The sequence below is a fragment of the Salmo salar genome, chromosome 28, assembly GCF_965601325.2.
Source record: "Salmo salar chromosome 28, fSalSal1, whole genome shotgun sequence".
NCBI classification, from domain to species: domain Eukaryota; kingdom Metazoa; phylum Chordata; class Actinopteri; order Salmoniformes; family Salmonidae; genus Salmo; species Salmo salar.
This window is the reverse complement of record NC_138318.1, coordinates 29915225-29969116: the sequence shown is the minus strand read 5'-3', so window position 1 is coordinate 29969116 and position 53892 is coordinate 29915225. Positions and strand designations below refer to the sequence as shown.

The 53892-nt window shown below is 41.4% G+C and overlaps 1 protein-coding gene across 1 annotated transcript; it reads right to left on the bottom strand.

The window, feature by feature from the left end:
• Positions 1-6775: 6775 nt before the first annotated feature.
• LOC106589803 (bone morphogenetic protein 5) lies at positions 6776-52074 on the bottom strand. The gene is made up of 7 exons (XM_014180152.3): positions 50997-52074; positions 45571-45763; positions 21280-21428; positions 13176-13373; positions 12502-12578; positions 11964-12074; positions 6776-11754 (listed from the first exon to the last, which is right to left on the bottom strand). The coding sequence occupies exons 1-7, from the start codon at positions 51490-51492 to the stop codon at positions 11605-11607; spliced, it is 1374 nt and encodes a 457-aa protein (XP_014035627.1). The 5' UTR covers positions 51493-52074; the 3' UTR covers positions 6776-11604.
• Positions 52075-53892: the final 1818 nt, after the last annotated feature.

The window sequence follows — 53892 nt, the reverse complement described above, 5'->3', positions numbered from 1 at the left end:
CTGTTCTCTTTAATATTTATATAAGTAATATTGGTCTCTCTGTTAAAACTTGTAATATTCATCCATATTCAAATCATATTTGCTTGGTCACATACACGTGTTTAGCAGATGTTATTGCGTGTGTAGCGAAATGCTTGTGTTTCTAGTTCCAACAGTGCAGTAAAATTTAACAAGTAATATCTAACAATTTCACAACAATACACACAATACACACAAATCTAAAGTAAGGAATTGAAGAATATATACTGTTATGTATGCCATTGCCCCAACTGTAGACCAGGCATTGTTAGAGCTGCAATCTGACCTTGTTACCTTACAGAAAGCCCTGGTTTATTAATAATGTGCACTTAATGTGGCCAAGACTAAATATATGTTGTTCTCTAATTTTCAAGAAAATGTTTCAGATGGACTACATATTTATTAATTGAATGGTTCTCCCATCGATCGGGTTCCCGTCTCTATAAATATCTGTGCTTTTGGTTTGGCAAGGATTTAAAAAACATACTAATGAGTTAGTTAAAAAGCTAAGATTTAAGTGGGCTTCATTTTTAGAAGTAGATCTTGCCTCTCCCTAAACAGCAGGAAGCAAATCGTATAGTTCACTTTCCTGGCAGTTCTTGATTATGGTGACACAATTTACCAGAATGCAGCAACCACTACTCTTAAACCTTTGGATGCCATCTTCCATAGCACCCTTCACTTTATCACAGGTGAGAGCTTTAATACTCATCACTGCATCCTTTATCAAAAACTCTGAGGTTCCTCGGGTCTCCACCAAATTAGGCAAATCCGCTTTCAGTTTTAATGCGCCTCACCGCTGGAACAATTTCCAGAAGTCATTACAGTTAGATGTTCTGGTGTCGCTCGGACAGTTTAGGGTGTTAATTGAGGACCTAGTAGCTGAGGACTGTGACTGTTTTTCATACATTTTGTGTGTCGTGTTGATTCCTGTTATATTTTAAATTGTATTGGTTTTTGTATTGTTGTGATGAGGGCACCCTTGGGAAAGAGACCATGGTCTCAAGGTGTTTTCTCTGAATAAATAAAGAATAATACAAAAACTGTCTGTAACCACGTTTCCATCCACAGTCATACTGTATAAAAAAAATCGATACGCCTGTGATGGAAACAGGAAGTTTCGGTACAGTTTTATAAATGCCGACAGATCATTTGTTCGTTTGACATGGTGGGACCTATGTATTATGCGAGAAATGGCAGTGGAAACACTTTTATGCGCAAATATTGATATAACCATCATATCGATGTAAACTTGGAGTCACGTGATGACATGGTGTGTAGTCCTCCCACTACGACTCAGGAAACCATACAGCTTATTAGGCTACAGATGAAATAAGTTATGATGAGCTTCACAGTGTGGTGAAAGTGTACGATAATATTGATGCTCCTTTCAAAACAATATTGAGGGTCTTATTCTGGTGACATGATGATCGATGCTTGACTGCCGTTTGACCAATACAAATATTCTCGCTCTTTTCCATAATAATTTCATCATGTAGACTAGCCTACCCACAACGCCTATCAATGCTGTATGTGTGAGCTGTTGGCTAGAGCGCACGTGCCAAGACCAGAGTAGACACATTTGCTATTTAACGCAACAGTTTTAGTGACAAAACTATCGATAGAGTTTAAAATGCTGCACTGATTTTTATCTGCAACAAGTCAGTTTGGTGTAAATACACCACTGTTGGGGAAATGCGTATATTTTCTTTAAAGCGGATTGAAGAATATTTGCATGAAAATCTGTTGACAATTGGATGGAAACCTAGCTACTGAGAATGACTACTGATGTCAGCTAACATTTCTTAGATTGCTAAGTTAGTTTAGCGGCTAGCTTCTTATCATGGTCGAATTACCGGCTGGGGGACCCCCATAGATTTCTTTTTGACTCACATATCATATAAAAACCTGGGGGGTGGGGGTATGGATGTGGGTACACAGACCCACGAACAACTACTCTGTTTATCATATATCCTGAAGCCTGACCCTGTATATAGCTTCTTACTTTCTCGTGTTCTTCTTATTTCTTATTTTTATTTATTTCGTGTTTTTGTTCTACCTTATGTTATTTTTAGTGCTACATTGATATTGATTACTGCATTGTTGGATTTGTAGCTTGCAAGAAAGGCATTTCACTTTACTTGTGCACATGACATTGATACTGAAACTTGAAACTTGGGCCCTCATGAAAAGTTCAGATTTTTTGGTGCCCCCACCCCCATTAAAGTTGCCCTTCCCTGATCCAGGTTAAGAATGACCATGAAACCATAGGAATATGAGGGTTGAGTCATGATAGTACTTGATAAAATAAAAAATACATCTGTTCAAGGTACAACAACTAGTAACACTCAAGCAAAGAAAGACATAAAGAATGAAAGAAAGAAAGAAAGAAAAAAAGAGAGAGAGAAAGAAAAACACCCTACACAAACTTTAGCGGATTGTCATCGGTTGTTTTACTGCTGTTTTCAGAGCAGCCATTTTGTGGTGTGCCTCAGAAGTAAGGGGCTGTTGATGTGATGGGATTCAGAGCACCTCTGACTCACTGTAGGCTGTAATTCAGCAGGAGGCCCTCCCAAGGGGAATGAGGCAGTGCATCAATCTGCCCTCAGTATTGCAACTCCTTTCATGTGGTCAGGGGGTTTACGCTAAGAGGCCTCTATACTTGCTGAGAGTTCCTGAAAGTAGGAGTTTATTCATGCTAGCCCCGTACGTTATAGAGAGGGAGAAATGTAGCTGGATTGGAAAGAATCCATGATATTAAACAGTAGATGGGATTGTAAGTGCTAGAAGTAATCATGCCAGGCAACAGGCCACAGGAATGCAAATCATCCTCCCCGCCAAGAGTTAAGTTAGCAGGTGGCCTCTTCTATTCATTGAACATCAACACTTTTTCGATGGAGCGCACATAACATCTGGGCAGACTGGTCACTGCTTTAAATTAAGTGAAATATAGTCACTCAATGTTCTTCCATTTGAGAAAAAAAAGCTATAGAAAGGGGTGACTGAGGGAAGAAAAAGTATAGCTGAATACATGTCCTGTGTTTGGTGAAGGTCAATACAGTTGTGTAAATAAATATTCATCTTTAACCTAATCCCTTTGGTTATCTACCTTTCCAAGTGTACTGAACATCCCTGGGCAACCAAAGGACTTCAGGAAGCCCTACTTGGATTGATTTGTTAGACCAGGTGTGAATGCAAGAGCTATTCATCCCAGGTCCCTGCTCTCATTTCATAAATGAGCTGCTATGGTGAGATATTGCATTAGTTAGGACAGCGCATGCTCCTGTTGATAGAACCTTCTTCTGATTTGACTTAAGCCTGCTCATTTCACAGGTAGATGCTTTCAGAATAAAATGTGTGTGAGAAGTTGTCACGTCCTGGCCAGTATAAGGTTAATTGTTTTTGTAGTTTGGTCAGGACGTGGCAGAGGGTATTTGTTTTATGTGGTTCGGGGTGGTGTGTTTGTGTAAAGGGTGTTTGATTTAGTATTTCTGGGTTTTTGGTTGATGGTCTATGTGGTTGTATTCTATGGTTAGTCTGGTGTGTGTGTTTCTATGTTTGGTTAATTGGGGTTGGGACTCTCAGTTGAAGGCAGGTGTTGTCTATCTGCCTTTGATTGAGAGTCCCATATATTAGGGTGTGTTTGTGTGTGTGTGTGATTTGTGGGTGATTATTCTGTGTATAGCCTTGTGCCTTACCAGACTGTTTATTTGTCGAGTGTTCGTTTTTTCGTTATTTTGTATGTTCATTTTTGAGAGTAATTAAAAATCAAGATGAGCATTCACGTACCTGCTGCGTATTGGTCCTCATTCACCGACAACAACCTTGACAGAATCACCCACCACTCAAGGACCAAGCAGCAGAAGAAGGAGCAGAGGGAATTCGAGTTGGACTGGCGGGAGAAATGGACCTGGGAGGAAGTTCTGGACGGGGCCGGACCTTGGCACCAGGCTGGGGATTATCGACGCCCGCAGTGGGAAATTGAGGCAGCCAAGGCAGAGAGGCGGTGGTACGAGGCCAAGTACGCGCTGAAGGAGACGCACGAGAGGCACCCCCAAGAAAATTTTTGGGGGGGGCACACGGGTAGTTTGGCTAGGCGTAAGAAGAGCCGGAAGCCAGCTACCCGTGGTTATATGGAGGAGCGTATGGGGTGGAGAGCGCTATGTTTCGCTGAGGAGCGCACTATCTCACCCATACGCACGCACAGTCCGGTGAGCGTTATTCCAGCCCCTCGCAGGTGCTGTGCTAGAGCGGGCATCCAGCCTGGTAGGAGGATGCCTGCGCAGCGCATCTGGTCGCCGGTACGCCTCCGAGGACCAGGCTACCCAACTCCCGCTCTACGCACGGCTACCATCAGGCCCCTGCACAGCCCAGTCTGCCCTGTACGGGCACCCCGCTCGTACAGGGCTACTAGTTCCATCCAGCCAAGACGGGTTGTGCAGGAGGTAAGATCGAGACCGACTGTGCGCCTCCATAGCCCTGGGTTTCCAGCTCCTGTCTCTCGTGCGGACCCGGAAGTGCGTCAACCCAGTCCGACTCGTCCTGTTCCCACTCCCCGCACTAGCCTGGAGGTGCGTGTACATAATCTGGTAAGCCCAGTACCAGCACCACGCACCAGGCTACAAGTGCGTCAACCCAGCCTCGCCAGTCAACAGTCATCGTCAGAGCTGCCCGCCAGTCAACAGTCATCGTCAGAGCTGCCCGCCAGTCAACAGTCATCGTCAGAGCTGCCCGCCAGTCAACAGTCATCGTCAGAGCTGCCCGCCAGTCAACAGTCATCGTCAGAGCTGCCCGCCAGTCAACAGTCATCGTCAGAGCTGCCCGCCAGTCAACAGTCATCGTCAGAGCTGCCCGCCAGTCAACAGTCATCGTCAGAGCTGCCCGCCAGTCAACAGTCATCGTCAGAGCTGCCCGCCAGTCAACAGTCATCGTCAGAGCTGCCCGCCAGTCAACAGTCATCGTCAGAGCTGCCCGCCAGTCAACAGTCATCGTCAGAGCTGCCCGCCAGTCAACAGTCATCGTCAGAGCTGCCCGCCAGTCAACAGTCGCCAGAGAGGTCAGACTGCGCTGAACTGCCGGAGTGGCCAGACTGCGCTGAACTGCCGGAGTGGCCAGACTGCGCTGAACTGCCGGAGTGGCCAGACTGCGCTGAACTGCCGGAGTGGCCAGACTGCGCTGAACTGCCGGAGTGGCCAGACTGCCCTGAACTGCCGGAGTGGCCAGACTGCCCTGAACTGCCGGAGTGGCCAGACTGCCCTGAACTGCCGGAGTGGCCAGACTGCCCTGAACTGCCGGAGTGGCCAGACTGCCCTGAACTGCCGGAGTGGCCAGACTGCCCTGAACTGCCGGAGTGGCCAGACTGCCCTGAACTGCCGGAGTGGCCAGACTGCGCTGAACTGCCGGAGTGGCCAGACTGCGCTGAACTGCCGGAGTGGCCAGACTGCCCTGAACTGCCGGAGTGGCCAGACTGCCCTGAACTGCCGGAGTGGCCAGACTGCCCTGAACTGCCGGAGTGGCCAGACTGCCCTGAACTGCCGGAGTGGCCAGACTGCCCTGAACTGCCGGAGTGGCCAGACTGCCCTGAACTGCCGGAGTGGCCAGACTGCCCTGAACTGCCGGAGTGGCCAGACTGCCCTGAACTGCCGGAGTGGCCAGACTGCCCTGAACTGCCGGAGTGGCCAGACTGCCCTGAACTGCCGGAGTGGCCAGACTGCCCTGAACTGCCGGAGTGGCCAGACTGCCCAGACTGTCCCGAATTGCCAGACTGCCCAGACTGTCCCGAATTGCCAGACTGCCCAGACTGTCCCGAATTGCCAGACTGCCCAGACTGTCCCGAATTGCCAGACTGCCCAGACTGTCCCGAATTGCCAGACTGCCCAGACTGTCCCGAATTGCCAGACTGCCCAGACTGTCCCGAACTGCCAGACTGGCCCGACTGCCCCTCGGCGATGCCAGAGTGGCCCGACAGCCTGGAACGGCCGGAACCAGAGCCACCTCCAGAAATAGGTGGGTTGGGGAGGGGGGGTGTAGCACAGTGCCGTCGTTGACGGCAGCCACCCTCCCTTCCCTCCCTTTAGAAAAGGGGAATTTTTTTTTGTTGGTGTTGCTTGGGGTTATTTTTTAAGGTGCTTCTGGGGTAGCACCTTTAAGGGGGGGGTACTGTCACGTCCTGGCCAGTATAAGGTTAATTGTTTTTGTAGTTTGGTCAGGACGTGGCAGAGGGTATTTGTTTTATGTGGTTCGGGGTGGTGTGTTTGTGTAAAGGGTGTTTGATTTAGTATTTCTGGGTTTTTGGTTGATGGTCTATGTGGTTGTATTCTATGGTTAGTCTGGTGTGTGTGTTTCTATGTTTGGTTAATTGGGGTTGGGACTCTCAGTTGAAGGCAGGTGTTGTCTATCTGCCTTTGATTGAGAGTCCCATATATTAGGGTGTGTTTGTGTGTGTGATTTGTGGGTGATTATTCTGTGTATAGCCTTGTGCCTTACCAGACTGTTTATTTGTCGAGTGTTCGTTATTTTGTTATTTTGTATGTTCATTTTTGAGAGTAATTAAAAATCAAGATGAGCATTCACGTACCTGCTGCGTATTGGTCCTCATTCACCGACAACAACCTTGACAGAAGTAGATTAAGATCACTTTATCTGTACACAAGATCACTTTATTTGTACACACCTTATTCATACACAAGATCACTTTATTTGTACACAAGATCACCTTATTCATACACAAGATCACTTTAATAGTACACAATATCACTTTATTTGTACACAAGATGACTTTATTTGTACACAAGATCACCTTATTCATACACAAGATCACTTTCTTTGTACACAAGATCACTATCTGTACACAATATCACTTTATTTGTACACAAGATCACCTTATTCATACACAAGATCACTTTATCTGTACACAATATCACCTTATTCGTACACAATATCACCTTATTCGTACACAATATCACCTTATTCATACACAATATCACTTTATTTGTATACAATATCAATTTATTTGTACACAATATCACCTTATTTGTACACGCAAGATCCAATGGAAGAAAGACACACATACCCACTCAGGTTGGAAAGGTTGGCGCAGGGGGCTGCCCTACTATGGTGCCCCGTGGAGCAGTTGTTGTTGGATTTTAAGTGCTTTGCTCAAGGGCACAAGAGCATGCAATGGCATCTATGATTTGATACCAGCAACCCTCCGGTTGCCAGCTCACTTCCCGACAGATTTTTCCCATCAGACCCGGGATTCAATCTTGCAACCCTCCGGTTGCTTGCTCGCCTCTCTAACCGCTAGGCTCCCTGTTGCTAGGCTACTCTATAAACTAAAAAATGTACTTTATGTACAGTGGTGTGTATTCATGGATGCCAAGGGAACCCAGGCTTCCCCCAAAAATGAACGGAAAAAAACGATATAAAATAATGTATCTTTCGTCTCTCTGTGTTTCATAATTTGGATTCAATTCGCAAGAGACTGAATGTGTCTCACCGGAGAAAGCATCTGAGCAAGCGAAACAGCGCCCCTCTGTCTCTGTATGTGTAGCCCATCTATCTGATGCTGTCTGGTCGAAAAGAGTATGACATTGTTGCCGCCCACAGAATTGAATGCAAAGGAAGCCAGAGAGCATTTGGCCTCTGTTGATAAAAACATAAAAGAAGTAAAAGCCAATCAACATTGAGCTAACCTGAGTGAGTTCAACTGTGAAATTAGCCATGGATGGAGACACGTATTTTGACTTAATTATCCATACTGGCCAATGATTATAACATCGATTCTGATCCAACCATTAATTCATATTGTGCCCCTGGCCTGAGAGGATGGGAGTTCAATATGCTGCTAGATGTAGTAGGCTAATGTTAACTAACTGGCTCACCATTGCCCATGAAAGGAAGTCAGGCTAGTGAGCAAGCATTTTAGCCAGGTAGCCTAGGACAACAAAAACTAAAAGCATGTTCTATATTGTGGTAACTCTCCGTGGTTCTAAATCATCAGTTATTTAGTAGTCCGAAAATGTCGGAAACATTAACTTGCTTGACTATGATGTAGGTGATGTAACTATTCGTATGCTCTGTGGACTTCACAGGACGAATGTTGCTCTCCGGTTTTGTGATGAAACAAAGGTGTAGTTGAATTTATTCTGCCACTGTGTCTTCTTATTGTCTCGGCCTTAGGCCTATATATCACAGTGGCAAGGCATAACAGGTTGTAGAGCAAACAACGCAATTATCACAACAAATAGGTTGTAATATGGCTTTTTCTCTGGCCTGGCTTCCTCAGTGATTTTACCCATGCACCGCTACTGTTTATGTATAATGCATAAACAAGAAGTTTGACTGAATCCTGCTCTTGGTGTGTTAGTGGTTATAAGGGGCAATTTCCTCAATGGTTAACTATCTGTTCTTCATTCCATTTCAGCCAAGTGGGAGCTGGAATAGCAACTATGGCAAATATCATTGCTTCTCTTTTTATCTCGAAGGATAGGAGGCAATGTCAGTGGTCAGAAAAGTAAGAAGAACTGTCTCGAACTGAATTGTGTCTCCAAAGTGTTTCTGTGTCACAGAGAAAACTGAATCCATTTAGATATTCTCCCTCTTGGCAGTTGCCGTTCTAATAGCGTGGATTTCCTAGCTAGTTGATTTAAAAGGTCACTTCTCTATGGAAACCCCATGCACAACGGCGCTTTACCAACAGCTGCTTGGCGGGGCTCATGATTAAGTGCTAGCAAAGACGAAAACAGCATAACAACCATTGTGATCACACCACCGTAATTCAAACCCTGATGCAACTGATATACTATGCATTAAACAATAATGTAGCAGTAAAACATTTGGTCACTGTATGGTCTAAACCATACATTTATTCTATATTCTCCAAAATAGGAGGGACGCCTCATTGGTGCCTAGTGACTATAGATCACCACACACAGCAACAATATGATGTTGTAATCCTCCCTGTCAGGAGTCAGGAGAGAGCTCTGCTGAAGCTCACAAAACAACTAAACACTAGCCGTCTGTCACTACGCAGCAGATGTACAGGCTCCCTGGGTGGACCCCTATGTTTATATCATACTTGTCAAACATTTATAAATCTCAGACGGTAGTCCGGCAACAGTGCATAAAACATCCATAGAATTCCAAACACTAATACACGAAGACAACTTGGATTTAAAAGACCTGAAAGCCTGCAGCTGGAGGACAAAAGAGAGTGTTTGTCAATGGAATTTCTTTAAGGTGGGATTGGTGTTTTAAGACTTTGGGGGTGGGGAAAATTGTTATTTTCACGTTTAAACTGAAAATCTTTTAAGGGATGTAAATTGTCTGTTTACTTTTTAATATGTTTTGGTTTAGTTAATAATACATGGAAAGTATTTGGAAGCAATATTTTCAAAAAGATCATTTAATAATATTTAAACAACACTAACAATACAGTAACCTGTATTTTTCCCAAACATATATTACTCAAATTACTATGAAGCATAACAATATGACAATAATAATATAACATCAATAATAATACAAAAATAACAGTGATATAACAACAATTGGGCAAACAATGTATTTTCTCACTCCTTGACCAAACCTGCCCCAAGCGTGCATCCGCGTGCGGCATCGTGTGCATTTTGATTTTGTTTATCTCCGCCATATGGGTTCATGACACACAGGTTAAAATACCAAAACCAACTGTGAATCAACTATATTCATTTGGGGACAAGTTCAAACACACATGAAACATTCATGGACATTTAGCTAGCTTGCTGTTGCTAGCTAATTTGTCCTGGGAGATAAACATTGGCTTGCTATTTTATCTGAAATGCAAATGGTCCTATTTTTTTGCTAGATCTTAGTAGAATTTGGTCCCATTTTGAGTCATACAAAATTGTGTGTTCTCTACTCCGACAATTAATCCACAGATAAAATCATTTTTTTGTCAGTTTTCTTTGATTAATCTCTCCTTGTTAATTTTTCAATCACCCATGTGGGTTAGTATGGTCGTGAAAACAAAAGAGTAGATGGGAGAGGCAGGACTTGTAGCGCGTCAAGCGTCTCAAATGGAACCAAGTTCTATTTTAGCGTCTGGCTACGCAAACGCTCGTTGACACATGCAAGCAGTTTGGATGAAATGATTGAATAACGTGTACATGATGTGTACATTTATTTTGCAACACTCGCGCACACAACGTGGCCGGTCTAGTCAGCATGTTAGGGATGTTTTCATCCATTACGTATTGAATATGTAAAATATGAAAATATATACTGGCCATAAAGTACTTTTAAGAGAGCTACTGTACAACTTTTGCCTAATTGTCATATATTCCTACTGTTATTGAACTGTGACATTTCAAGGGTCTGAGAATATAGCAGGCCAGTCCTCATGTTTTTTCAGTGAATGCTCTGGAAATATGTATTCAACAGAATGTAGCTATGGGATACTTTGGCATAGAGGAAGTACCTTTCAGCGGAACTTATTTGATATAAAACATGATATATACATATATTTTATAGCCAGAAGTCTAAGGATACTGTATAAACAACCACAAGTTTTTCCAAACTCATTTTCATGATAGACTGAAGCCTGTGCACAGTGTAAATATGATTAACTTCAAGCCTGAAGGAAAAACTCAGAGTGTTATTCAAGGGGACCTATTTGAAATACTTACTTTGCTCTTTTACGTCATACCTTTAATGTGATTTATGTTGTGCCAGGCTCTTACTCACTCAATGACATCAATACGGATTCTGCTTTAACACATCTGATGGATAAATCAAATAAATTGTTGCAAGTTGCATAGGCTAGTATAGGTTATAATGTGCTTACAAAACCTTAATAATACAATGTTGATGCAATAATTGACACTATTTCTAGGTAAGATACTGTAGCTACGCAAAGTATTTTCCACTGCTATGTCATAAGATTTTACCTCATTTTACTGTAGCAGCATTTTGTAAATCTTTTTTGAGTGGTTAGAACGGTTTAAAACAATGGTTTGAAAATTAAATCTAATGTAACAGTTTGAAAAACAGTGCTATACACTCAGAAAAAGGGTTCCAAAACGGTTCTTTCGCCGTCCCCATAGAAGCACCATTTTGGGTTCAATGTTGAACCGTATGTGGAAAGGCTTCGAGATGGAACCCCAAAAGGTTCTACCTGGAAACAAAAGGGTCTCATCAAATGGTTCTCCTATGGGGACAGCCGAAGAACCATGTTGGTAAAATGTGTATACTTAGTTGAACCGTATCCAATAACAATACGTCCAATAGATCCATATTGGATCGAGAAGTTTCCTTTTGCTAAGATGTACAACAAAATCCTACAACTATAACAACGTATATGTATATGTTTGATATGGCCTATAGGAGAGAGTGCCAAGTGATGTCAAATATACATGCACTCTAATTTCATATTCTAAGTCATATTCATTGTACAATATTGAGTGTTACCACAAAAATAGGGGGAAATAAATAAGTTAATACAACTAATATATACATAATACTGTACATCACACCTCCAACATATCTAAATCGATATTGTACTTATTCAGCAGTACCACATATCTGAAATATAACGCTGCTTGCCCGTTAATGGCAACCACATGACCTGACGACCATGTTTCTGTATTTCTTGAGGATGACATTTGAGCTGTCATCAAAGTAAAGCACAGATATAGCGTTCAGCTTGGTCGGTGCACAGCATGGCTTTGGCACATTGTCAGGGAACATCAGATGAACCTGTGGAAGTGAACAGAAAAAACTGAGTAAAATATAAATTAAAATGACTGAAAGAAAGAAAGAAAGGACTGAGTATAGAAAGGAGATAGCATCAAAGCAGCAGTTTGAGAAGCTCATAAAATCGATATGGTGTGGGATTAATTATCTCCATATTGTTAAAGAAATTCAATATGAATTAAAATAAGTAACTTTTGAGGCTTTGCACTTACCAGGGTTTGCACAATGGCGTGATTTGTCGCATTCATATGCGCATTGAGTGGAAAAGAACATTCCCCATCGCAGTAAAAAGCAGCATAGCCTTCAGGTGCAATAATCCAGTCCTTCAAATAGAATTAAAAAAGACAAAATAAGCCTCAATGTGCTCCTCATTGAATATTGAAGTCACTTCATTGACACTTGATGTGTTTTCTTTAGTCAGTCATCTGTCTGTTTCTCGTGCACTGCATTGAATACCCTAAATAACAGTGTTGAAACTAAAAGAGGTGTTTTTACAAACACACACATATTTGTAACACACATGTTATGATTCTGATAAAAACATTTTTACTAATTGGTCTTTTGACCAATCAGATCAGCCATGAAAAAGTGCTGATGTTATTGGTCAGAAGACCAATTAGTGGAGAAAAAAAAAATTGGTCTGAATTGGGCTGCCTGTCTAAATGCAGCCTATGTGCCTTCTGCTCTGACATGCTTATGACAGTGTACAATAGACATGTTAAGGTTCAAATGTTATTCCATCTTTCCCACCTGCCATCCCAAGTCTCGGAAGCTGACGTAAAGTTCATGCTTCTTGCAGGCTTGTTTCTGTTCACTGGTGTTATGATCTGAAAACAACAAACATTCAATTCATCTAAAAGTTTACCGGTTTTTCATGCATCATTAGGCTTTTATTTTATTTTATTGAGCACCTGTGAGCACTATTATTATTTTGTTCAATAGGAAACTCGAAAATTATTAATAAATTGTTAACAAACTGTTAACAGCAAATGGCAGCACCAACTCATTTATTGTTATTACAGTAAAGCGGCCACTGAAAGGGTGTTGACTGGGTGTCCCTAACGCACTGAACCACATCAGTTCTAAACAGCTGTGGAGCTGAAGCAAGTGCACATAGACTTCTATAAAATGACAGCCAAATTCAACTCATGTATTGAGGGTCATTGGGGACGTTTTGTGTACTTTAGCTACAGTATTTGTATAAGGTGAGCGTTACATGTTAATATCCATGGACCAACCTGACTTGAAGGAAGGGTAAAAGATTCAGCAGTTAGGTTTATTATTTTGAAAATCTATCTGTTTTATATGTATCTATAGTACACGTGTGCTGCCAAAACAAGGCTAATTGGCAACAAGAGGCTGCTTGAGCAGACATAACATCCTGGAGTGTAGACATAACAATTATGATCGTTTAATATGCCCACCTCCACTTTTCGGTGCCTGTGATGATTGCTGTTGACCACCTGATTTGTTGCGATTGTGATTCTTTTTCTTTCCACCAGCGGCCCGGACAGAGCGCAGCAATACCTCACTGGCCTTGAAGAATGAGACTAGGAACGGCTGTTTGGATTGTGGTCCGTTCCTACCAACGATGCCAGCAGACTTCATGTTGATACTCCGTCCTTTTAAAACAACAAGCAATGTGAATAGCAACAAACAGAAGTAAAATTAGATTCCTATCTAATCAAATGCAATGATCGGGGCGCAACAAAAGAGTTTATTTCCAAAAGGTAATATCCACCAATCGTTCACATTTGTGTTTTTACATCAGAAAGCATTGCTTATGGATACTTTCATGTGTGTGTAAAATATTACTGTTCTCAGATGTTTCATTTGTAGATTTTAAATGTACAGCTGAAGTCCGAAGTTTACATACACCTTAGCCAAATACATTTGAACTCAGTTTTTCACAATTCCTGACATTTAATCTTAGTAAAAATTCTCTGTCTTAGGTCAGTTAGGATCACCACTTTATTTTAAGAATGTGAAATGTCAGAATAATAGTAGAGCGAATTATTTATTTCAGCTTTTATTTCTTTCATCACATTCCCAGTGGGTCAGAAGTTTACATACACTCAATTTGTATTTGGTAGCATTGCCTTTAAATTGTTTAACTTGGGTCAAACGTTTTGGGTAGCCTTCCACACGCTTCCCACAATAAGTTGGGTGAATTTTGGCCCATTTCTCTTGACAGAGCTGGTGTAACTGAATCAGATTTGTAGGCCTCCTTGCTGGCGTACGCTTTTTCAGTTCTGCCCACAAATGTTCTATGGGATTGAGGTCAGGGTTTTGTGATGGCCATTCCAATACCTTGACTTTGTTGTCCTTAAGCCATTTCGCCACAACTTTGGAAGTATGCTTGGGGTCATTGTCCATTTGGAAGACCCATTTACGACCAAGCTTTAACTTCCTGACTGATGTCTTGAGATGTTACTTCAATATATCCACATAATTTTCCTACCTCATGATGCCATCTATTTTGTGAAGTGCACCAGTACGTCCTGCAGCAAAGCACCCCCACAACATGACGCTGCCACCCCCTTGCTTCATGGTTAGGATGGTGTTCTTCGGCTTGCAAGCCTCCCCCTTTCGCCTCCAAACATAACAATGGTCATTATGGCCAAACAGTTCAATTTTTGTTTCATCAGACCAGAGGACATTTCTCGAAAAAGTACGATCTTTGTCCCCATGTGCAGTTGCAAACCGTAGTCTGACTTTTTTATGGTGGTTTTGGAGCAGTGGCTTCTTTCTTGCTGAGCGGCCTTTCAGGTTATGTCGATATAGGACTCGTTTTACTGTGGATATAGATACTTTTGTACCTGTTTCTTCCAGCATCTTCACAAGGTTCTTTGCTGTTGTTCTGGGATTGATTTGCACTTTCCACACCTAAGTACGTTCATCTCTAGGAGACAGAACACGTCTCCTTCCTGAGTGGTATGACGGCTGCGTGGTCCCATGGTGTTTATACTTGCGTACTATTGTTTGTACAGATGAACGTGGTACCTTCAGGCATTTGGAAATTGCTCCCAAGGATGAACCAGACTTGTGGAGGTTTACACATTTTTTTTCTGAGGTCTTGGCTGATTTCTTTTGAATTTCCCATGATGTCAAGCAAAGAGGCACTGAGTTTGAAGGTAGGCCTTCAAATAGATCCACAGCACAGGTACACCTCCAATTGACTCAAATTATGTCAATTAGCCTATCAGAAGCTTCTAAAGCCATGACATAATTTTCTGGAATTTTCCAAGCTGTTTAAAGGCACAGTCAACTTAATGTATGTAAACTTCTGATCCACTGGAATTGTGATACAGTGAATTATAAGTGAACTTATCTGTCTGTAAACAATTGTTGGAAAAATTATTTGTGTCATTGTCACGACTCCCACCGAAGGTGGCTCCCCCTCCTGCTCGGGTGGCGCTCGGAGGTCGTCGTCACCGGCCTACTAGCTGCCACTGATTCCCTTTGTTTTCCCCCCTTTCCGTTATTGTTTGCACCTGTTCTGTGTTGGGGTGATTAGTGGGGCTATATTAGCTAGTAGACCCGCCTGCTCTTTGTGCGGGATTGTTTCTCTGTATGCTGTGCTTGGTGACACACTGATTTTGTATTTTTGCATTTAGTGCGTGTGTTTGCGCCAACAGTGTTTTGTCCCCTGTGTTTGGGGCACTTTGTTTTCGTGTGCGCTTTGATCGCAGTTTGGGGTGGCGTGTGTTCTAGCCATTGTGTTCATTAAAGCCACTACCCTGTATCGCTGCTTCCTGCATTTGATTCCTCGCCAGCACGACACCCAAGCCTTACAGTCATGCACAAAGTAGATGTCCTAACCGACTTGCCAAAACTATAGTTTGTTAACAAGAAATTTGTGGAGAGGTTGAGAAACGAGTTTTAATGACTCCAACCTAAGTGCATGTAAACTTCCGACTTCAACTGTATATATTTTTTATAAAACGCTACAAAACGAATACGTTGTTTAGCTGGAATTTTTTTATTTTACATTTAAGTAACTAGGCAAGTCAGTTAAGAACAAATTCTTATTTACAATGACGGCCTACCAAAAGGCAAAAGGCCTCCTGCGGGGATGGGGGCTGGAATTAAAAATAAACATATATTAAATAAAAATATAGGACAAAACACACAACATGACGAGAGACAACACAACACTACATAAAGAGAGACCTAAGACAACAACATAGCATGGCAGCAACACATAACAGCACAGTATGGTAGCAACACAACATGACAACAACATGGTTGCAACACAACATGGCAGCAGCACAACATGGTAGCAGCACAAAATAGGGTACAAACATTATTGGGCACAGACAACAGTATAAAGAGCAAGAAGGTAGAGACAACAATTCATCACGCAAAGCAGCCCCAACTGTCAGTAAGAGTGTCCATGATTGAATATTTGAATGAAGAGATTGAGATAAAACTGTCCAGCTTGAGTGTTTGTTGCAGCTTGTTCCAGTCGCTAGCTGCAGCGAACTGAAAAGACGAGCGACCCAGGGATGTGTGTGCTTTGGGGACCTTTAACAGAATGTGACTGGCAGAACGGGTGTTGTAAGTGGAGGATGAGGGCTGCAGTAGATATCTCAGATGGGGGGAGTGAGGCCTAAGAGGTTTTATAAATAAGCATCAACCAGTGGGTCTTGCGACGGGTATACAGAGTGATGTGTCCTACAAGCAGCATTGGTGGCAAATCTGATGGCCGAATGGTAAAGAACATCCAGCCGCTCGAGAGCACCCTTACCTGCCGATCTATAAATGACTTCTCCGTAATCTAGCATGGGTAGGATGGTCATCTGAATCAGGGTTAGTTTGGCAGCAGAGGTGAAAGAGGAGCAATTACAATAGAGGAAACCAAGTCTAGATTTAACTTTAGCCTGCAGTTTTGATATGTGCTGAGAAAAGGACAGTGTACCATCTAGCCATACTCCCAAGTACTTGTATGAGGTGACTACTTCAAGCTCTAAACCCTCAGAGGTAATAATCACACCTGTGGGGAGAGGGGCTTTCTTTTTACCAAACCACATGACCTTTGTTTCAAGGGCAGATAACGCTTTTTGGACACTAAGAAAGCTTTGTTGTAGAGCATTTAACACAAAATCCGGGGAGGGGCCAGCTGAGTATAAGACTGTATCATCTACATATAATTGGATGAGAGAGCTTCCTACTACCTGAGCTATGTTGTTGATGTAAATTGAGAAGAGCATGGGGCCTAGGATCGAGCCTTGGGGTATACCTTGGTGACAGGCAGGGGTTGAGACAGCAGATATTCAGATTTTATACACTGCACTCTTTGAGAGAGGTAGTTAGCAAACCAGGACAAAGACCCCTCAGAGACACCAATAATCCTTAGCACAATGGTATATTCGTATCATGTATATTTGTGACCGACCAGCTTAAATCAGTCTTATGTAGCAACATTTAAGATTGCGTTTTTTACATTGGATAAAAGTAGAGACTCTACAAAATGGTACATCATACACTACAGTTGAGTAACAATGGGAAAGTAATTTTGCTTTGAAAGTTGATCAACTCTCTTTTGAGACAATAGCCTTTAAATGTTTTGGTACTACTATTGGAGAGCCCTTCATTGTCTACACCCATTCAGCATCGTTCACACCCTCTTCAGCTTTAGCCCCACCCAGCTCTTAAGGGTTGTTCTGAATGTACTAATAGCAGCAGTCAAGCACCCAAGCTAACTTGTTAGCTACTTAAGTGAGAGAGAACAGCTCACTGAACATTACTCACCCTAGCAGAGCTGGTTAGGCTGTTATGTTATCCAGAGCATTGGTGACTGCAACTGTGTTGTCAGACTGTCCGTTAGTAAATTCAGAGCATTTCGCATTCAGAGTGCACACCGGATGCTTTGGCCAATTAAAAGGGTTGATCTGAACATTCTGATGGCTCTTTCTGTCAAAATTTGAAATTTGTAATATCTGAAAATGTTGCTAGCTAGAATATCTTACCCGTATACATTATTCATGGTTGTAAGCGTCTCCTGTCGGATGCCATGGTTGCCCTTAGTTTGAGGGTGTAATCCGGAGACAGGTGTTTTCTCAATCTCCTTAGCTATTATATTCCACTGATTTCAAAACTCAGTCCTCCAGAAAGTGGAGAGCAACACTTATGCAGTTTTTATACACGATACACTTTAAAAAATGCCACGCTAGACAGGATTACTTAGACATATTGACCAGCTCAAATAGACAGAAGCGCGCTAAACTCAGCCAAAAAATAAACGTCCCTTTTTCAGGACCCTGTCTTTCAAAGATAATTTGTAAAAATCCAAATAACTTCACAGATCTTCATTGTAAAGGGTTTAAACATTGTTTCCCATGCTTGTTCAATGAACCATAAGCAATTAATGAACATGCAGCTGTGGAACGGTCTTTAAGACACTAACAGCTTACAGACGGTAGGCTATTAAGGTCACAGTTATGAAAACTTAGAACACTAAAGAGGCCTTTCTACTGACTCTAAAAAAAACAAAAGAAAAGATGCCCAGGGTCCTTGCTCATCTGCGTGAACGTGCCTTAGGCATGCTGCAAGGAGGCATGAGGACTGCAGATGTGGCCAGGGCAATAAATTGCAATGTCCGTACTGTGAGATGCCTAAGACAGCTCTACAGGGAGACAGGACGGACAGCTGATCATCCTCGCAGTGCCAGATCACGTGTAAAAACACCTGCACAGGATCGGTACATCCGAATATCACACCTGCGGGACAGGTATAGGATGGCAACAACAACTGCCTGAGTTACACCAGGAACGCACAATCCCTCCATCAGTGCTCAGACTGTCCGCAGTAGGCTGAGTGAGGCTGGACTGAGGACTTGTAGGCCTGTTGTAAGGCAGCTCCTCACCAGACATCACCGGCAACAACGTCGCCTATGGGCACAAACCCACCGTCGCTGAACCAGACAAGACTGGCTAAAAGTGCTCTTCACTGACGAGCGACGGTTTTGTCTCACCAGGGGTGATGGTCGGATTCACGTTTATCGTCGAAGGAATGAGTGCTACACGGAAGCCTGTACTCTGGAGCGGGATCGATTTGGAGGTGGAGGGTCCGTCATGGTCTGGGACGGTGTGTCACAGCATCATCGGACTGAGCTTGTTGTCATTGCAGGCAATCTCAACGCTGTGCATTACAGTGGTACCCTTCCTGCAAGCTCATCCTGACATGACCCTCCAGCATGACAATGCCACCAGCCATACTGCTCGTTCTGTGTGTGATTTCCTGCAAGACAGGAATGTCAGTGTTCTGCCATGGCCAGCAAAGAGCCCGGATCTCAATCCCATTGAGCACGTCTGGGACCTGTTGGATCGGAGGGTAAGGGCTAGGGCCATTCCCCCCAGAAATGTCTGGGAACTTGCAGTTGCCTTGGTGGAAGAGTGGGGTAACATCTCACAGCAAGACCTGGCAAATCTGTTGCAGTCCATGAGGAGGAGACGCACTGCAGTACTTAATGCAGCTGGTGGCCACACCAGATACTGACTGTTACTTTTGATTTTGACCCCGCCTTTGTTCAGGGACACATTATTCAATTTCTGTTAGTCACATGTCTGTGGAACTTGTTCAGTTCATGTCTCAGTTGTTGAATCTTGTTATGTTCATACAAATATTTACACATGTTAAGTTTGCTGAAAATAAATTATGTTGAAGGTGAGAGGACGTTTCTTTTCTTGCTGAGTTCATATGGCAGAACAATCCCAACTCATCTCTCGGCATGTCCAGCCCACTCATTATCTCAGCCAATCATGGCTAGTGGGAAGTTTGCTGACTTTTTCTGTGGCTCAACCAACTATGCTCGTTATTTAACAATTGTATTTGTATTTACAGATGGCATACACATTTGTTATTAAGGCACATGAAAGCTCACATGTTCGAGAAGGCATTTCTGCCAAGAACGTATTTTGATAAAAATGTTTACGTTGAAACGGCTCTCCTGTGAAGTAGTGACCCGCGACATATGCCTAGTTTCCTGAAATGGGTCACATTTGACTGTGATATGTGGCTGTCTTACCTAGCTATCTTAAGATGAATGCACTAACTGTAAGTTGCTGTGGATAAGAGCATCTGCATACATATCTCATTACTGTACAGAATATATATTCTTAAATTATGTTGATGTCACAAATGTATCATTTGTAAATTTGTGTACAAAAAAAATGTGTTTAAAACCTAGGAGTACAACTTATTTCCCTGAGAGTGAGGCAGCATTTAGCAAAAAAACATCTATCAAGTGATAGATTTTAAACAAATATATGTCTGTCATTGATTAGATATTGAAAAACATATCAATATCTTTCATAATTTATTTAAACAATAAAAGCTAATTTACGAACATTTCTGAAAAGGGATATAAAGCTTTTTGGAATGAAACTCTTTAATTGCACCAACCAAAAGTGGGTAAAAATCCTTGCATCATGTAAGCTTGCATTGTTGATATGAGCATATGCAAGGTCCGTTACACTTGGCTTGACTGCATTAATCTCAAACCACAAAGAGGCTTTATTATTGATTTATGGTCATATGTCATCAGTTAATGTAATATAAATAGCATAATAATAGATGCAAGGATTATGGCTCAATTTACTCTAGTGTGCATATAATACTAAAATATATATATTTTTATTAACATTAACATTGTTCCTGAAAAAAAATCCCAAATGAACATACTTAAATTCTTCACTACTAAAACTGCGATTTTATAAGCTGTCATCCTCTTGTTCCTGTCGGTTGCATTTGACACTTGAAACATCAGATCCTGCTCTGAAGCCCACCTCTATGAGGAATGGGCATCTCAGGATGATCACCACAAACACATGAAGAGGATCTACCCTTACCATTTGTTTATTTTTATTTTAACTAGGCAAGTCAGTTAAGAACTAATTCTTATTTACAATGACTGCCCAGCCAAACACAGATTACACTGGGCCAATTGTGCACCACCCCATGGGACTCCCAATCACAGCCGGATGTGATGCAACCTGGATTTTAACCAGGGACTGCAATTATGCCTCTTGCACTGAGATGCAGTGCCTTAGACCACTGTGCCACTTGGGAGCCCATGAAGCCAAGCAACAGGTGTTGGGTTAAATGCAGATGACACATTTCAGTTAAAGGTATTCAGTTGTACAACTGACTAGGTGTCCCCCTTTCCCCAGGGCTCAGTTCTCCTCCCCTGTTGTTCTCTCTGTAGACCACGAACAAGTCACAGGGCTCTGTTTTCTCTTCACAGGGCTTATCCTACCTTTGCTATGCAGAAAGCGAACAGCTCTGTCTGTCCTTCTCTCTCCTATATCTTCATGGTAAACATCAACATCGCAACCTCAAACCCTGACAATAAAGACCTAAACTCTCCTCTATGGACAGCTGTGTCTACCTACAAGATGGCAAAGAACTTGGGTGTGACTTTGGAAGACCAGTTTTGGGGTAACTACAAAGTTTAACTGCCATTTGCTTTTCTATATGTAATTCCCAGCAACAACAAAGGCTGAAGAAAAGTAATGCTTCCATTACCATCCATAGTTTCAACAGAGAGCTGCAGACCCATGTTCTGCAGTGGGTTCAGCACCCAGTGGTTACTGGTAGCTGTGATATCAAAGACCAGCCAGCCCCCATCAGAGGCCTTGATCTTTTTGGAATCCAACAAGAACGTCTCTGCATCCCTGTTGAGGAAAAAAATACATAGAAAAATCAATAAAAAAAAGAACAGGTGTATGCATGTGATCACTTGACACGCAAAGCAATGCACATCCATTATTATGTTTAATAGTTTGATTTATTGAATAAAAAAGATTTAGCACAGGGGTGATATAATTGATGGGCCTTCCTCTCCTCTTTAAGCTCTGGAACTAATCATGAAATTCCTGTTTATCCACGTTAATGTTGTTAAAACTTGCACGGGGCCACACAAAGAGAGAATATGCTTCCTCTGTGTCGTTTAGACTTGGAAGCAGAAGAACAGTTAAGGAGGCCCTAACATACCATATTGGAAATTATTATAGAAACAAAGTACCATTGAATAATCCCTACTGGATGCAATTTATTCCATCTTTTTCTCTCAGATCTGAGCCAAAAACATAATTTGACAAACATGTATCTTACTAGTTCAATTTATTGATCCATTTGCTCTGTCCTTTGAGCCCCATATTTTGAAGAACATTCTTCTGAAATACAGTCACGCAACTTTCACTGGGGACGGGGGGTCATGTCGTCCCGACATTCTGAAATTGCATTTCAAACTCAAATAAAATCTAATCAAAGTTTATTGGTCACAATCATGTGTTTAGCAGATGTTATTGCAAGTGTAGCGAAATGCTTGTGCTTCTAGTACTGACCGTGCAGCAATATCTAACAAGTAATATCTAACAATTCCACAATAATACCTAATGGAATAATTTACATTCTGAAATTACATTTCTGTCCCCCCCAGTTTTATCATTGAAATACGATAACAAAAGCAGCAACAATGTGCTTTAGGACGACGTGGACGCCTCAGAGCGGTCCGCTAGGCTGTTTGGAGTGTTCAGCAGGCTGGATTTAGGACCATCCGGACACCACAGAGTGGGCGGACAGGCTGTGTAAAAGGCAAAGGTACTGGAAAGCTGGTTGGACCAACACCAGAGAGTTGAACAGAGGCAGCTGCTGTCAGTGTGTTACACTTTTTTTCAAAATTGTAAAAGCAAGCAGAGCAGAAACTGGCTACTCTTTAGTTGACTGATGTAGCTGTTAAGGTAACTGCTGTTTAACTTAACAGAAAAAAACAAAACTAGTGTTTATTCGCAGTGCTGAGCTATTAGCTAGTGCAACTGACATATAACATTTGCTAAAGTTTCATCCTCTCTCGACTGAGGTGAATGAATTAGCTGCACTAGCTAGTAGCTACCATAGCCAGGTCAGCTCTAGCCTCTAGCTGTCTGTCAGATTGCGATATGAGGTCCCTATTATAACAATATAACAGCAGTTGCTTGTATGTACAGTATTTTTGGGTCTACCTTTAAAGAGGGGGAAGATTTTCAGACCGAGAAATATGGGTGATCAATATTTAGGCCTATTTCTAGGCAATGTAGTAAACTAATTAGGAAGTACATTTTCTTGGAAAGATAACTGCCCAGTGCTTCTCTGCCCATGCATAGGCTACTCTATTTAATTGAGACCACAAGCGCACCTGACCTCGCAGGTACTGTATGGCTACTGAACTTGAAGCAGCAAGAATGATGACAGCGACACTTGCTATTTTTTGCAGAGTCCTATATGATATAGCCTACCTTTTAGGAGGACGATTTGCAGGCATTGACAAATAAATGGGTAATCAATGCTTATTGAAAATGAAAAGGCGCAACCCTCGCTCACCATAGTAGCCTAACCTATGTGCGTATTGTGCCTTTTTCTTTTCAGTGATGATTACATTTTTGGATTGCACTTCAACTCACGTTGGTTGAGCACCCTCCACTTCGTTCCATTACCAATATTTATTTACAGACACTGTAGTAAACTACAGTCTTATCATATTTAAGTTAACAGCCACGTGATTCTGTGCCCATGTATGCAGTTTAGTCTATTTCAATGAGACCACACATACTAGATGCACTTGAACTCTCATGCCAAACTAGGAGAGGTAGGCTACTAAAGTTGAAGCACCATATTCTGAGTGTGTGAGTAATGTGAAAAAATATGTGCTTTTAATAAAATACAATACAATAGGCTAACGCATACAAAGCAGAAAGAGGACCGTTTCCAAATAATCTGTGGGACAAGAAAAATATTTTCATCCCAAAGTCATTTGTCTGACCGCCCGCAGCATGAAAAATGCAGACCGCGCCGCAATGATCTCTGTCAGGTCCTGCAGGCATCCCCCGGGAATGCAGTCCTCTAGTACACAGACAGTACACAACACTGCTCATCATGTCTTAGCAGGATCAGATGGTGACTTGGGTCAGGGAAGACCAATCTACAGAGCTCAGGTGAATTTTGAAGTATTTTAACTATATCAGTGAATGATACAAACTTCCATCTTGAATTGATGGGTAGACCTACAGTAGCCACAGGACAGCAGCTTAAAGCTACAGTCTGGGATCTGGGAATGATGGTCATTTCAATTATTGAACCATTGAATATATTCTTAGATAACATCATGTATAAATGTACACCAAGGTAATTATTTGTCATGCCTCATCTTAGGAGGATCAGATGGTAACAGGGGTCTCAGCAGAGTCAGGCAGCCTGGGAAGATCAGTCTGTGACGGAGCTGAGGTGAAGTTTTTCAGATACAACACGTTATTCTCTCTGTGCAGCAAACACTGGACAAGCCACATACGGTTTCCAAACTGTATCAAGGGTTGATAGAGGCTTTGCCTGATGTCACAAAACATTCTGAAACAAAAATGTGAAGAAGACCCAGGGGCAGGATTCACAAAACCCTCTTAAGAAGAAATTTCTTCTTAACAGCCATTTTCTTCCTTAACTATAGACTTAAGAATAAAGTTAAGAAAAATTGCTATTCCTCAATAAAGTTTTTGGAAATGTTCTTAAGGTTTTTCCTAAATGTCTTCCTAAGAAAAAAGTTAAGAAGAAATGGGATTCTTGAAAATAATGCTTTGGGATTTCTTCTTGGAAATCTACATAACTTTAGGACAGCTAAACCCTTGTCTTGAGACGAATGGATACTTTTGTAACCACAAACGTTTTCTTGCGCCACAGACACAGTTGGCTAACGGATATTTAAATACAGCAAGAATAGAAATTAAACACACATTATCTAGCCAGCTAGTAATTAACAATATAATACAATATTCTAGAAGTGTTCAATAGCTAGCGCTATCTCGTCAATTTGCAAAGAAGAACATGGCTAACTTAGCTAACTTTAACGTTGTTAGCTATGTTGGCTATAATGTCTTTACACGTTAGCTAGCTAATGTAGCTAACTCATTTACCAGTTGGGCAGTTCCTCTACCACCATCTCTACGATGGACGACACCTTCTCCTCCAGCTGGTCCACATGAATGGTCTCTCAGCTCCCTTCTCCTTAGCAGCCAACTTGATGTCGGACCACTTATTTTTTATGGCGTCACTGTCCCTTGCCATACCCCCGACGGCAGAGACAGACTCGGCCACTCTCGCCCATCCTTTCATGTTGGTCTCTGCAGTGACCACACAGTTATCAAGTCTCACCAATAGCAACCTTTTCCTTGCTGCTATTTCCTCCACCATCACTTCAATCTCTTTTCTTGGTTATCAATTTTTGATTTTGATATAGTTAGTCTGATGGCTATAATGTGTGAAAAATAACAAAATAACCAAATCCGATCATCCCTGTCACATAAGCTTATTTACTGGTTTCAAGTACGTCACTAATGTCAATGCCACATAAGGAAGATATTTACGAAGTTCTTAAGAAAGATATTTACGAAGATCCTAAGAAAACTACGAATTCCTAAGAACATTTTGAGGAATTGCATTTAAGAACTATCTTATGAACTTCCTATTTTTGTTCCTTAAGAAACTTCTTACGTAAGTAATGTTTTGTGAATCTGGCCCCTGGTAGAAGCTATTGATGATGATGAATGGATACAGATATGTTTGAATGCCCAGTCATGTTCATATCATCTCAGGCAGTTTAAGACCATCCATAGAATGTACTATATGCCAGTGAAACTGAATTACATGCACTCAGAAATGTCCTTCCTCTGCTGGAGGTGTAAAACACAAAAGAGGACATATTTGAATATGTTATGGTCTTGTGAAGGCTGGCTGAATTCTGGCAAAGAGTATGTTCTTTTATCTCAGCATGTCTACAGATTATCCCTTCTACCTGTGTTGTTTGCTTGGAAATGTTGATACTGGAGATTATTATTAGAAGAAACTGTATAATCAAGCATGTATAGCAGCTAAGAAATGCATTGGCATTAATTGGAAGGTTGGTTATCCTCCCACAATGTCAAGTTATGTATCACCAGAATCGATTTATTACAAGATTAAGGGTATACTGGGAAACTTTCATAAGGTCTGGGTGCCTTATATGGAATACAATATGACTAAAGGATTCTGTATTGAAAACATGCCCACAACAGAGGGGATAACTATTTAGGCAATCCCTAGCTGCTAGGCTGCTCGGTCCTGGCCCTGGGGGTTTGCCATCCTGTGGGTTGTCACTCTGGTCTTGGCCTAACACACCCATAACCAAAAAATGAATGTTTCACAAAGATCCTAAAGCTGAGTGGGGTGTGTTGGGTTGGGGCGCTGCAGTGTGGTGGACCCCTAGGGACAGGAAGGGGTGACCCAGCTATATTGTGTGCAAGTAAAAAGAGCTATACCGTACTATTAGGCCTACGAGACTAATTATATATAATTATATAATTATATGATTTGCTGTTTCTGTGAGTTAATGTATATTTGACATGTATATATTTTTTGGTGTGTTTTTTGTTGTTGTTTCCAAACCTTTTCCTTGAGAATTAAAACAATTAAAGGTGGGAACTGGGAGGGAAATTGTGTTGGGAAAGAGTTGAGTTATTGACTAGACTGGTGGGGGTCGGGCGTGCAGGCGGACCAGGCTGGCTGGTCGGTCTGGCTTAAATTTGGTAGAGAGGAAGTCTTAATAAAGACAATGAAAAGTCTATATCTTTTTTAAGGAGTTGTTCATTTGTTAGGCTACTGGTTAAACATTTAAATAATGATCTCTTACCTAGCTTGATGACTGTGTGAATTTTTGCTTACTTTTTGTTTTAACTTCTCTAGGGTAGGGGGCAGCATTTTGACGTCCGGATGAAAGCCGTGCCCAAATTAAACTGCCTGCTACTCAGGCTCAGAAGGTAGGATATGCATATTATTAGTATATTTGGATAGAAAACACTCTGAAGTTTCTAAAGCTGTTTGAATGATGTCTGTGAGTATAACTGAACTCATATGGCAGGCAAAAACCTGAGAAAAATCCAACCAGGAAGTGTGGAAATCTGAGGTTTGTAGTTTTTCAAGTGATTGCCGATACAGTATACAGTGACTTAGGGTTCATTTTGCACTTCCTAGGGCTTCCACTAGATGTAAACAGTCTTTGGAATATTGTTTCATGCTTCTACTGTGAATATGGAGAGAATAAGACCTCCTGGAAGTAGATGAGTGAGAAAATGACATGAGCTCAGAGGCGCACACTCACGTGAGAGTTGTGTTCCTTTTCTTTTCTGAAGACATTGGAATTGTCCGGTTGGAATATTACTGAAGATTTATGTTAAAAACATCCTAAAGATTGATGCTATATATCGTTTGACATATTTCTACGAACGTAAATAGAACTTTTTTTTACTTTTCGTCGTGACATTTTGCGCGCACTTCCTGCACGGAGTAGTGGACTGAACGCGCGAACAAAAAGGAGGTATTTGGACATAAATGATGGACTTTATCAAACAAAACAAACATTTATTGTCGACCTGGGATTCCTGGGAGTGCATTCTGATGAAGATCATCAGAGGTAAGTGAATATTTCTAATATTATTTCTGAGTTTTGTTGACTCCACAAAATGGCGGGTTTGGTTTCGTGTCTGAACGCTGTACTGCACTGTACTGTACTGTATTGCAAAGTGTGCTTTCGCTGTAAAGTGTTTTGAAATCTGACTAAGCGGTTGCATTAAGGAGAAGTCTATCTATAATTCTTTGAATAACAGTTTAATATTTTATCAACGTTTATGATGAGTATTTCTGTAAATTGATGTGCTCATTCACTGGAAGTTTTGGGAGGCAAAATATTTCTGAACATTACACGCCAATGTAAAATGGGTTTTTTGGATATAAATATGAACTTTATCGAGCAAAACATACATGTATTGTGTAACATGAAGTCCTATGAGTGCCATCTGATGAAGATCATCAAAGGTTAGTGATTAATTTGAGCTGTATTTCTGTTTTTTGTGACGCCTCTCCTTGCTTGGAAAATGGCTGTGTGGTTTTTCTTGTATAGGTGCTGTCCTAACATAATCTAATGCTATTCTTTCGCTGTAAGCCTTTTTGAAATCGGACAATGTGGTTGGATTAATGAGAAGTGTATCTTTAAAATGGGATATAATAGTTGTATGTTTGAGAAATTTGAATTATGAGATTTTTGTTGTTTTGAATTTGGCGCCCTGCTATTTCACTGGCTGTTGGCAGCAGGGGTAGTGTCTCTGGGGTAGCGTCCCACATACCCCAGAGAGGTTATTAAATAGAGACAGCATATTGGATTGTGTAAAAATGCAGGAAATTAGCTTTAGATGCCCCAAACAATTCTGTGGGAGGACCCCCAGATCCCCCGCCAGGTTGTCCCTCCCACTTCTAAAACCAAAGTGGCGCCCAGGGTTGGGGAGATTACATGTAAGGTATTATTAAAAAAACGGTAACTATAATCCGTTATGTTACAAAAAAAATATTGCAATCAGATTACAGATACTTTTGAAAAACTAGATGACTACATCGAGGATTCATTTTAAATTCAGAAAGGATGTTTGCGGAAAAAATCTTTGACACTCCTCTGTTTTCTCAATGACATTCAAATCAGTATTGAAAAAAGGAACACGTTTAAGTTTGTTCCACCTGAGCGAGTCTGACCACAAGTCAGAGACCACTATGATGACACACCAAATGTGTTTGATGGATCACGAGGAAAGAGCAGGAATGGGCGTTTGTAGGCTACAGTCCAAGCTATGTCTTCTAATGGTGCAATTGCTGTCGGCATTCAAAGATTATCCAACTTGAATAAACGTTTGGCGGTAAGGATAACAGCACTGGTGTAGTCTACGGTGATACGGATATCACTTATTATTGATATCTACATATCGCATTGATGTGAATCACACTGCTGTTCTCTCATTTAGCTATTTGCGCCTTACAGATTGTGGTTGTTGTGGATGGCTGTTCACAAATCTAAATGTATATTTGAACCCAATAATGGTTGAATCATTGTTTTTGAAACCAGTGGACAGCTAGTGAAAAATGTGCTCTTGCAACAGCTTCATAGTGCGGATCCCAGCCTATGGAATAAAAGTAGGACTTTTATTACTCAATCTAATGCATCCATAGGCCTAATGGACACATGCTCAAACTCACACACTTTTGATAGACTTAAAGGGGGCAATCTGTAGTTGCTACATCCATTTTTGGACGTATAAATTATATATATTAATGTAAAGATATAATTAAATCGTATTATTATATTTAGTAGAAAGCGATGGGTTAGAAGAAGCCTACATAACTAACCCATAAAGTAAATTGTAACATTGATGTATGGCCAGCTATGTAAACAATAACATTGATTTATCATGCAAAAGATGGTGTTCAATTGGTAACATACATCTTTATTTTCTTCGAATGCCGGAGAATGTAATCGAAAAGTAAATGCATATAATAAGATTAAGTTACTGAGTTTGGATAATCCAAAAGTTACGTTACTGATTACAATATTGGACAGGAACTTGCAACTGTAACCGATTACATTTAGAAAGTAACCTACACAACCCTGGTGGCACCCCTGCTGAAATATACAGTTGAAGTTGGAAGTTTACATTTTATTTCTTTCGTCACATTCCCAGTGGGTCAGAAGTTTACATACACTCAATTAGTATTTGGTAGCATTGCCTTCAAATTGTTTAACTTGGGTAAAACGTTTCGGGTATCCTTCCACAAGTTTCCCACAATAAGTTGGGTGAATTTTGGCCCATTCCTCCTGACAGAGCTGGTGTAACTGAGTCAGGTTTGTAGGCCTCCTAGCTCGCACATGCTTTTCAGTTCTGCCCACAAATTTTCTATGGGTTTGAGGTCAGGGCTTTGTGATGGCCACTCCAATACCTTGACTTTGTTGTCCTTAAGCCATTTTGCCACATCTTTGGAAGTATGCTTGGGGTCATTGTCCATTTGGAAGACCCATTTGCGACCAAGCTTTAACTTCCTGACTGATGTCTTGAAATGTTATAACAATATATCCACATACTTTTCCTGCCTCATGATGCCATCTATTTTGTGAAGTGCACCAGTCCCTCCTGCAGCAAAGCACCCCCACAACATAATGCTGCCTCCCCTGTGCTTCACGTTTGGGATGGTATTCTTCGGCTTGCAAGTCTCCCCCTTTTTCCTCCAAACATAACTATGGTCATTAAGGCCAAACAGTTTGGCCTTAATGACCAACTATGTTTGTTTCATCAGACGAGAGGACATTTCTCCAAAAAGTACGATCTTTGTCCCCATGTGCAATTGTAAACCGTAGTCTGGCTTTTTTTATGGTGGTTTTGGAGCAGTGGGTTCTTCCTTGCTCAGCGGCCTTTCAGGTTATGTCGATATAGGTGTCGTTTTACTGTGGATATAGATACTTTTGAACCTGTTTCCTTTTGAACCAAGGTCCTTTACTGTTGTTCTGGGATTGATTGCACTTTTCGCACCAAAGTACGTTCATCTCTAGGAGACAGAATGCGTCTCCCTCCTGAGCGGTATGATGGCTGCGTGGCCCCATGGTGTTTATACTTGCGTACTATTGTTTGTATAGATGAACGTGGCACCTTCAGGCTTTTGGAAATTGCTCCCAAGGATGAACCAGACTTGTGAAGGTCTACAGTTTTTTTCTGAGGTCTTGGCTGATTTCTTCTGATTTTCCCATGATGTCAAGCAAAGAGGCAGTGAGTTTGAAGGTAGGCCTTGAAATACATCCACAGGTACACCTCCAATTGACTCAAATTATGTCAATTAGCCTATCAGAAGCTTCTAAAGCCATGACATCATTTTCTGGAATTTTCCAAGCTGTTTAAAGGCACAGTCAACTTAGTGTATGTAAACTTCTGACCCACTGGAATTGTGATACAGTGAATTATAAGTGAAATAATCTGTCTGTAAACAATTGTTGCGAAAATTACTTGTGTCATGCACAAAGTAGATGTCCTACCCGACATGCCAAAACTATAGTTTGTTAACAAGAAATTTGTGGAGAGGTTGAAAAATGTGTTTTAATGACTCCAACCTAACTGTATGTGAACTCCCGACTTCAACTGTATGTATATATATATATATATATATATATATATATATATATATATATATATATATATATATATATATATTTCGTGAATAATGATCAGTGACAAAGTTACAAATGCACAAATATCATAATCCTAAAACATGCTAACCTCTCACCATTACAACAACAAGGGAGGTTAGCATATTTTCGGGGATATGATATTTGTGCCTCTGTAACTTTCTTCCTCAACATTATTCACGATTCATTCAGGGTTACCCATAAACATGGTGCATCCACATTAATGTAGAAGTGTTTAGAAACATATGCTATTCTTATTTACGATAAAAGTGACTCTGAAGTTCCCCAATACATTATTTACCACTAACTTATATTAGGCACAAAATAATCTGAAACACAACCAAAACAAACAGCAAATGCATCCAATAAGTTTATAGAGTCACAGCTTGGAATTTAGGACCAAAACATACAAAAAGTGCTGTAATTTCTAAATTCAGCCGATGTGGATGAAAATACCCTCAAATTAAAACAGTCTACACTTTAATCTCACAGCCATTGTATCATTTCAAATCCAAAGTGCTGGAGTAAAGAGCTAATACAACAAAATATGTGTCACTGTTCCAATACTTTTGGAGCTCACTGAGGGTACAAAACAATTAAGAACACCTTCCTAATATTGAGTTGCACTGGTTGAAGTGGATTTAACAAGTGACATCAATAAGGGATCATAGCTTTCACCTGGATTCACCTGGTCACCTATGTCACGGAAAAGAGCTTAATCTTAATGTTTTGTACACTCAGTGTGTGTGTGTGTGTGTATGTTTGTGTGTATATATATATATATATATATATATATATATATATATATATATATATATATATATATATATATATATATATATATATATATATACACTGCTCAAAAAAATAAAGGGAACACTAAAATAACACATCCTTGATCTGAATGAATGAAATAATCTTATTAAATAATTGTATCTTTACATAGTTGAATGTGCTGACAACAAAATCACACAAAAATTATCAATGGAAATCCAATTTATCAACCCATGGAGGTCTGGATTTGGAGTCACACTCAAAATTAAAGTGGAAAACCACACTACAGGCTGATCCAACTTTGATGTAATGTCCTTAAAACAAGTCAAAATGAGGCTCAGTAGTGTGTGTGGCCTCCACGTGCCTGTATGACCTCCCTACAACGCCTGGGCATGCTCCTGATGAGGTGGCGGATGGTCTCCTGAGGGATCTCCTCCCAGACCTGGACTAAAGCATCCGCCAACTCCTGGACAGTCTGTGGTGCAAAGTGGCGTTGGTGGATGGAGCGAGACATGATGTCAAATGTGCTCAATTGGATTCAGGTCTGGGGAACTGGCGGGCCAGTCCATAGCATCAACGCCTTCCTCTTGCAGGAACTGCTGACACACTCCAGCCACATGAGGTCTAGCATTGTCTTGCATTAGGAGGAACCCAGGGCCAACCGCACCAGCATATGGTCTCACAAGGGGTCTGAGGATCTCATCTCGGTACCTAATGGCAGTCAGGCTACCTCTGGCGAGCACATGGAGGGCTGTGCGGCCCCCCAAAGAAATGCCACCCCACACCATGACTGACCCACCGCCAAACCGGTCATGCTGGAGGATGTTGCAGGCAGCAGAACGTTCTCCACGGCGTCTCCAGACTGTCACGTCTGTCACATGTGCTCAGTGTGAACCTGCTTTCATCTGTGAAGAGCACAGGGTGCCAGTGGCGAATTTGCCAATCTTGGTGTTCTCTGGCAAATGCCAAACGTCCTGCACAGTGTTGGGCTGTAAGCACAACCCCCACCTGTGGATGTCGGGCCCTCATATCACCCTCAAGGAGTCTGTTTCTGACCATTTGAGCAGACACATGCACATTTGTGGCCTGCTGGAGGTCATTTTGCAGGGCTCTGGCAGTGCTCCTCCTGCTCCTCCTTGCACAAAGGCGGAGGTAGCGGTCCTGCTGCTGGGTTGTTGCCCTCCTACGGCCTCCTCCACGTCTCCTGATGTACTGGCCTGTCTCCTGGTAGCGCCTCCATGCTCTGGACACTACGCTGACAGACACAGCAAACCTTCTTGCCACAGCTTGCATTGATGTGCCATCCTGGATGAGCTGCACTACCTGAGCCACTTGTGTGGGTTGTAGACTCCGTCTCATGCTACCACTAGAGTGAAAGCACCGCCAGCATTCAAAAGTGACCAAAACATCAGCCAGGAAGCATAGGAACTGAGAAGTGGTCTGTGGTTACCACCTGCAGAACCACTCCTTTATTGGGGGTGTCTTGCTAATTGCCTATAATTTCCACCTGTTGTCTATTCCATTTGCACAACAGCATGTGAAATGTATTGTCAATCAGTGTTGCTTCCTAAGTGGACAGTTTGATTTCACAGAAGTGTGATTGACTTGGAGTTACATTGTGTTGTTTAAGTGTTCCCTTTATTTTTTTGAGCAGTATATATATATATGTGGACACCTGCTCGTCAGACATCTAATATGGATTTGCGTCCCCCTTTGCAGCTATAACAGCCTCCACTCTTCTGGGAAGGCTTTTCACTATATATGTTGGAACATTGCTGCAGGAATTTGCTTCCAGTCAGCCACAATAGCATTAGTGAGGTTGGGAATTGATGTTGGGTGATTAGGCCTGGCTCGCAGTCCGCGTTACAATTCTTCCAGAAGGTGTTTGATGGGGTTGAGGTCCGGGCTCTGTGCAGGCCAGTCAAGTTCTTCCACACCAATCTCGACAAACAATTTCTGTATGGACCTCGCTTTGTGTATGGGGGCATTGTCATGCTGAAATAGTAAAGTGTTTTCGAAACTGTTGCCACAAAGTTAGAAGCACAGAATCATCTAGAATGTCATCGTATGCTGTAGCATTAAGATTTCCCTTCGCTGGAACTAAGGGGCCTAGCCCAAACCATGAAAAACAACCCAAGAACATTATTCCTCTTCCACCAAACTGTACAGTTGGCACTATGCATTGGGGCAGGTAGCGTTCTCCTGGCATCCACCAAACCCAGATTCGTCCGTTGGACTGCCAGATGGTGGAGCGTGTTTCATCACTCCAGAAAACACGTTTCCACTGCTCCAGTCCAATGTTGGCAAGCTTTACAAAACTCAAGCCGACACTTTGTCACGCCTGCTCCTGCTCTCACACTCTGGCGCTCGAGGGTGACAGGCTGCCCTTCATTACGTACACCTATCACCATCACCTGGACTCACTGTTGATTGCCTTTCCTATTTCTGTCTGCTCCCCCGTTTATTCCCTGTGTCAGCATTAATGTCGTTATGTGTTAAAACCTGTTGCCGCATGGATCCCGTAACCGGGATCAACAGCCAGCGAAAAAATCAGAGCGCCATATTCAAAACCAAATCTAATAATTTCTGTTTCTCAAACATAGGACTATTTTACACCATTTTATAGATACACTTCTCCTGAATCGAACCACGTTGTCCGATTTCAAAAAGGCTTTACAGCGAAAGCAAAACATTAGATTATGTTAGGAGAGTACATCGACAAAAACAACCACACATCCATTTTCCTAGCAACTAGCATGCATCACAAATACCCAAAACACAGCTAAATGCAGCACTAACCTTTGACGATCTTCATCAGATGACACTCCTAGGACATCATGTTACACAATACATGCATTTTTTGTTCGATAAAGTTCATATTTATATATAAAAACAGCATTTTACATCGGCGTGTGACGTTCAGAAAATATTTTCCCTCAAATACTGCCGGTGAAGCAGCGCCACAATTTACAAAAATACTTGTCATAAACATTGATACAAAATTAAACTGTCATTCAAAGAATTATAGATGAACATCTCCTTTATGCAAACGCTATGAAAGATTTCAAAAAAGCTTCACGAGGAAAGCACTCTTTGCAATAATCTGAGTACTGAGCTCAGAAAAATACACTAGGCTATACAGATAGCCGCCATCTTGGAGTCATCTAAAATCATACATTGCATTAGAAATATTCCCTTACCTTTGATCATCTTCATCAGAAGGCACTTCCAGGGATCCCAGGTCCACAACAAATGTTGTTTTGTTCGATAAAGTCCATAATTTATGTCCAAATAACTCCTTGTTGTTCGTGCGTCCAGTAAGCTACTCCAAGTGTAGAAAGCGCGGGGACGATGTCGCGACGAAAAGTAAAAAAAAGTTGGATTTACATTCGTTCAAACATGTCAAACGTTGTAAAACATCAATCTTTAGGGCCTTCAGAACGTGAAGATTCAATAATATTTCAACCAGACGGTTCCTGTGTCTTGAAAAAGGTTTTGGAACGGGAGGGATCCATCCTCATGACATCTAAGAAGTGATGTCATCCCTGCCTCAACAACTTCCCCTCCTTGTCATTCGGGCTCTGTTCATCGTAGAAGCTTCAAACAACTTTGTAAAGACTGTCGACATCTAGTGGAAGCCGTCACTGTGTATTCAATAGGAAACGACTTGAAGAGAGCCCATGCATCCAGATTTCCATTTCCTGGTAGGATTTCTCTCAGGTTTTTGCTTGCCATATGAGTTCTGTTATACTCACAGACACCATTCAAACGATTTTAGAAACTTCAGTGTTTTCTATCCAAATCTACTAATAATATGCATATCCTAGCCTATAAGTTTGAGTAGGAGGCAGTTTAATATGGGCACATATTTTTTCCGAAATTGTCAATACTGCCCCCTATCCTTAAGGAGCTGTAAGAGGTTTTAATGTCTAGACGCTGTCCTGTCCTGTTCCATGTCCGTTGCTATTAAATGTTCACTCCCTGTACCTGCTTCTCGTCTCTACCAGCGTCGACCCTTACAGAATGCTGACACCACTTAAAGAAGCATCAGGGAGTTTTGTTTTTTGTTTTGGTTGGTGACATCGGGTCCGGATGCCGTCGCTGAGGGAACCGAGGGTGCCTCAGCTAGCTCATTGGGCTTCCTTGCCTTAGCTGGCTCGAGAGGTCTTCTTGCCTCAGTGGCCTCGGCAGGCGCCCACCCCATGTCATGCTTCAGCCGGCCCATCAGGCTCCCACGCCTCAGCCGGTTCGTCGGGCTCCCACGCCCCAGCGGGATCGTCGGGCTTTCACGCCTCAGCTGGATCATCAGGCTCCCACGCCTCAGCCGGCTAGCTGGCTCCCATGCCTCTGCCGGTTCGTCGGGCTTCTACGCCCCAGCCGGCTTGTCCAGCGTCCATGCCTCAGCACTCCCTGTACCTGCTTCTCGTCTCTACCAGCGTCAACCCTTACACACTTGACATTGCGCATGGTGATCTTAGGCTTGTGTGCATTGAATGCCAATTCATAAAGCTCCAATGAACAGGTCTTGTGCTGACTTTGGTTCCAAAGGCAGTTTGGAACTTGGTAGTGACTGTTGCAACCGAGGACAGACGATTGTTACGTGCTTACGTGCTAGAGTTACGTGCTTCAGCATTCGGCGGCCCCATTCTGTGAGTGTGTGGCCTACCACTTTGCGGCTGAGCCCTTGTTGCTCCTAGACATTTCCACTTCAAAATAACAGCACTTACGGTTGACTGGGGCAGCTCTAGCAGGGCAGAAATTTGACAAACTGACTTGTTGGAAAGGTGGCATCTGCCGGCGGTGCCACGTTGAAAGTCACTGAGCTCTTCAGTAAGACCATTCTACTGCCAATGTTTGTCTATGGAGATTGCATGGGTGTGCTAAAATTCATACACCTGTCAGCAACAGGTGTGGCTGAAATAGCCAAATCCATTAATTTGAAGGTGTCTAACTGAGAATTAGACACATTATAGTGTCTAGCTGAGAATCAGTCGCCTCACAAGTCCTCAACTGGTAGCTTCATTAAATACTACCCGAAAAACATCAGTCTCAACGTCAAAAGTGAAGAGGCGACTCCGGGATGCTGGCCTTCTAGGCAGAACTGCAAAGAAAAAGCCATATCTCCGACTGGCCAATAAAAATAAAAGATTAAGATGGGCAAAAGAACACAGCATCCCGGAGTCGCCTCTTCACTGTTGACAGTGAGACTGGTGTATTGCAGGTACTATTTAATGAAGCTGCCAATTGAGGACTTGTGAGGCATCTGCTTCTCAAACTAGACACTCTAATGTACTTGTCCTCTTGCTCAGTTGTGCACCCGGTCCTCCCACTCCTCTTTCTTTTCTGGTTAGAGCCAGTTTGCGCTGTTCTGTGAAGGGAGTAGTACACAGCGTACAGTAGTCACTTACAACATTAACAATGTCTACACTGTATTTCTGATCAATTTGATGTTATTTTAATGGACAAGAAATGTGTTTTTCTTTAAAAAACAAGGACATTCCTAAGTGACCCCAAACTTTTGAACAGTAGTGTACATCATGGGCAGGAAACATACTGTTTTTTATAAAATTAACTATATTAGTAGCAAGCTATCAAAGTTCATCTCCGTTCCTCCTAATCTTCACACTCTCCTTAAACTGATCAGAACATAGGCTATAGGCTAGTCCATGCTCAATAAGTGTGTTTTTTGGACTAGGTCTAATCCTCCCCCAAAAATCGTAAGAAGCCTTTGACTCTCCTTCTGAACTGCCACCATTAGCCTACACAGCACAGCCACTGGCTAGGCAGGCACGTAAACACGTTTTTAATCAGAAAGAGCAGAGCAGGCCGGGGCTCAGGGTTGGAATATCCATTGCAGTGTGTAATGCAGCCTAGTTTAATTACACCGTCACAGCAGCTATTTTTGAAATGTAACTTTGCTCTGTGATTCTCCGAGCGTGCACTTCGTAGACTACAGCCTAGATGGACAATCTGATTGAGACCACAGTAAATAGCCTATAGGCACAATTAATATTGCACGCCCAGCAGAGAATCATAGATGAGGGGTGGCATCGGGCACACATCAATATATAACCTAATAAGCAACTAATTGTAAAAAAATGTTTTTTAATCAATTACAAATTACATGACCCTCTGACTTGATCTAAAAAAGACTAAACCCTCTCCTGACCTAAAAAAGACCCATCCCTCCTCTGACTATATTTAAAAAAGACTAAAAGTTACGTTACTGGTTACAATATTGGACAAGTAACTTGCAACTGTAACCGATTACATTTAGAAAGTAACCTACCTACTGAAATTGAAAAAGCATGACCCTATCCATTTTCCTCCATGTAACCATTCCGTAAATTTCGATTCATGCCTAATGACTCTTTGGCCAGATTAGAGACAATCTGTTTTCACAACCGCACAAAATATGGACAAGCAGGATATTAGTCAACCAGTCACATACTCAAGGCCATAATTTCCAAGTAGTGAAAAAACCCATTAAAGTAACAAATGTGCCTTTGTTCTACCACACATTTAAAGTCCTATGTGTCTGAGCTGTTGAGCAGTTTAACGCCATCTTTATGAGTGCTTCTTGGGGGAGGAGCAGAGAAAGGAGGTGCTGAACTGTGAAACTCTGAATAAGTTTATCCAGCAGAAAAATAACAGTTAGGAGCTGAGAAGCTAAATGTGTGGTGTGTGATGGCTCCAGACCTGGGTGAGCTATAAAGGTGACCGTGATGACTGGGGCTTCAGATGGGAGAGTTTATTGACTAGGACCTCCAGAAAAGCCCAAGAGGGCCATATCTCCCCTTCAATCATCCGCACATATATTTGGCCAGTGAATGTGGGCCTTGCTTTAAGTAGACCCCTGTGTGTTCAGCTATGTCACTGCTTCCCACTTCCAGAACATTTTTAAGAGAAGCAGGTAGGCATAAGGGTTACCATGGGAACCCCCTAGGCATCCCCTATTGAGCCAATATGGCTTCAACTGAACGGGAATGCAACAAGTCGCCTGACAGTTAACACATAGAGCAGGAGGACTGATAACTGATGGATTTCTGAGGCTTCACAAGTGGTGAACTTGCTAATGGAAAAGCTTTATCCAATAACTATATTTGTGAGCCCCTGGTGTGTTGAGCATGAGACAGAACAGGGTTGGAGATACAAGGATGAGGTTCACAAACTGTATCTAGTCAGTCAGCTGAAAGGAGAGCAATATAGAACACTTTTAGACCTGGCAAAGGTCACCTGTAGAATTCATACATAACATTGACATATTTACATAACATGCAAATGGAAATGTATGTTTGTTCTAAAGTTTCAGTAACTTATTGAAACATATATTTCATGTCCAAATACAAATAAAGTCAAAATGTATGTTTGGTCTTAGTTCATGACAAGAAAAACCTGATTGGGCCAGAATGTGTGTGTAACCATGTCCATTAAGCTGCGTTTACACAAGCAGTACAATCAGATCTTTTGCCAATAATTGGTCATTTTAACAATCAGATATTTTGCCCATTATTGGGTAAAAGATCAGAATTGGGCTGCCTCTGTCAACCCAGTCTTATTGCCTCCTTTGTTGTTTGTTTCATCTTCATTGGATTGTTTCATGACACACCACGCTGTGTAGGCTACTGATTGCATTTACCACAGCTAAAACTCTCTTTCCATGGAAGACGTATAATATGGATGTTTCCAGTTAATAAAAGAAAATAACCTTAATCTAGATCCTCCCAGAGACTTCTAGATTGTGTCCCCCATTTGGAATCAAAGTTAAGATAAAACAAAAGTATAGTCAAGCTCCTAATGATAATATATTTGTGACAAGCTTCATGTCATGGCATTTCTTATTACTTTGTGCCACTTAATATGCTCTGCAATATACATCTATTGCCTAAATGTGTGTATCAGGCCATGATTTGATATTTCAAAGGAGACAAATAAAATGTTTGAAGATACTCAAAACAAGCTGATTAATCAAGGAAAATACCCTCTAAACTTTAGAGATGGGCTAGTGTAAACATGTCCTTTATTTTCTGTCTGATTGCCTGACACAAGTGTTTCACAGTATCGTGCAGGTTTAAAAGGGACATTTGAAAGCCTCCCTTGGAGTTGATTGATTGACTGATTTAAGAGCGCAAGATTGGATAGTGCTAGAGGTTCCAAGGGTGGCTTCCGATTTAAGGCCAATTTATGCTTGATCTCCAAATGCGGTCGGAGGTTCCATATGGAGGGTGTGACACAATTGTGGAGCCGCTGGAGGCATGCAGAGGCCATTGAGCTCCGTACCGCATTGCCGTGCGCCTCCCAAATTTTGCAACAATGTGGAGGGCTCTGTATAGCTCCGTATAGCTCCGGCATTGACATGATTGGTTGACGAATGGTAGGGGCGGGAGGTCCTGTATCAACACAAACTCACTTACTTAACAACTTCCTTCACAACAACTCTGCTTCATAAAGCACAATACGTATGAATGCTCTGACTTCTGCGGAAGCCGCATCACAGTAAACACTGTAAAGCCATTGCAGACGTCAGATTGACCATGCATTGCCTTTTAGGGAGAGCCGCTCATAGATGTTATGCTCTACAGATGTGGAATATGTTGCAAGGCAAGCTCAGGCTTGAATGCCTCGTGTCCTTTAGGGAATGTACAGCATTAGTGGGGGATGCTCTAATGGAAGATTGTGTTTGTTTTTTATGATTATGTCTTGTAATTTAGTATTTGTATTGTGTTTTGTATTGATGTGTGTGTTTGTATTGTGCAGGGCTCATTTGGAAAAAGAGACTTGGTCTCAATATGACACCCTGTTAAAATAAAGGTTAAGAAAAAGTAAAAAATGTGATTGATTGGATTTATTGATTAATTAATTAGTTAATTCATTAATGCATTTATTCATTCATCCATTCATTTGAAAATACATGTACATCCATATCACTGAGATATTACATCTCACATATGATAAAGACATTTTTTCCATTCTCAAAATATCCAATATAAAACCCAAATCAGCAACCATCTTGGCTCTCTAACTGGCAAAAAGGCCAAGGCAGAACAAGGCAAACTGGTTTGTAAACTCACATGGCTGCACCTTTTATGTACAGTGATTCAGGATGCCTATAAACAATAATAGGGGACATTTGAGATGGCTGTTTCCTCTCAGTTAAACAGAATAAGATGTGCTTTCACTTCCTTTCTTATAGGCGTTTGATTGAGGAATCCACCACTCTAAGCCATAGAATGATCAATTACATGCAATAGCCAATTCAATTCATAACATAGTTTGATTAAGACAAAATGTACAGTGACCATCTAAAGAGGTATAAAACTGGATGTCAAGTATACTCTACAGTGTATAGTACTGTTTTAGAAAAAAAATATTGTGGAATTTATGAATCATAAATATACAGTTCAGCTTATTCCAAAGGTAGCATTCAATATAATCTGTTTCTGTGGAGGGACTTTTAAATGCCCATGACTGAATGTATATTCCATTTCACAAGAATTTACAAGGTAATAATATACTTCAAATAAAAACATTTTTATAGGATGGATGATTTACGGAGTCAAATTGAAAAGCAGCTGGTCATGATTTGATATTTCAAAGGAGACAAATTGCCTTCTTGAAGCTACTCGGAACAAGCTGATTAATCAAGAAAAAATACCCTCTAAACTTCAGCGATGTGCTAGTGTAAACAGGATGTCCTTTATTTTATGCCTGATTGCCTGACACAAGTGTTTCACAGAACCGTGCAGGTTTTAAAGGGCCATTTAAAAGCCTCCCTTGGAGTACGCTGACACAAGCATGTCCCCAAAGGTGGATGCTCAGCTTTAGATAATGATCTAAAGACATCCACGCCAAAAATTCCAAACTTTCAAATTCATCCAAATCAAATCAAATGTTGTTTTTCACATGCGTCGAATACAACAGGTGTGAACCTTACTGTGAAATGCTTACTTGCAAGCCCTTAACCAACAATGCCATTTTAAGAAAATAGAGTTGAGAAAATATTTACTAAATAAACTAAAGTAAAAAATGTTAAAATAAACACAATGAAATAACAACAATGAGGCTATATACAGGGGGTACCGGTATCGAGTCAATGCGTGGGGGTACAGGTTATTTGAAGTAATTTGTACATATAGGTAGGGGTAAAGTGACTATGCATAGATAATAAGCAGTTGCAGCTGTGTAAAAACAAAGGGGGGGGGGGGGGGGGGGTCAATGCAATAGTCTGGGTGGCCATTTGATTAATTGTTCAGCAGTCTTATGACTTGGGGGTAGAAGCTGGAGCCTTTTGGACCTGGTTCCTGATGCAACCAGTTAGGATGCTCTCGATGGTGCAGCTGTAGAACGTTTTGAAGATCTGGGGACCCATGCCAAATCATTTCAGTCTCCTGAGGGGGAAAAGGCATTGTCGTGCCCTCTTCACAACTTTCTTGGTGTGTTTGGACCATGATAGTTTGTTGGTGATGTGGACACCAAGGAACTTGAGACTCTCGACCCACTCCACTACACCCCCGTCGATGTGAATGGGGGTGTGTTCGGCCCTCCTTTTCCTGCAGTCCATGATTATCTCCTTTGTCTTGCTCCCGTTGAGGGACAGTTTGTTGTCATGGCACCATACTGCCAGGTCTCTGACCTCCTCCCTATAGGCTGTCTTATCGTTGTCGGTGATCAGGTCTACCTACCACTGTTGTGTCGTCAGCAAACTTAATGATGGTGTTGGAGTCGTGCTTGGCCGTGCAGTCGTGAGTGAACAGCTAGTACAGGAGGGGACTAAGCATGCACCCCTGAGGGGTCCCCATGTTGAGGGTCAGCATGGCAGATGTGTTCTTGCCTACCCTTACCACCTGGGGACGACTCATCAGGAAGTCCAGGATCCAATTGTAGAGGGAGGTGTTTAGTACCAGGGTTCTTAGCTTAGTGATGAGCTTTGTGGGCATGATGGTGTTGAACGCTGAGCTGCAGTCAATGAACAGCATTCTCACATACTGTAGGTGTTCCTTTTGTCCAGGTGGAAAAGGGCAGTGTTGTGTGCGATTGAGATTCTGTCATCTGTGGATCTGTTGGGTCGGTATGCGATTTGGAGTGGGTCTAGGGTTTCCGGGACGATGGTGTTGATGTGAGCCATGACTAGCCTTTCAAAGCACTTCATAGCTACCGACCTGAGTGCTACAGGGCGGTAGTCATTTAGGCAGGTTACCTTCGCTTCCTTGGGCACAGGGACAATGGTGGTCTGCTTGAAACATGTAGGTATTACAGATTCGGTCAGGGAGAAGTTGAAAATGTCAGTGAAGACACTTGCGAGTTGGTCACCGTATGCTCTGAGTACACGTCCTGGTAATCCGTCTGGCCCCGCGGTCTTGTGAATGTTGACCTGTTTAAAGGTCTTCGTCACATCGGCTATGGAGAGTATGATCACTCAGTGTCTGGAATAGCTGGTGCTCTCATACATGCTTCAGTGTTGCTTGCCTCGAAGAGACCATAAAAGGCATTTAGACCGTCACTGGGCAGCTCGAGGCTGTGTTTCCCTTTGTAGTCCGTAATAGTTTGCAAGCCCTGCCACATCCGATGAGCTTCAGAGCCGGTGTACTAGGATTCCATCTTAGTCCTGTATTGACACTTTGCCTGTTTGATGGTTCATCTGAGGGCATAGCGGGATTTCTTATAAGATTAGTCTCCCACTCCTTCAAAGCGGCAGCTCTAGCCTTTAGCTCGGTGCTGATGTTGCCGGTTATCCATGGCTTCTGGTTGGGATATGAACATTATGTCACTGTGGGGATGATGTCGTCAATACACTTATTGATGAAGCTGATTACTGAGGTGGTATACTCCTCAATGCCATTGGATGAATTCCAGAACATATTCCAGTCTGTGCAGCGAAACAGTCCTGTTGCATAGCATCTGCGTCATCTGACCAATTCCGTATTGATCGAGTCACTGGTACTTGTATAATTATGGTCAAATTTGCCAAATGGAGGTTGAGGGAGAGCTTTGTACGTGTCTCTGTGTGTGCAGTAAAGGTGGTCTAGAGTTTGTTTCCCTCTGGTTGCATATGACATGCTGGTAGAAATGAGGTACAACAGATTTGAGTTTGTCTATATTAAAGTCCCCGAACACTGGGAGCGCCACTTTTGGATGAGCATTTTCTTGTTTTCTTATGGCCTTATACAGCTTGTTGAGTGCAGTCTTTGTGCCAGCGTTGGTTTGTGGTGGTAAATAGACGGCTATGCAAAATATAGATGAAAACTCTCTTGGTAGATAGTGTTGTCTACAGCTCATCATGAGGTACTCTACCTCAGGCGAGCAATACCTCGAGACTATCTTAATATTAGACATTGCACACTAGCTGTTATTGACAAGTAGACACACACCCCCACCCCTCATTTTACCGGACGTAGCTGTTCTGTCCTGCCGATGCATGGAAAACCCAGCCAACTGTATTTTATCTGTGTCGTCGTTCAGCCACGACTCGGTGAAACCTAAGATATTACAGTTTTTAATGTCCGTTGGTAGGATAGTCTCGAACGGAGCTCATCCAGTTTATTCTCCAGTGATTGCACGTTGGCTAATAGAACAGATGGTAGAGGGGGCTTACCCACTCGCTGACGAATTCTCACAAGGCACCCTAATCTGCGCCCCCTGTATTTCCGTTTTTTCTTCATAAGAATGACGGGGATTTGGGATTTGTCCGGGAGCAACATTATATCCTTCGCGTCGGATTCATTAAAGAAAGAATCTTCGTCCAGTTCAAGGTGAGTAATCGCTCTTCTCAACTCCAGAAGCTCTTTTCGGTCATAAGAGACGGTAGCATCAACATTATGTACAAAAAAGTTACAAACAATGTGTAAAAACACACAAAATAGCACAATTGGTTAGGACCCCGTAAAACGGCAGCCATCCCCTTTGGCACCAGTATCAGATTCAAAGCTAATTCAAAGCTAATTTAAGCTGTGTTCAATTTCATAAAATGTTAGGTTCACTCTAAGACCATGGTGATTGGAAGATTGGGTGATTGGTACATTGGGTGATTGGTCGATTGGAAGATTGGAAGATTGGTTGATTGATTGACTGGTTGATTGGTAGATTAGTAGATTGGAAGATTGTTTGATTGGTTGTTTGGTGGATTGGAAGATTGGTGGGTTGATTGATTGGTTGATTGGTAGATTGGAAGACTGAAATATTGATTGATCTGTTTGGAAGTTTTGTTGATTGAGAGATTGGATGATTGGTTGATTGATAGATTGGAAGATTGCTTCATTGGTAGATTAGACGATTGGTTGGTTGATTTATTGGTTGATTGAATTATTGATTGGATTTATCAATGAATTCATTTGAAAATACATTTACAGCCATGTCACTGAGATATTACATCTGACATATGATAAAGACAGTTCTTCCATTCTCAAAATATCCAATATAAAACCCAAATCAGCAACCATCATGGCTCTCCAACTGGCAAAAAAGGCCAAGGCAGAACAAGGCAAACTGGCTTGTAAACTCACATGGCTGCATCTTTTATGTACAGTGATTCAGGATGCCTATAAACAATAATAGGGGACATTTGAGATGGCTGTTTCCTCTCAGTTAAACAGAATAAGATGTGCTTTCACTTCCTTTCTTATAGGCGTTTGATTGAGGAATCCACCACTCTAAGCCATAGAATGATCAATTACATGCAATAGCCAATTCAATTCATAACATAGTTTGATTAAGACAAAATGTACAGTGACCATCTAAAGAGGTATAAAACTGGATGTCAAGGATACTCTACAGTGTATAGTACTGTTTTAGAAAAATAATATTTTAGAATCATAAATATACAGGTCACCCTATTCCATAGGTAGCAGTCAATATAATCTGTTTCTGTTTCTGGGTTTTTAAATGTCCATAACTGAATTTATATACCATTTCACAGGAATTGAAAAGGTAATGATATACCTCATATTTAATTGGGATGATTTGGGGTGTTAAAATGAAGAGCAGCTGGAGCTTACTTGTTTTGATATTCCTTGATGACCTGGTGGATGGTGACCTTCAGGGTAATGTTCTCATAGCGGGGAGGACTGCCATCTTTGTAGATCCGAAACTCAGCAGCAGTCACAGCCTCCCCCTCCGGGATCTGAGTCAAGTCAAAACGGAACTCCTTGTAGTGTCTTCGCTGATGGGAAAAATCTTGGTCTTTCTCCACTGAAAAAGAAGACAGTATGGTCCATGAGGACTAAATAGAGGACTCGCATAACTACATAACATGCTGAGAGGCAATGTATAAACCTTATGCAGATCAATGATTATTATTACCGATATCTTCCTCCCTGATACACAATAGATCCAAAATGTGTTGCAAAGCGACAGAATGTGGTGTGACAGCAGTAACCTACCTAACTGAAAAAAAGGAATTTATCAAAACTATTCACATTCCAAAAGCCAATCCAAACATTTTGACTCCCAACAAAAGCACTCTCCAGTCCATTCAATCAGTCAACTGAGTACAAGTAGAAGTTTCCAGACAGGCCCTCCACTGTGTGCCGCACAACATTCTCTGCCGATGATGAATGGGCTGTCAGTTATGAAAAACAGGGTGATTTCAATAATTGAAAGTTACTTTCGTCTGCCCCTCTGCGTGAGAAAAAGAGATCAGACAGACTTTTTTTTTTACATGATTGAGTGACTGCTTTGACCTCATTTACCAACCTAATATTGATCTCCTGTAGTTCCTATATAACATATTGGCTATGTTTGATACAAGAAACCCATATTAAGTTATCTTTGTCTAATATATTTGTTTAAACGTATTTTCATAGGAGGACAATATAAAATGTGCACATTACCAATTTACAAAAATTATAAATGCAGGTGTAGCATCTTCATTTAACTAATATTGTCACCACTGGCGGTCGTGCCTTTTAAGATTAGGGAGGGCAATTCTTTTTTTATGAACATGGCCTTATTTCTATTACAACATATTGGATGATACTCTAATTTTCCCTATACCCATCATGAGGTTGTTACAACTTAGCATGCAAATTAAAGTTTATAACAGGTCGAGAGACAAATTGGAGTAATCAAGATGACAGACAGTGACACATTCAATACTGCCTTGCACACTCTTGCATGCATCTAGCTGATCTGGGGTGTAATCATTAGTCCAAATAGTTTCAAAATGTTTCTCCTCCTCTCACCTTCTCTATTTGCTTGTGGACTTCAGTGCACAACACAATAGCTGTGACCAAGGGCAAAAAACTCTCCATGCCAAACCTTCATACCATAACCGCTAATCGCTACACAGCTTACATCGTTGTCACCATATTAACATTATAGTCAACAAACTAGAACTAACGTGTTAGTAAACCCACAATCTAATCCATTTATATAATCACGCAGTAAGCAGTTTAGCAGTTACACCAGTGGGCCCTGGTGGCAATACATTTATAAAACTGAAAGTTTACCTTGACTTGGAAGAGTTGCAGTGTTTCATAGCCTCACAGCAGTGTTATAGAATATTGGACCTTTGGCTTTCATACTTTTCTCATTCTCAGCTCAGGCTATTTCTCCAACTGTCAATACGTTGAAATGAATAGAGGACGCATATCGGAGCCGCGTAGCTATGTCACAATGGGACGCCGGACTATCACGTCTCAGCATATGTGGACTATGATTTACACTTTAGCCAGCTAGCTAACATACAGTAAATAGCTATCTAGCATTCCTCAATGTTGGAGTCAGGTTGTTGAGCAGGCTAAATTCGCTGCATTACCTAAGTAAGTGAAAGGTAAAATAATAACAAAAACAATACCATGAAATCTCTCTCTCTCTCTCTCTCTCTCTCTCTCTGCTGCTTCTCTTTAATTTTTTGAAGAAATTAATTTGTTCAAAACTGTTCAACTATTGTCTTTCTCTCTCTTTGAGTTAACTACTCACCACATTGTATGCACTGTAGTGCTAGCTAGCTGTAGCTTATGCTTTCAGTAGGCTACTAGACAAATGATCTGATTCTTTGATTGGATGGCCAACATGTCAGTTCATACTGCAAGAGCACTGGTAGGTAATTATGAAGTCATCATAATTACTGTGTAAGTCTATGAAAGCGGGTAAGAACCATGAGCCTCCTATGTTTTATATTGAAGTCAATGTACCCAGAGGAAGAAGAAGAATAGCTGTCCTCCGGTTACAGTAGAGGGTTCTGTTAAGGCTACTGTAGACCTTCATTGCAAAACTGAGTAGGATGGTCCTCCCCTTCCTCCTCTGAGGAGCCTCCACTGATAGTCACAGCAAAATAATCCTGCAGCAACATGATTTGAACATTTAGTCCATAATGTTGCTTCATCAGTGGTTAGGCTATTAGCTGGCCAAATGTAAGCTACATGAAAAGTGCAATAGCGAATTTATGTAAATCATGAAGCTCATCTGCATTTCCTGCGGTACAGGAAAATTATCAGCAACAAAAGATTGATAATATTAAGATTGTACATTTGTACTATAGTATATGACTGAGAGTTACACTTGACAAACAAAGAAGAGCAGACCTCATTTTGAACCCTGTCTGCAATCAAAGGCATGCCATAATGCAGTCAAGAAGACACAAAGTGACAGCTAACCATCCAACACTTGCTAAATAGCAGCAGAAAAGCATTGATGTTGAGGTGTGTTAGTGTTCTGGCACAGCAAGCGAAATCATACAGCCAATGAGTCCATTTCACTGTTAGTTTATCTACAGTGAAAGTCTGTGGTTACTTAACACAAACAGGCCAGGGGTCAGGCCGTCCTGTTACAGATTGGACTTGCTCCATGATTAGCTTTTGTCAGTAATCGGAAGCAGAAGTGAGGTTGAGTATATAGTATTTCAAGCGTCAGATAGCTGCAGATTAATTCAGAGGGTGGTTTGACTCACTAAATAGGGTCGGCCACTTAGGCCTCTTGACATGTAGCAGTTTCAGTGAATAAACTTTGATGACAATTTGGAAGAGGAACTAGGCAAATTATACATATTTTGTACAATTGCTCTTCATAATGTCTCCCAAGTGGCGCAGTGGTCTAAGGCACTGCATCTCAGTGCATTAGGCGTCACTGCAGTCCCTGGTTCGAATCCAGGCTATGTCACATCTGCCTGTGATTGGGAGTTCCATAGGGCAGCGCACAATTGGCCCAGGGTAGGCTGTCATTGTACATAAGAATTTGTTCTTAATGACTTGCCTAGTAAAATAAAATGAACGTTGACAAGAGTGAATATGCAATTTTGTGAAAACCTCACGTAAATGGCCTAATAATCTTTCATAGTAGTAGTATTATAATAGGCGTTAGTAGTAGCATTAGTGTAGTTAAATCCATTATAGCTGTAGTAGTAATACTTGCGTAAATAGTCTCATTGAACACTTTACCACTGACTGGCCCATGAATGAGAGCACAGAGCATTAAAGGCTGACAGTGAACATGCCATACAGCTCTAAGTGCAAACAGATGGGACTGGCCAAGGTGAGGGATTTTACATCAACAGCGTTCACACAAATACCTTTTACATGCTTTCGCTATACAGCACTTATAAGAGCTATGTCTCGTATAAGCCTCTGTGTTGTTAAATGTGTTCTCTGTAACTGTAGTTGTTGGTAGATGTGTCTGTATAGTTGTAGGATCTTAATTTGACCTATATTGTCACAGCAAAAACAATCCTGCAGCAACAGGATTTGAACTGTTTAGTCCATAATGTTGCTTAATCAGTGGTTAGGCTATTATCTGGCCAAAAGTAGGATACATGAAAAGTGCAGTACAGTTAATATAACCTGTGTTAGTGTGGGTTTTCAGTGAATTTCTGTAAATCACAAAGCTTCTCTGTATTTCCTGCAGTGCAGGAAAATTCTCAGCAAAAAAATTGTGATTTAATTAAGATCCTACATCTGTAAGTGTAGTTTGTGTTTTATTATAGTGGCACATGTGAACAAGTATAACATTTCACTAGCTGCTTAACAACGGATCTAAAGCTTTATTGTATTTTTTTTATTTTTTATTTTATTTTTGCCGCTGTTGTACTATTCCTTAAATGCGATATACATTACATTTCACTCTCCTTTGGGATGTAATGTTTAATGAAAAATGACAAAGACGAATTAACAATGCTACTGCTTTCACATCTTACTTCCCAAATCCACTGCCACGATGAATAAGTGGCGAAAATGTGCAGCCCTCATTCGATCGCTTTCCTTTCTTTAACAACAGGACGTAATTAAGGCCAATTTAACCAAGGCCAGACAGTCATCTGATAAGTTTGTATGAACTACGGGTATAAAGGTCAGCGCTACTGAAGAAACAGTGTTAATCATATTTACCAGAACGCCTTTCCTTAGGCTACAATGCGTTTTGACAATTTCAAAAAATATAAGTACTCCAATGTGGGCCTTATGAAGTACTTTGATAAACATCTATTCATTCAAAATGTATGTGCTGGATATCTAACATGTGCTGAATGCTTTTGATGTCCCCTTGTCAAATAACCATTGTCCTAGGTTATTCAAATATGAAGGTTTAAGAGAAAAGTCATGAATTTTAGGGGAAGCAAGACTTAGTATGAAATTGCAGTTGAATATTTCAAGATCTCCATAGAGATGAGAATTTAAAGAATGTCCATACAAACAGCTTGTTTGATCAAACCTTATTCAAAGAGCATGGATAAGGTCTTTAAAAAATGGGTTGTTCGTGCTTTTACCACTGTTACCACCATCAGTATCACCTCGTAAATATGGTCTGACATTAATATCAGGCATCTCAAAGTGTGAAATAGAAACTGATATTGAAATCGAAATGGACTTGAAACATCAACAACAGTATCATGAAAAGTACAGCACTATGACAAACAGCACAGTGACCTTGAAGAGAACTTGGGAACACTTCTCCTGCTATAGGTGACAAAGGGGAAATGAGTGCCTGCTACTACAGGAATAGCCTATAACTTCTATTCATTGGAAATCTAATTGAATATCATCATGTTCTGCAACAAAATGAATAGCCATGGATATGCTACTGTGGGAGGAACATTTGTTTAACATGTTTAGGGTTATCATTTTCGTCTAATGAATTCAATCAAATTCAAGAAAAATAAACACAGATTCATGTTAATTTCATCAATGTTGTTAAGTTAGAATTTGTATGAGTCTATGTGGTATTTTTTTAAAATGTAAAATAAAAACATGGTTTAAAGAGTATGTTTCCAGCATTGAAGGACATATGGACAATATAAGAAAAAGAATAAGCCTATTATATATAAACAAATCTAAATATTAAAAGGTTATTAGTGAGAAGGCCATGTGACATTGTTCTAAGGCTTAAAAAATAATGTGGTTAATCAGTTACCGCAATATTTGCCATTTTTGGGTGTTGGAGCGCACGGCACAAATCAGCAAGCTTGAAACCTTTGTCAATTCAATTCGCTTACCTAAGTTGACAAAGCTCATAACCATATCAGCATCGTTTAGAAAGTTGGTGTCGTAAGATGTAGTGAGTGGAGGGCTTTGGCTCGTCAGAGGAGCCGCGCGGTAAGGTTGCGAAACACGAGAGTGTCCCTGCGGAGAGCCGTGGTACCCTTTACGCGAGTTTCCATGAGCCTTCCCGCTGAATCCTTTCCCTGTAACCTCTTGTGTTCTCAACCCTTCTTCTTCCTCAGTAGTCATGGCATTGTACAGGTCAAGCATGAACAGGGGTGCTGAAGATGCTTGTTTTCCTGGAGAAAAGGGCCTTGGACGATGTGGTAAACCCAAAATAGAGAGAATCTCTCTCTGAATCTCTCTCCGTTCATGGTTACGCAATCTCCTGTAAATAAAACTAGAATGCACATGGTTGTCGCCTAAACCACAATGAGCGCAGTATAGAAAACTCAAGCAGCTCCAGAAAAGTCCAAACGTTGCCCGGTTCAAAGAAATGAAAGCTCTCATCTTGCACAATTATGTTTTTGATGATGATGTTACACAAGTATACAGTTGTTACTAATGTATAAAGATGATCTCCATTTCAATGCAAGTATCACAATTTCTGAATGTTTTTTTTTTTTACATCCAGCATAACATAAAGGTTATTATGTCACAACACTTTTAAGGAGAACGTATGGCTGCAATGATGTTCTTATAAGTCTCACATCAACGTATGCTGTGGAGCTGTCTCTTCTCTTCGGCAAAAATCAACACGTTTTTGTTGAAGTTCTTTCCAGTGCTCCGCTTAAATCCAATGTCCCACTGTCACATGTTTCAAAATAGGCGCATCACATGTGGAATTGTGACTTTCCCTCGCACCTACACAATAACATGCAGGTACGCCCATAAAAGTCGAAAAAGCCCAACGCTTTCATTGAATAGGAACATAAAAGCCCCTTTGAGTGGAAATCAGTAGACTATATAGAGTAATAGCACCCGTTGCCGCTGGTTGCCACCGCGCGTAAAGTTTTTGGGAAAATGTGTTGAAGCTTGTTGTCTATCCAATGAGTCCATCCCATCCAGGAACAAGTTTTTGCATCCACCTCTAGCGGCCACAATAAAACTTAACCGACATGAAGATGAATGTGGCAACTCATGTGTAAGGGGAGACACTTGAAATCTGAAACCTGTCTTAACAAGTCAAAGAATAACGACACTGCCATTTAATTACCCCCTACAGGGTTGGCCATATCCGTGCGTTTAAGGAGAGGACATTTGGACAAATGAGTAATTTTTGGTTCCAAAATCAAATCTGTACATTCCTTGAATCTAGAAATATATCAATTAATTACATTTTTGACCACCTACAATATTATGTCGATGGTCTTTTTGAACAGGCCCATCTATATTGAACAAAAATATGAATGTAACATGTAAAGTGTTGGTCCCATGTTTTGTGAGCTGAAATAAAAGATCCCAGAAATTTTCTAGACACACAAAGCTTTTTTCTCTCAAATTTTGTGGCCAAATTTGTTTACATCCTTGTTAGTGAGCATATCTCATTTGCCAAGATAATCCATCCACCTGACAGGTGTGGCATATCAAGAAGCTGATTAAACAGCATGATCATTACACAGGTGCACCTTGTGCTGGGGAATAGAAAAGGCCACTCTAAAATGTGCAGTTTTGTCACGTAACACAATGCCACAGATATCTCAAGTTTTGATGGAGCATGCAATTGGCAGGCTGACTGAAGGAATTTCCACCAGAGCTGTTGCTAGTGAATTTAATGTTAATTTCTCTGCCATAGAGAATTTGGCAGTATGTCCAACCGGCCTCACAACCACAGACCATGTGTAACCACGTCAGCCCAGGACCTCCACATCTGGCTTCTTCACCTGCAGGATCGTCTGAGACCAGCCACCTGGACAGCTGATGAAACTGAGGAGTATTTCTGTCAGTAATAAAGACCTTTTTTGGGGGAAAACCTATTCTGATTGGCTGGGCTTGTCTCCCCAGTGGGGGAAGCCAGGCCCCTGCCCGGTCATGTGAAATAAATAGAGTGGGGCCTAATGAATTTATTTCAATTTACTTTTTTTAATCTATGAACTGAAATTGTCGCATGTTGCGTTTATTTTTTTGTTCATTACTATTTCCTTTTAGCTCCACAAAGTTGCAAATCATTTTTTTCTTAATGAGAAGACTGTAGGCTGGTGAGGTGTGACATGTGTGCGAGTTATCCTCATCAACACATGGGGCTGTATGGTCATCATCATTGGACATGGTTAAATAATGGAGTTCAAAGGGGATTTTCGAATTTTATCAAGAGAAACTTATAGTTAGTGCATACATTTTCATACGTACTGGTGCCCCGTGGGAATCAAACATACAACCCTGGCATTGCAACAACTACGCTCTGTCAACTAAACCACACAAGCCCCAGGCATGTGTAAGCCTATGTATACAGGAACGTATGTGCTATTGATATGGGTGCTAAGCTCTTTTGCCAGGTTTGCAATAGTATATTGATTGGGTATATCATGATATAAATATCCTATCATTCATTTACTTCAAAGGCAACACAATTACTTTTACAATTATGTTCAGACCTATGTATACACTACTAAAATGTTACGTTTTGAAGGGATCGATAGCAATAGTTACATGTAAGTGTAACAGGGTTGGTTATGTTTCCACTTGCCGCTAAAGAAATGTGTATTTAATGTTCAAGCATTCTTATTGGTTGGTTCAACTCTGATGACAATAAGGTGTGTTGTGATTGGCCCCGCTTGCAGATGGGGGAGATCGCGAACGTCAGGTCTTCCCAGTATGAAAATGTAATGTAAGTATCCATGTTCTGGATACTGTTTTAGATTTTACAATGTGTACAAATTTGCTATACGTTACTGATTTATACATGTGTGG

Coding starts and splice junctions, on each gene's coding strand:
- LOC106589803 (XM_014180152.3), bottom strand. CDS start 51,492: ATGAGAGCTTTCATTTCTTTGAACCGGGCAACGTTTGGACTTTTCTGG. Junction 45,764..50,996: donor TATGAGCTTTGTCAACTTAG/GTAAGCGAATTG, acceptor CTTCTTTTTCAG/TGGAGAAAGACCAAGATTTT. Junction 11,755..11,963: donor ACGCCATTGTGCAAACCCTG/GTAAGTGCAAAG, acceptor TCACTTCCACAG/GTTCATCTGATGTTCCCTGA.